Source organism: Platalea leucorodia (genome assembly GCF_965183815.1).
Source record: "Platalea leucorodia genome assembly, chromosome: Z".
NCBI lineage: Eukaryota > Metazoa > Chordata > Aves > Pelecaniformes > Threskiornithidae > Platalea > Platalea leucorodia.
This window is the reverse complement of record NC_138858.1, coordinates 8837293-8909381: the sequence shown is the minus strand read 5'-3', so window position 1 is coordinate 8909381 and position 72089 is coordinate 8837293.

Below are 72089 nucleotides of genomic sequence, written 5' to 3'. Positions count from 1 at the left end.
GTAGCCATTTCTATTTACAGGGTGTTTCTGGACTTTGGTGTGTGGGGACACTGAATGCTGTCAACACTAGAGTGGTTTCGTGTGTCAAGAGCTTTCTGATGCTGGTGACTGTCAACAATGAAAGTGGAGGCACTTCTGCATTATCATACCAGCTAGACACTGACTTCTTGAGGAACATCTTTGCAGAAAAGGATTTGGTAGACACTAAGTTGAACATGAGCCAGCCGTGCACTCTTGCGGAGGTGATGGCTAAATACATACTGGGCTACATTAGCAAATGCATTAGCAGAAGGTTGAGGGAAGTGATTATTATATTCCATTCAACACTAATGAAACCAAATCTGGAGTACTGCATCTCCCCTGTATGAGAAAGATACTGAAAAACAGGTTTGTCCAGCAGAGAGCTACCAAGCTGTATGGGTGCCCAGAGCATAAGACATACAAAGAGAAAATGAGATAGCTGGGTTTATTCAGTCTTAAGAAAAGCAGAATAAGTAAATGTCATTAAATACGTATTAGGTAGTTAAAGAGATGGGGCAGCCAGACTCTTTTTAGAGGTAGACACAGAAAGAATAAGAGGCAATGGACACAGGCTACAGAAAATGAAATTCCAATTAGAAATTAGGAAAAAAAAAAATCTCAAAATCAGGGTGGTCAAACATTAAAGCAGAGGCCCAGACAGGAGGTAAACTCTCCATTCCTGGAGACAGTCAAAACTTGACTGAACAAGGGTCTAAGTAAAATGATATAACTTTTAAATTGGCTCAGCTTTGAGCCATGCTGACCCTTCAGATGTCCCTCACAACCCAGATTACTCTATGATTTTCTGATCTTAAATTGGGGAAGCTGGAGTTCAGAAATCAGGTTATCTGGCCTCACAGGTACTGACTCAAATGTCTAATTTTAGATGTTCTATTGAAAACAAAAATAACCATAAAAATAACCATAAACCCCATATGGTTAAATTGTGTCCATATCAGAATAAAATTAATGCAATAGTCAAATAAATAACATTAAAGAAAAAATAAATAATTAAATAATTTTTCATTTAAAAAAAAAAAAACAAAACCAAACAAAAACCCAAACATCTCAGGAAGATTTTAAATATTACATTAAATAAATAAAAAACAATCTATGCGATTTACAGTTTAATCCTTAAATGAGATAATTTGTAAATAACCTAGTCGAACCTTTAAAAAATGATAGAAAGCTCAAGTGGAAAAAAAAAGACTTAGAAGGCTAATTTTTTGAAATTAATTCTGGATGACATCTGAAAACAAAGCCAACAACAAAACCAAGCCCAAATAACTAATGTTTCTCACATTCTTAGGAGCAAGCCCAGGAAGAGAATACCTGGGTTTTGTCTAGGATCACATTCCTATTTCCTCTCCAGCAATTTAGCTTCTCTCTAATGTCTAGTTTTGCAGGAGTTCAGGGCAAGTTTCTCTACTGCTTCATAGCCATGCAGTTTGTAAAGGATATTTCGGCTGATCATTTATCTCTCAAGGCAGACTGTAAAAGAAAAAAGGACCCAAATCAAAAGGAAATTTCTTTTTACATTTCTTTGATTATGGAAAGGGGGAACCTCTGGGGATTTATGGGACCAGGACCAGGAAAGAACACAAAGGGACTGTGTTTTGCCTCAGAATTATGTGACTTCTGTCAGGTGACTTTGAATTGTTTCTGCACCTTTTAGTGGACAGCGTGTTCAGTGGGACTATTTGGTTGCTAAGCTCTACTGCTCGTATAACATTTATTTACATGGATATATATTCCAGTTGTTCAAAAATGTTCTGGGAAATCTGCACGTATTCATGATAACAACTTGAAGCTTGCAAAAGAGAGTGTGAAGTAAGGCAAATGGGAAACATTGCCACTCAGTGACCAGATCTGAGAGTCCAGAGTTTCCATTAAGAAGTTGTGAAATGCCCTAATAATCTCATTTGGGCTCTCAATATGTCATCACAACTCTTCCCCACTCCTCTCTGGAATATGACTTTGTGGCAAGGTCTCATACAGGAAGGGCAATAGATCTCAACAACCGAGTCCTGCTTATCTTCTCAACCGTTCTGTGTAATATCCCAGACCCAAAAGAACAGACAGGAGTACATACTGGAAAGTTTGTTCCTAAGAAATTCAGAGCACCCAGTTGTGTGAACAGATGTGAAGGTCAGTGCCTTCTGACGTGCTCTGGGTTTTATATGCAGTTGAAGTAGGAACTAATATTTACCCTGTTCATATATCGCAGCCTAGAAAGACTGAAAGACTAAGACTGGCAGGTGATCTTTGACCCCATGCAGAACTTCAACCCTATCCACTTAAATGATGCTTTTCCCTGGTATGAGGGCAGCTTTTTTAACAGTTTCAGGGGATATGATAAGATATAGGCTCTCCTTTGTGTTGCAGGTGCCTGCTTTGCCTTCCTTCCCAGAAAAATCCACAACTGCACCTCCCCTACTATCCTACGTACTCACAGCCAGGGAGCTTTTTTTGAGATGTGGTTTCCAGCCTCTCAGTTCTATCAGAACCATATTGGACTTTCCTAATCTGATGTGCAGAATCCCTTGGCACCTCTCAGATTCTCGTTAGGAAAGAGTGAACCTGTTGTATAGCTTCATAGACATTCACCACATCCATACTTCAACTAATATTGTCTTCCCTGTGAATGATACCACTTTATCATGGCTGTCTGAAGATAGAACTTTTTACTTCCCAGGGAGGCAGTTATAAAGACAGGCTCTTAGTCTTTTCTGGCCTGGAAGGGGTAGGACCAAAAAATGCTGCATTTACTAGTAATATGAGACAGAATTTCTTCAAGGCAATAAAGGCATTTAACATGCTCATCTGTCACTAGAATTTGACTGTCACAACAGGGGCAAATTTTTAAGTCTAGGGATTTTAGGAAAACCCTGACTGTGGAGAGGTTTAATAAATGTCCCAGACTGGGTAAAGAAAGACGTGTCAAGTTATTAGTTCTGATCAAAACAAAAAATGAATATAATACTAATTCTACCCTGTTGGCCACACAGCACACTAGGAAAGGGAAATATAAGCTAAAAGGACGGAGCAAATGTCTACAATGCATTTAGATGTCCTGTGGCAAAGAGCCCAGAGAGTAGAAGGTGGCTGTCTCCAAGAGTATGGAATAATAGAAATACTTATAGCACCAGTTGTGAGCATCTTAGCATAGTGCTAAGCAACATAGTAAATAGGAGTCACAAGGATTAATCAATGGGTAAGCAACTTTATCAGAACCTATCACCTTAGGCTCCTTTTATAATTAAGGGAAAGAGAGATCAGTATATCCAAAGGATGGTTCACCTCATCCAAAAACAGGTAGCTAAGGTAGATCATCTGGATTGCCACCTGGACATGCCACCTTTCCCTCAATGACTATGAGAGCCTAAACTGACCTGTATGTCTAAGTTCAGATGCCTAAATGTAAGTGAAAAAATCACACCAATATGACTCTCACAATAACACCAGTCATTTAACTTAATGATGGAGTGAAACAGTCAAAGAGTGTAATAGAACAGCCATAATGCTGGTCATTTCACAAAATGTCTGAAAATTTCAGTTATTTCATGAAATGACTGCTTTCACCATCTGACTGTAACATACAGCTAGAATTAGAAATGAACAAGCTACAACCATGTTCTTAGTTACTGCATTTGTATCTGGGCACAGTTGTTCTCTCATTGTGGCTAAATTCTTATGTAGGTTCTTATCACAAAACTTTGCTATTGCAGTTCCTCTTTAGCAGATAACAATTTTTGCTGTTCTGTTCTTTTTTCCCCCTATTGTTACCAAAATAATAATGATTATAAACATCACTTTAAAAGCATGCCATGCTAGGGATGGCTGTGCTGCAATATGTCATTCTGAACTCTACCGTACATGTTTATGGTGAAGCATTTTATATTAATGTTTCCATTGCTTATCACAGACACTAGCATTATAAGTGCTTAAGTCAGCTCAGCTCAGTTATTTATTAGGATGGGTTTCACTGCCATTTCCTTGAGTAAAATCCTTCCTGTCCCCATTGAGGGAAGCTGGTTTATTCTTGCTGATCACTACTACTTGACTGTCTTTACCCATCACACAATTCAGTCCATCAGCATTAAATAAATTAATAATACATTGGATTCCTAGTAATTAATAAGTATGCTTTTCAGACAAGCAACTTCTTAGGATTTAGAGCAATTAGAAAACAATCTAACACCTGAACATCCAGTCACATGTGAAGTTTCAGCTGTTAGAAACCTTGGCCCTTGAATTCCAAGTTCAACACTTCTGGGCTATTCTGATTCTTGGTATTCCATACAATTTCCTGAAATATGCTTTCTATTTAAGGCTTTGGCCTTTGCTGATGAATATCAACTAGTCCAAGGCAGTGTTCATAAGAAGCTGTGCTTCCCTGTCTTCCTTGGCAACTTACATGTGCACCAGTTATTTTTCCATAGTGAACAGCTCAGGTGGCAGCAGTGAGATGATGTGGTTTTTATCTGATCCTTAACCTGTAAGCTGCCTTCCTTAGGCTACTCTTGAATATGCATTCTTTTCTCCAGTTTCTTTTCTTGTGTGTCTCCCAGCAGAGAAGATTTTGCATTGGGGTCTGCTCTGTTATAAGCAGAAACTCTTATGCTGGACTCAGTAGAGCTGGACTACTTCATAGCAGCTGATGGTTTAGTCACGTGTTATTACTTCTTCACGTATCAAACACATGTATGTAACTAGGACTAACTCCTTGTTTAGTGCTTACTTGAATGCATTGACACTAAAATGCTTATCAGGCTGCAGTTGAGAAGTGTCCTAGAAAAAAATGGGGTTTGAGAAGGAATTTGTAGCTATTAGGAAAAAAAAGGACAGGCAAAGATCATACATAATGTGTAGCCAAGCCCTGTCTGGATACAATATGATAGTCTTTGCCCTCTAATTAGCTTCTTGTCAGGGAAAAAAAAAAAATCCAGTCCAGCTTAGGTGTGATCAGTTGAATTTAATAGTGACCAAACAGAATTCCACTAAATGAGGGGGTCAAATGGAGTTTCACTTTGAGGTTTCATGTAAAAAGAACTCTGAGTCCTGGATTTTGTAGGATTATCTTCAAATCACTTTTTTTTTTCCCCAAAGCTATACATATACTCTTTAAATGTAGATGGACTTGCTTCTCCTTTTTTTTTTTTTTTTTGTCTGTATCTTGAAGAACTGTGCTAAAAATGCTACCTTGAGTGGAGAGTTGTAAACAAAAATCCAATGGTATTGTAGCCTGTGGTATGTCCTACCCTGGGGAAAAAATAACTACAAAAATGCATGCATTGTTTGATAGCTAATCCTAACAAATAGACAGACCTGTGCAACTAATTGATTTTTCACTTGGCTGGTAGACCCAAAAAGATTTTTCTTTTCCTCATTGAAAAAAAAAACCCAAAACCTTGGAGAGAAACAAAAGACCAATTTGTTTTGTTTTCATATCTCTTAACTTGTTTGAAATTACTGAAGAAGCTTTTTAAAAAAATGAAAGCTTCGTTTTTGCCTGAAAATACAGAAAGGAAATAATGTGACTTTGCCTGTTCTAGAGGCATTAAATTCTTTATGTTCATGATGATTCAGTGTGCAAATAGTTCTTGTACCACAGCATCTCAGCCCATGGGCTGACATCCCATCCTGTTCCCAGGGTCCTGCCCGTCCATCCTGGGGCTGTGTCTGACACTCACTACTCACTGTGAGCCTGATCCTTCCGCCCACCCATGAGCTCAGCCTAGCCCCATCACCATGAACCAGACAGATCACGGTGAAAAAAAAGAATAAGAGATGTTACATGATTTTATGATGGTATATACCGGCTTAACTGATTGCAACATGGCAAAGATACAAAGTTCAAATTTAGAAAGCATCTACATATGTGTATAATACAAAGTCTATGAGATAGTATTACTAGTACTAGTATCTATATGATTTAAGTTAAGTGACTAAGAACTTCCGTGGGTAAAGAATTTTAGGAAAACAAATTTTGTGAAATTAAAAAAAATCTAGTAGTATAATCTAATAGTAATAAGCACAATCTGATAGAAAGCCATACTGAAAGCTCAGCAGAAGAAGAGGTTTCTGGTATATCAAAAGGCATGGTAGTTAAGTTTACTATTTCCTGGAGAAAGAAGTATTAAAAGAACAAATAAACACAGTTGCTCCATGAAGGACTGCTTTCAGAGCACAAAAAGAACCACTAGTTCATAGGGCATGTGTCATTACTTGTCAAGATCAGCAGTAATTGCTTTAATTTTATCCAAGAAAAATACTTTGGAAAAGTAACTGAAAATCTGGGGAGGTAACAGAAAGGTAGAAAAATGAGTAAAATATTGATTTTTGAAAAGAAAAAAGAAAAAGAATCATCATGGTAGTTACCACTTCCTAGGCCCAGCTGAAAACTACACTGAAATAATGGATCAACTACTACAAAGTTATAATTAGGGAAGTTCTAGATAATTTTATGAACACAATAAGCATTGTGGGCTTATCAAACAAAAGTAGTAGAGAGACTCATAGCTTGGATCCTCACTGCGTTGCACCTAATACAGCTTTCAGTATCTATGCCAAGATAGAGAAAACCAGATTTATGCCACAGTCAGTGTGGCACAGTTTTCTCTGAATTGCCTGTAGATCTATCCACAAGAGTTGTCCTGAAGCTGTGGGAGGAACCTACATCAAAATTCTTCTGCTGTGCATTTTGATAAAGCAGTTAAACATGCGTTTTTCAAAACTGAAGTGTGTGTCACAATTTCTGAGGTATGTAATTGTTCAGATGCCAAAGAAAAATGTCTTGGGTTCCTGGTACGAAAAGAAAGATCTTCCGAAGTCCTGAAAACAGTCATGACACATTCTAAGAAACATAGAATCATAGAATTGTTTAGGTTGGAAAAGACCTTTAAGATCATCAAGTCCAACCTTTAACCTAGTGCTGCCGAGTCCACCACTAAACCATGTCCCTAGGCACCACATCTACACATCTTTTAAATACCTCCAGGGATGGGGACTCAACCACTTCCCTGGGCAGCCTGTTCCAATGCTTCACAACCCTCCTGGTGAAGAAATTTTTCCTAATATCTAATCTAAATCTCCCCTGACACAACTTGAGGCCATTTCCTCTCGTCCTATCACTTGTTACTTGGGAGAAGAGACCGATACCCACCTCACTACAACCTCCTTTCAGGTAGCTGTAGAGAATGATAACGTCTCCCCTCAGCCTCCTCTTCTCCAGGCTAAACCACCCCAGTTCCCACAGCTGCTCCTCATAAGACTTGTGCTCTAGACACTTCACCAGCTTCATTGCCCTTCTTTGAACACACTCCAGCATCTCAATGTCTTCTTGAAGTGAGAGGCCCAAAACTGAACACAGCACTCGAGGTGCGGCCTCACCAGTGCCGAGTACAGGGGGGACAATCACTTCCCTAGTCCTATTGGCCACACTATTCCTGATACAAGCCAGGATGCTATTGGCCTTCTTGGCCACCTGGGTACACTGCTGGCTCATGTTCATCTGGCTGTTGACAATCACCCCTAGGTCCTTCTATGCCACGCAGCTTTCCATCCACTCTTCCCTGAGCCTGTAGTGTTGCATGGGGTTGTTGCAACCCAAGTGCAGGACCCGGCACTTAGCCTTGTTGAACCTCATACAGTTGGTCTCGGACCATTGATCCAGCCTGTCCAGATCCCTCTGCAGGGCCTTCCTACCCTCCAGCAGCTCAACACTCCCACCCCACTTGGTGTCATCTGCAAACTTACTGAGGGTGCACTTGATCCCCTCGTCCAGATCATTGATAAAGATATTAAACAGAACCAGCCTCAACACTGAGCCCTGGGGAACACCACTTGTGACCAGCCACCAACTGGATTTAACTCCATTCACCACAAGCCTTTGGGCCTGGCCATCCAGCCAGTTTTTTACCCAGCAAAGAGTACGCCCATCCAAGACATGAGCAGCCAGTTTCTCCAGGAGAATGCTGTGGGAAATGGTGTCAAAGGTCTTACTAAAGTCCAGGTAGACAACATCCACAGCCTTTTCCTCATCCACTAAGCGGGTCACCTTGTCATAGAAGGAGATCAGGTTAGTCAAGCAGGACCTGCCTTTCATAAACCCATGCTGACTGGGCCTGATCCTCCGGTTGTCCCGTACATGCCATGTGATGCCACTCAGGATGATCTGCTCCATGACCTTCCCCAGCACTGAGGTCAGACTGACAGGCCTGTAGTTTCCCAGATCCTCCTTCCGGCCCTTCTTGTAGATGGGTGTCACATTTGCTAACCTCCAGTCAACTGGGACTTCCCTGGCTATCCAGGATTACTGATAGATGATGGAAAGTGGCTTGGTGAGCACCTCTGTCAACTCCCTCAATACCCTTGGGTGGAACCCATCCCCCCCATAGACTTGTGCGTCTCTACGTGGTGTAGCAGGTCAGTAACCATTTCCCCTTGGATTATGGAGGCTTCATTCTGCTCCCTGTCCCTGTCTTCCAGCTCAGGGGGCTGGGTACCCAGAGAACAACTGGTCTGACTATTAAAGACTGAGGCAAAGAAGGCATTAAGTACCTCAGCCTTTTCCTTGTCCTCTGTCACTATGTTTCACCCCGCATCCAATAAAGGATGGAGATTCTCCTTAGCTCTCCTTTATAGAAACATTTTTTGTTGTGTCTTACAGCAGTAGCCAGTTTAAGTTCCACTTGAGCTTTGGCCCTTCTAATCTTCTCTCTGCATAACCTCATGACATGCTTCTAGTCCTCCTGAGTTTCCTGCCCCTTCTTCCAAAGGTTGTAAACTCTCCTTTTATTCCTGAGTTCCAGCCAAAGCTCTCTTTTCAGCTAGGCCGGTCTTCTCCCCGGCTGGCTCATCTTTCAGCACATGGGAATGGCTTGCTCCTGTGCTTTTAAGATAGCCTTCTTGAGGAATGTCCAGCCTTCCTGGACTCCTTTGCTCTTCAGGACTGCCTCCCAAGGGACTCTGACAACAAGGTCGTGAACAGGCCAAAGTCTGCCCTCTGGAAGTCCAAGGTAGCAGTTCTGCTGACCCGCCTCCTTACTTCTCCAAGAATCAAAAACTCTAACATTTCATGATCACTATGTCCAAGATGGCCTCCAACTGTCACATGACCCACAAGTCCTTCTCTGTTCACAAACAACAGGTCCAGTGGGGTGCCTTCCCTAGTTCGCTCCCTCACCAGCTGTGCCAGGAAGTTCTCTTCCACAGACTCCAGAAACCTCCTAGACTGTTTCCTCTCCACTGTGTTGTATTTCCAGCAGGCATCTGGTAAGCTGAGTCCCCAACAAGAACAAGGGCTAGCAATTGTGAGAGTTCACCCTGCTGCTTATAGGATATTTCATCTGCTTCTTCATCCTGGTTGGGTGGTCTATAACAGACTCCCACCATGATATCTGCCTTGTTGGCCTTCCTCCTGATTCTCACCCTTAAACACTCTACCCTATCATCACCATTGTTAAGTTCTAGACAATCAAAACACTCCCTAATGCACAAAGCTACCCCACTGACTCTCCTTCCTTGCTTATCCCTTCTGAAGAGCTTGTGCTGTCCATTGCAGCACTCCAGTTGTGCGAGTCATCCCACCATGTTTCTGTGATGGCAACTATGTCACAGTTGTCCTGCTGGACAATGGCTTCCAGCTCCTCCTGTTCATTGCCCATGCTGCATGCATTGGTGTAGATGCACTTCAGTTGGGCTATTGCTCCTGCCACCTTTCTGGGGGGAGAAGCCCTAGTTCCTACGTGAACGTTCTCAGGCACTTCCATGGTTTCAAACACATCCATAACCCTTGTGTCTTTGCTGCTGCATGGCTCTCCATCCCCTGCCTCCACGGAGACGGCAGACTGAAGGACCTCGCTAGCACACCATCCTTCAAATATTGGTGTGCTGCTCCCAGGCTTGTCTCTAGAAACCTGGTTTTATCCCTTTCCCCCTTCCAATGTAGTTTAAAACTCTTTCAATGAGTCCTGCTAACTCCTGTGCTAGGATCCTTTTGTCCCTTTGAGACAGGTGTACCCCGTCTGTTGCCAGCAGGTCTGGTGTCATGTAAACCAACCCGTGATCAAAAAACCTGAAATCTTGCCAGAGAAACCAGGCTCAGAGCCAGGTATTGATCTGCTGGCTTTTCCTGTATCTTCCCTCATCATTCCCTGCAACTGGAAGAACAGAGGAGAATGCTACTTCTGATCCCTTAACCAGTCGTCCCAAGGCCCTGAAGTTTCTCTTGATTGCCCTTGGACTTCTACTTGCACCTTCATCACTGCCTGAAGAACCAATAATGGATAGTAGTCCGAGGGCCGTACCAGGGTAGGAAGCTTTCTATTCACATCTTTAACCTGGGCCCCAGGGAGGCAGCAGACTTCCCTAAGAAACAGGTCCAGTCTGCATATTGGGCCTCTGTTCCCCTCAGGAGAGAGCCTCCTATGACAATGACCCATCTTTTTTTCTTTGTAGAAGCTGTTTCGATGCAGGGTGTAGGCCAACTTAACCTTGGCAACACCTCCAAGCTGGATATACCATCGTCCCTGTCATTGTTTGGTTCCACTTGCAGAGATTCATACCTGTTTTTCAATGGCACCTAAAGGTGGGGTAGTCACAAAGACACACCTGCTGTGCCAGGCAGGAACTTGTCTCCATTGCCCCCTATCCCTTAATTAACTGTGTTCAGCCAGGCGGATAGAGGATAGGGAATTTTCTGCATCATGAGTCCTGTCTGCCTGCTGGGCCTGTCTCAGAGAAGATTGGGTGCGATTCCAGTAATCTGTCTCTCTCTCGTACTCCCTGATACTCCTCAACTTACTCACCTGCTCCCGGAGCTCTGTCACTAAACAGAGGAGCTCCTCTACCTGGCCACATCTCCCACAGGTGTGCTCACTACTGCCATCCGGTACTGGCATAAGAGCAGGGCACACCCTGCAGCCTGACACCTGGGTGGCAGCATGTTCCCACTGGAGCTCTGTCTGGGCAGCTGAATTTGTCATGGTGGGTGTAGAGCTTAGAGAGGCCATGAGTTTTTCCTGGGTGGAGACCACTGCTCCCTGGTTGATGTTCAGCGCCCTTCCTGCACAGCCTTCCGCACAAACTCGATGTTTCTCAGACCTTTTAATTTTCAACATAATGGTGTTTTGCACTCATTGCGAAATTCATTTGGAGTGCATCCTTTGTCTGGGACAATGCCATAGCCCTTGTAACATTATTGCACACCACTACAATAAAGCATGAGTCATAAAGCATGTATCTGACTGTATAGTAGCTAGATTTTAGAGACCCTTTTGCTATCCACCTTAGCTGAGAATGTCACCAGTCAACTTGAATCTTTGCCTGAAGGTGTAAACCCATGCTGGCAAAAATGACATGTATACAACAAGTCCTTCCCCACCCCACCTCCAAATAAAAAAATACCTAAACCATAGCCAAGTGGCATCAAACTTTCACAGCTCTCCCATCCCCATACAGAGTGCTTAATTATTTGGTTTAGCAAGAAGCAGTCTGGGCTAAAATGAGACCTTCATAAAGAAAAAAACAATTTTCACTTAAATGCCACCTTAAACCTCAAAAATTGAAAAGCTTTATAGATATTAAACAAGTCATCCTTAATCATGTGAACTTCTCAGCTGAGTAATTCTACTGAGCTTGATAAAATTACTCTCAGGAGTAAGTGCTACTTGCTGAAGTTATAGTGGTCAGGACTGGGCCCTCACTTTCACCATCTTGCTCTGAATTACAAGTGTTATTAAGGGTCATTATTAATCAAGATCTCACAGATGGGGAAACTGAGCCATCAAGAAGTGATTTATTAAAGGCCATAGTATAAATCTTGGTTGCAGAAGCTAGATGAAATGATTTCTAGCCCTTTTCTTTAAACATAGGATTAACATTTCCCATCATAAGAAATTTATGTGCATGCAAAGATTCTTAGAAATATAGTAACAAATAAATAAATAAATAACTCTACATATGAATATATGAGATCTTAGGGTTTCCAAAGTAGAGAATTCTCTACTGTTTTAACTCCACCCAAGCTAGCTGTCTAACAGTGGGAATATACTTGCCTGAAAAAACTCCTTGATTAAGATGTACTCTGGTCCTATGCATTTGCTGGTAAGAAAGAAAAAGGTAATAATTTACTTTTCAATTCATTTTCAAGGTCATAAGAAACTCCACTTTGATGCTTACCTGCATTTCAGTGTGTGATGGGCAGAAGGGGTGCAGGAAATGGAGGATGAGCAGTATGAAAGATGAGCAATTGTTAACAGTAGATAAACTGTTTGGTCTAAGACAAATTGAAAGCAAAAATTATTCTTTCATGAACATAAATAGTGATTTAGCTAAAAGATCTGGGAACAAAGGGCCCAAAGGAAGGAGCTCATGGAAAGTAAGATACATTTTAGTTTTGAGTTTCCAAACTTCGAAGTCAAAATAGATAGAAATAGAAAGACCTACAAAGACATCCAGTTAAATTTCATTCCCTTTTTCCAGGTGTAAGTCAGTTATGATTCCTGTAAAGTATTTGGGATCTTTATGGTTGTACAGAAAAATAAATAAGAACAAATATGTTTCAGAAGACTTTGACCAGAGGTGTGTTACACTGTATTTTTAGCTACAAAGACATCTGTTTCTTCTCGAGGAAAAAAGAAGGAAAGAAACAAGAATGAAGAGAATTTCATTAACCAACCAACCAATGAACCTCTATCCGCCTCCACTCAAAACAGGGAAAAAAGAAAGCTTGAAAAAGTTTAACAAAGGACCAGTTTTTGGTGTAAGTTGCTAAGTCTGCTGATTTACACTAGTTGAAAGACACAGTTCAATATAAAGAAGAATGAAAAAAATATAATGATAATGAGCTTTTATATAGATCTCAAAGCTATTTCCTAAGCTTTGTTGTTTGGGAAGCACCTGGCACAGTCTGGGGGCTGCAATAACCTAAAAAAGAAATAAGAAAGGATCAGTTCTGTAGAGGCACAATGACCTTGTGCCATACAACATATGGAAGATGGAGGAGCCTTAGCAGAAATGTTGATCACTGGATGGTTAGGGAAGAAAACCAACAGCATATCCCTAAGTCATATTACAATGTGCGAATACTGATATTATTGCAAATCAACATGTAATACTGTAGCATTAAGTTTTAGCTTGTAGGCTCCTTAAGGAAGCTTTAGGTCGTAAGCTCTTTGGGACTTAGGGGTAAGCTCCTTCTCTGTTGTATGCACAAGCCAGCGCACTGGAGTTTGCCAAAGGCCTGGGGCTTTTCAGCAGTAGCATAACACAACCAGTTTTGTGGTGATATCTTTAACTCCATCCGTAAGTTTTGGATAAGTCAAGTTTCATTGTCTGCTGCACTAATGCAGTCCCTCAGCCAGCTCTCAGAATATAATAATAAAATACAATCAATGACTACAATATTCTGCTCTGTACTTGCGAGCATGAATCCTGAGAGATGCTAGATAAGCTGCCAAGAATCTCAGGGGATGGCAAAGTTGCTCCGGACTTTGTACAATTCTGATTTCTAACTGAACTCTTATACTGACTTTCACCTTTGATTTTAGAAGGTTTTTCTTACGTTTTTTTCTTCCACTGATCTTGGCTCTGTCATAGTGGCTGTATGAAACTAAGGATGCTGGAGGCAGTTGAGACAGAGCCTCCATATTTTTTCACTGAGACAGACTGGCAATACACTTCCCTACTTTTCATTTAAAAATCTGGCTAGGTTGAACTGTGGGTTGTGACAATGCGACAATGTGACATTCAATGAAAGGTCAGTATTTTCTCTAAATTCTGCATAAACTGTGTCGTGACAGAGTAAAACTGGATATGACCAAGTGTACAAACATGTTTTTTGCATATTTGGCTTATCCAAAGTAGAGCACAATTGTTTTTCCACGTAACCAAACCCCTCTGTACAAATATTTTTGAACAGGAAGTCAGCCTCAAGGCAAACTCTTTTTACTTGGGTCCAGTGGCATTTTCTCCCTCTAAAAGATACTGGGATTTTACTCTAGGTACCAAATACATCACTGATAAGTAGGAAAGAGAGCAGGAAAGAAAAGGGGGAATTTGTGGAATCAGAATGACCCCTCTGTAAGTATAAAAGGGAATAAAAATGTATCTGACAGTGAAACACACTCAGTTTGAAATTCACCTTAAATACGTACCCAGTGATCTTGTAAGCATCTCTTAGAGCCATACGAATTTAGAGATGCCCCAGAAAAACGGGCCCATGCTGCCTCCCTGCAAAGAATCACTGAATGTGAGGACAATAACTAAATAATTATTTTTCAAACTCGATCCATATCTAAGATCAGAATTACTAGGGAAGCACTTGCTAGTTATTGCTGATTCAGAAAGAAAAGCAAGTATGACATGATGTAAAACTGCGTGTTGAAATTAGGGTGTACATGGATTTGCTTTTAAGCTCAGCATGCTTAGGGACTGTGTAGTTAGGGCAGAGTAAAATCCTCTGGGAATTATTAGCCAACATCACATCAGCCAACCTTTTCTTGATTGACTGGGTTTCTCAGGCTACAGCAGAGCAAACAGCAGCATTTTCCTGTATTCTGATTTCCCCTTGCTGCTACAAATGGATATACGGGGGTGAGGACACGCGTCCTAGTGAAACCTCTTGGTGCTTAATAATGGATGTTTCTATATACAGGCAAGTGGTATCCTATTATTCTCTATGTCCTCTGTGCAGGGAGAGGGGAAAGATAGACTATCAGAAAAAAAAGTTTGTATTCATTATTTCTTGGCCTTAAGAAAATGTGCCCATCAATCCATCAAAAACAAATTTTATTCTGTAATATTAACGTTTAAGGCTATGCTCTTCTGGCATATTGATTCTCCATAGGCAGAAGGACTCTGAAATGGAAACAATTTTAGAAATGTAGTTTTCAGTTTCCTTAATATTGTATGTTCCTGTTATGAAAGAAAATGTCTTTTCCTTCACCCCTTTCTTTTTCTGTACTGTATATATTAGTCACAGGAAAGTGGGCCAAGTTAATCTCTTGTACAAGTCCAAGGACCTTACATCTCCGTGAAATTTCCACAACCAGTTTGTTTCTTAAATAATTAAATGCCTTCATGTCTTTATTTATAAATATTGCAATAAAATCCTGGCCCAAAGTCAGGATTACAATCAGGATTTCTTTTTTTATTTTTCATTGAGCCCCCACACGCAGGGCAACAACTGAGTCAGGACATTGGTTAAACATATGCTTAACTTGGACTGTGCCCATAAGAATATGAGCATTTACTACTTCTAAAAGATGGAGTTAAACATGTGCTGAGAGCTTTCCTTCATTTGTATAATTGGGGGATGTTTGGGCAAAGGAAAGGTGAATCTTCAACTGCTTTGGAACCAAAATCTTGTATTTAATGAGCACTGGGGATGAGTGTTGGGGAGTGTTATGGAAATAAATGGTGCAGTCTTGGACAAAGTTCTGGGGAACTAAATTCCAGACCTCTAAAGTTGAGGCTGAAATTGAGTTGAGGCAGCTAAAATTTCCTCACGTCTCTACATCTGGTGCCTCTAAATCGTGGCTAACATGCATGAATGCTTCCACTGCCAGTGCTTCTAGTGTGTGACGTGGTTTGAAATCTGTTTTTCCCTGGTGGGGAACAGAAGGTTTAGGTCTCCAGCTCTGTCAGTTTGACACCTCTTGACAGCACAGACCTCCCTCTTTGGCACTGTGTTTCTTAGCTTTTCTGTCAAATGTCTCCTGCTTTTTGAAGAAAGAAATCACTTAATTCATTATGGCTGAAATGCAGTCCTCTACAGATTGCCAGCATATGATCTGTGCAACCCTAGGGCACTTTCTGCCAGGATCTAACATAGGGCCTTCAAAGAGCACTTGGGAGACATTTTAGACGTGAATGGATCTTGTTCTGGACCACTGCCTACAAGAGAACTTCAGTGCAGGGAAAGAAAATGCACATGAAATAATATCACAGATTTCATCCAATACACTGTTATTTATATAACAGCTACTGATAACCCACAGAAGGTCTCTAAGCATGGCTTACCATAGAAGATCATGTAAACAGGAATACTTAATAGACAGCTGTCCTCTTGAGCCAATAAAAAGAACAAATGTAGCTTGTTTATAAACTCTGCTAAAATGAGATCTAAATGGCATTAAAAGAAAAGAGACAAGAAGACCTATTTATAAACTCTGCTTCCACACTCAATAAAAGTCTGCAGGCTAAAAGTGTGAAAATCCCTCCACCATACGCGTTTGTAAAACACACGGAAAAATAAAGATGTGTGTGTTTACAGAAAATATCCCAAACTCTCAGGCAGCTCTCAACACCCAGGCAATGATCACAGTTTACGGGTTCCATGGTGTCGCTGTGCTACTCATTATGTCAAGCATCCATCTTGGCTCAAAGATTTCATACATCCCCGCCTGCATATCACTGCTGTGATTAATTCTGTAATTCACAGGAGGAGGAAGTGTCATGTAGATAAGGCAATAAAAGTTAGGTGGAAGGAAAACTGGTTCCAGCACTACTTCTACAGTGCTGTGGGAAAACATGATTCTTTACATCCATCTATTAATTGTAGCCAGCACCAAATACATATCTCTGAACAATTACTCCAAGATTTAGTTGTGCAGTTTTGAAACATCACAGTCTCACACAGCTTCCCAATTTTTCCAGCTCAGTCACCAGATGGATCATGGTACAAAGCAGCTCCTTAAAGTTTAGCCTTTTAGTCATGTGGTGATGCTGTGAGCAAGATTAGACACTGAGTTATCCACGTCCCATTCCTGTATGCTTGCTCTGGAGCTCACAAAACAGTTTAGGGTAACTTCTGTTTCAAGGGTGACCCATGTTTCCATGTCATTTTTTTAGCATCTACACTTGTCATTATTTTAGAAGGTGGATTGACCACATCTAAGTTAGAAACATGATTGGGAAAAGGCAGAGCAGCAGAAGAGACGCCAAGTAAAAAAGATGCTGATTTACATCATGACAAAAATAAAATAGTGCCCTTTTCAGTATCTAGACTGTGGAGTAATCATTGTCCCCCAAACAAGTTTACTTCTTTTTAAAGCAGATTTTGTTACAGACTGTTCTTCACTTAACTGACATATGCTAAAGTCAAGATAGATGCCTTATTGGGACAGCTCTCAAAGAACTGATTTAGCCAATGTTAATGAACAGTAATGCCTGATGCTTCATCAGGAGAGAATTATAGAGGGAAAACCAATGCAGCAGAGATGTGTATTTAGTGTATGCCAAGTGATTAAGTGGTGATTAACCAGGGGTTGAAATTCTGAGCTCTGGACTTTTAATAAAGTGTCAAATAAAGATTAAAAAGAAGAAGAAAGAGTAGCCAAAGAAGAAACCCAGTAAGCTTCTATTTTATTACTGTCTTTTTATTCAGTGTAGGGGTTTTTTAAGTCCTATATATTTGTACTGTCACATAAAATCCTGTAATAGAGATGAACATTTAGGATGCAATATTCAAACACACTTAATGGATTTGAAAGCCTGCCCATTATCAGGTTGTTTTCCATGTTACCTAACTTTGCAATGCATTAAATGGAATCCTAACTATTTACAGTATCATTTTTAAATATAAATATATATCTTTGTTACATCATTTGTCTTAGCTATATTAAAACTCCACTGCAAAGCACTTAGTAGCTTCACAAACCACTGATCACATTCTGCAGATTTTATCCAGCTTGGATAACAATTACTCGGGAAAATAGCATTACTAAAGTCAATGGACAGAGGCATCGATGTTACCGTGCCATGAATGTGGGTCGTGGAATCAAAACCTGTGGTAGCCAAACTACTTTACTGACTCCAGAGGACTTATTAACATGCAGTGGATGCTCTCAAGGTGGTTCTACTCTCCAGAGCTAATGATTCATGCCAGGTATTATCATCATGCTTCAAGTGTTGTTCAAGTGCAGTCCATCTCATCAGATGCAAAGGATTTCATTTCTGGATAACACCACATGGCAGGTTTTATCGCCCCTTTTGGACAGGCAGAAGTGGTAGGTACCTAAAACCAGTGTGTGGGAGTAAAAGTTCCCCTTCAGGAAAAAGCAAGCAATGAGAAGTAATAAATTACCTTCATCTTTTTCCTCAGCCTCAGGACTGAACAATCATGGGGGCTTGGAGAACCAAGCTCCAACTACCCTCGTGTTTGTGTAGTGCTCCATGTTATTGTGCAAAGGTGGCAAATTACTGTTCAAGAGTCCATGTGCGGCCACTTCATGGTGCTTCCCAAATGTTTCACTGCAAAGGGAGAGGAGGAATATTGAGCATCTTCTCTCAAGTGATGCTTCCTAGCATGGGAACTGCTGTGATAAGGTGATGAGTTTACCAGGAACTTGCCGTACCAAGTAGACTCTGAAGGAAAACACCAGCTGCATCTGAGGTTGTACAGTGAGTTGGACCAGAAATTAAAGGTTGCCTTAATGAATTGATTCTTCACTTTTAGAATATTTCAGAAGTAAAAACAAACAAATAAACAATCAGTCAATCAAACAAACAAACCAATAAAATGAAAAGGTAGAGAAAAAAATTGGTAACTTCATTAGCTAGACTTTAAATTATCGTGATCACTCTACCAATACTTAGTTTCTGTAAATAGTCTGTTGCTTATATCTTCACTGCTCTTACTGCAGCTAAGGACTTATTTTTAAAGGATTTTGATTGCCATAATGAAAATCAACTTCAATGAAAGTGAAGATAGCTCAACACCTTTGAATATCAGGCTATTGTGAAGTTATTCTGTCATAGCTGATGGCACTTCCTAAGTCATTTCCCAGGTAGCATTACAATGCAAATGTCCATGCACTTAACCTAGTGGTAGTTATATGCAGAAGTACTCTTTGGCAGAGAAAAAAAAAAAAAATAAATCAATCCAGGTAGCAAATCTTTATGCTGTGTGTTTTTCTACAAATTCAGAAAAGGCTACATTGCAGAATTTGCCAGTGATACTTGTTAATTTTCATGAGTGTAAAGAACATATGACTATAAACACTCATGCAGTGAAACAGGTACTTTTTGAAGCTGTGACATGGAGTCTCTACTTATTCTACTGTATTCCTTGCTTCAGCTAGCTGATAAAAGGATGCTTTATCAAACATGGAAAATGTTATCTTTATTTTATTTCTTACACCAAATTTACCCCTTGGGGTTGCAGAAGGGTTCAACCTACCCTCAGTCTGAAAAGTGGGGAACTTGCCTCTACAACTAATGAAAAGAAATGCTGCAGCAGGGCTCTGCCAGCTGTGGTTCAAGCCATATAGTTTTTTTGAGCAAGTGTTAAATGAAAAGCAATGTTTATCATGATCTTAAGGGTCTTCTTTCCACTTTTCACCATCCACACCTCTCTATATCTCTTCTCTGTCACCATCTGGATTAAGCAGGTTCCAGCATCTGGTTACCGGAACTCGCAGAAATCACTTTTATAAAGGGTTCTTTAGGTAAACTATTGACCAGTCTGCCTCTAATCCAAGATCAGATGGAAAACGGATAAACACAGATTTTGTCACCGAGAAAATTATAATCGCTTATCCATAAATTCCTTAAAAAAATGTGTCTTTCTCTCATCTTAGTAGTTAGATCTATTTTTCTATACTTTGCAACTGCAGTCCTGCAAACTTTCTTTTGATGAAAATGTGCTCAGGTCGTCTTGACTGCTTGTCTTCTACAGCTGGGAACATACACATAACACTGCAGTGGAGAAGTGGTTAAATCAGAGAAAAAAAAAAAAAAAAAGTTTCCTGAACATAGCAAGAATATGAAGAATGTTACTTTTGCCTACTCCTCGTTTCCAGTGCGTTGCTCTGACAGGACTGTGAATTTTAAGAGAAGGAACCATTGCCTTTAGAGTCTTCAGTATTCTCTCTGATCTTGTTTTTTTGAGAGTTTGGGGGATTGTATTCATGCTCTCTCATTGGAAATAGCTTTTTGAAAAACTGTTCTGTGCTGACTTGCTTATTACATTCAGGTAAATCAGTCGCAGGTGAAACCCGTGGCCACTGGCAGAAGCATACCCTTTGTTTCATCTCCCGTCACCACTGCCTGGCCTGCAGTGCTGGGCACCGTTATCAGAAGAGACTTGTTTGGATAAGCAGATGCCATAACGTAACAGTCATAGCCCATTTACAAACCCAACACAGGCAGCTTAACATAATAATAATAATGAAAAAATCAAACATAAAATAATGGGAAAATATGTGTATTGTTTGCTCTGTTTGACATCATAGAAAAGGTGCACACTTGGGATGTTTATGCCCCAGATTGCTATTTTCTGATAATGTACCTGGTTAAGGTAAAGTTTTCCCTCTGGATGCATATATAACGCTTAGATAAGAACAATTCACAAAATTCTATTATAGTGCTGCTGTACACAAACACATTTTCGGATTCTTCAGATAATATCAGGTACATATATACAAGAGGAAAAGGTATTTCTAAGAATATCGTTATTGTTGGTGTATCTAAGTTTCCATACGCACTGGTGGCTGTTTCTTTGAGGCAGATACTAAAAACATCAAAAAAAAACCCCATATGATTTTTTGAAATGACAGGTTTTTTTAAACAAACAAACAAAGAAACACAAAGTTTTAGTATTCTTCCTCTCCACTAGCTACCATAATTCCTTCTTTCTCCCCAGAAACAAAATCATCACCTTTAGATCTCCAAGGTACTCTGTTACTTTTAATGTATGTTTAATGCCATCCGAGAGGAGGAATGCATGAAAATTTTGAACTGTCAGGAAACATAAAATGCAACTTTTTATTCTTTTTAATAGCACTTTTTATTCTTTTTAATAGTTATTTAAATAAGTAAAATGTCTAGATCTTACACTCTGGGAGACACTGTTTTATTGCTGTGCACCACCCTGAAGAACTCTTCCAATTCCTTACCCACCAGTGGAGAAACTGATAGCTGTGTGGTTGAACCACTGCTTCTGTGTTTCTACAGACCTGCACTGTAACATCTATACCCATCATGAACTTCTTTCATGATCCCATGCGAACAATTTAATCTATCTTTGTCATCCAGACATGGGGGTAGTCTTGAGGAAATTTCTGGGTTTGCCTCTGGTTTCCACTTGGCAAGTAATTTCTCTCCTTGTGTTTCTGTTTTCCCAGCTGTGCCTAATGAATTTAAAACCAGTACTAAAGGGCATTGAGATATACAAGCCTACAGCAGAATGCTAGAGGGAGAGTGCAATCACTGCTGATCCTTGAATACCTACAGATAGCATTGGACCATATTCTTAGCAGAATTTACTCTGGGTCATTAGTAGTTTGCTGGGAAATTTATGTAATAGGTTTTTAATTGTTTTAAATCTCTTATGTTTAAAATAGGTTTAAAAATATCTGGGTGTGTATTTTACTAAAATATTCAGGCTATTCAAATATTCAAGCTAATTAAAAATATTGCACACTGGTCCTATTTCTTTCATCCAAGAATCGGCTGTACATGTTAAAGAAGATAATACCACAGGCTATAGAACAGCCAGTATTATATGAAGTCTAAAAATCAGCTTTTATAATTAGAGCATGTTTTAGCTTTCACTGTCTTCAGCTATACTTGGCAATATATTTATAAACATTGAATATTTTATAGCACTTATGGAAGAAAACACTTTCAATAAGAAAATCATTAACATCTTTTTAGTAGATTTAAACTAGAGCTTCAAATAGAAATGATACAAGTATTAAATTTTTGTGCTTTGTATAGAGTACTTTATAAAAGCCTGTAATTGCAAAGTTGTAAATGCAATGCAGTTGTAAAGCTAGGAACCATTTGGTCAAGAATCAAGCAACTAACATGAATGCCTCCTCAAAGAACAAGGAGATGTCTCCTTGTACGAGACATCCAGCTGGTATAGACATTATCATAATCTCACAAAAACAGATTTTATAAAATATGCTTTAGAAAGAATCCTGACTTTCAAAAATGTAAAGAGCAAAGAGGAACGTAGGGGTATGTTAACAGAATATATCATAAACAGCTCTCATTCCACACTCTAAAAAAACTTCTTGTTGAAACCAAATTAAAACTTCCTGATCATTTCTTACTGAATGTGTTTTCTTCTAAAAGTGCTCTGAGTTTTTGAGCTTGAAGAAATACATATTTATGGCTCAAAAAGGCTCAAGAGGAGAAGGTGATTACTTCTGTGCTACTCATGTTTTCTCTTAATCTTATAGATGTTTTTTGTTTTGATCTCCTGATAATCATGAAACAGTAAAATTCTTCTGAGATATCTATCTGTAAATATTAGATTTCAGTTTGTACATGATATGAGCCTAACCTGTAGCAGCAAATGAGGCAGTCATCGTAAAATAAAAATGTGATTCATTTTAACACATTTTACTACTTAGAAGAAAGGAGTCTAATGTAAACTAGCCTCATAGGCTCTCTGTCGTGAGTATAAGAATATTGATGCTTTCATGCCTTATGATGTTTGCCATTTAATATGTGTAGCATATAAAATGAAGCCAACCAAAACACAATCTTCTGCAACTACTGATCTGACAGAGGGGACGTCTTAACTGACCAATTCAAATAAGATGCAAAATTTACACGGCTGAACACAAGTGAGATGAACTTTCCAGCAAGTCAATAGGAGAGGGCTAATATCTTCATAGGGTTCTTTCTGAGGGGAGAGTGTGTCCAGCTGCCTTAAACACCTAAACTTACGTAGACATTATCTTTCTTTAACAGGCTTCAAAGGCTTATTTCTTTTGCTTAAATAGAGAAATGAGAGACTGCTCAGTGTGCTGCTTCAGGAGGAAAAAAAAATTAGCAAAACGTAAAGTTTAGATGCATCATCTTTACTTATGAAGCTCACAGAAGCCTTATCTGGCCTCATGAACAAAAATGGACTATAATTGTGGAGTTTGACTGGTTATTAACAGGAAACCTTTGAAATATAAGACTATATACTGTTATATAGTGTATACAGTATAGAATGAAGACTTCAGTAAGACCACGTATTTGTTGTTTAGCACTGAATGTACTAATTAAGGTATATCTATGCTGAAGATTAGACTGATGAGAGCTTGTTGAGACATAGCAGAAGCGTGTTGCATAGTTGCACTATGGAATAAAATTAGATATTTGTTCTCAGTACTGCTTATTCAGTTAGGCTTAGTGGTTTTTAATCAAATTCTTACTTGTTCTGATCAACTTAGCAGAAAAGTTGAACCATTCTTCTTGCTTGCAAATTATGTTATAGCTATAGCCTTTCTTACAAATAAAAAAAAAAAAATACACACAGGTTATTAAGGAAAACAGCAATTTTTTTTCCTGGTCATTCAATTTGGAAAACCCTTTTAAAGACCAGCTCTTAAAAAGACTCTTTGAAGAAGTGGAAGACTGTTCCCTTACTCTTTTATAAAACGGAAGTTTGGAAAATTTGGTAAACAAAGATAAGTAATGGGATTTAATACAGATTTAAGGTTCTTGATATTCATTGATTTGTCTGTCTCAAGACGACTGCTTGACTGGCTTCTTTTGATTAACTGACTTAAAGGCTTTCTTTGATTTCATAGGATTTATTTAAGATTAGTCACATTTTCCCACTTATAAATTGCTTAGGTTCTCCATGATATACCAAATAAGATTCACCAACCCTTTAATGAATTTTGCCCATCTATAAATTATTTTAATTACCTGTGATACAATATTACTTGTCTGCTACTAATTTTGATAATAGAGTACTTGGTTCCCTTAGGAGTCAGCTGACTCTCCAAGGTGTAATATCTTTCAAAAACCCTTTATAGAGAAATATGCAGGAGACTGAAGTAATCACTGTTTGTGTATTGTTTTGCTTTTAATTTAGATCCCTTTTTCTGAGAATAAAATGATCATAGCAAAGAATCATCCATTTCTTCTTTTTTGCCTTTAATTATGACATGACAAAGAACCCAGTTCAAGAGACTAAATGAAGGGAAACAACCCTGATTCACCATCCAGAGATCCAGATATTAAGATTTAGCTTCTACCTTTTATAATTTCTTCAGATTATAAATAGCCTGCAAGTTTTTAAATAAAATGAAATGACACTCAGTAACTTGGAATAACTCCTTCTAGCTTCACAGTACTATTAGCAATCAAGAGTACTTCATGGTCATCTTTAATTTGATTATTAGTTCTTGCTAAACAGGAGCTCTTTTTATCAGGGATTTCTTTTCAGTTTGAGAAATGGGGAACTGCAAACCAACATGTCTGACACAATATCGAGCAAATTGGAAAGAAGTGTAATCAAGAACAGAACCGGCAGACAAGTACATGGATAAAACATAATATGAAAGAAGCAACACAACTTTTATAGGACATAGTTATCCCTTTAAAAATTTATTAGAGTGCTTTTAAAGAGTCAGCAAGCATACGGATAAAAGCACACTTGTATTTTCGAAAAATCCCTTATCAAGGGTTTGTAGAGAAACTAGGGTATTGCAGAAAGAATTAGGAAAGACTTTTCTTGTGTTAGTAGCTGCTTAAAGAAGTAGATGTGAAGTGTAGGAATAAATGGTCAGTTTTCTTATTGGAGGGAGGTGACCAAGGGACTCCCACAGGGATACATTCTGTGTCAGTGGGACAAAATCTGTTGATGGCATCGAGCTTGTCAGGGTAAAAAAAATAAATCTGCCAGCCAGGAGCACAGATCTCATGATGCTGAATGATTGGGCAACAAAATGTCAGGTTAAATTCGATGCCGATAAATGCAAAGTAACAAAAAAGGGGGAGAAAAGCACTAATTATATAGACACTGTGCTAGGCTGTCATATCTCAGGAAAGTGATCTGGGAAGCACAGCAGAAAGTGCCACAAGAACATCAGCATGTTGCTCAACAGTGGTAAAAAATATACATAAAAAGAAAACATCATTATGCCATTGTCAATAAAAAGTGCACCTATGTTCTGAGTCCTGTGTACACTTCTGTCTTCTCTCTACTCCAGACTAAGAAAGGATGTAGTAAATAGAAGTAGGAAAGAGAAGGGCAACTAGAAATGGTAAGAGCTATGAAAGAACTTTTGGTTTTCTGCCTTTTAATAAGGCAGTCATGGTACAGATGTACCATGTACAGATGGGAGGTGCCAGTTGACTGGAGGTTGGCTAATATGACACCCATCTACAGGAAGGGCCGGAAGGAGGATCTGGGAAACTACAGGCCTGTCAGTCTGACCTCAGTGCTGGGGAAGGTCATGGAGCAGATCATCCTGAGTGCCATCACACGGCATGTACGAGACAACCAGGGGGTCAGGGCCAGTCAGCATGGATTTATGAAAGGGAGGTCCTGCTTGACTCACCTGATCTCCTTCTGTGACAAGGTGACCCGCTTAGTGGATGAGGAAAAGGCTGTGGATGTTGTCTACCTGGACTTTAGTAAGAACTTTGACACCATTTCCCACAGCATTCTCCTGGAGAAACTGGCTGCTCATGTCTTGGATGGGCATACTCTTTGCTGGGTAAAAAACTGGCTGGATGGCCAGGCCCAAAGGCTTGTGGTGAATGGAGTTAAATCCAGTTGGTGGCCGGTCACAAGTGGTGTTCCCCAGGGCTCAGTGTTGAGGCCGGTTCTGTTTAATATCTTTATCAATGATCTGGACGAGGGGATCAAGTGCACCCTCAGTAAGTTTGCAGATGACACCAAGTTGGGAGGGAGTGTTGATCTGCTTGAGGGTAGATTCAACAAGGCTTAGTGCTGGATCCTGCGCTTGGGTCACAACAACTCTACAGGCTTGGGGAAGAGTGGCTGGAAAGCTGCCCGGTGCAAATGGACCTGGGTGTGGTGGTCGACATCTGGCTGAATGTGAGCCAGCAGTGTACCCAGGTGGCCAAGAAGGCCAATAGCATCCTGACTTGCATTAGAAATAGTGTGGCCAGCAGGACTAGGGAGGTGATGGTCCCCCTGTACTCGGCACTGGTGAGACAGCACCTCGAATACTGTGTTCAAGTTTTCGGCCTGTCGTGGTTTAACTCCAGCCAGCAACTAAACACCACACACCTGCTTGCTCACTGCCCCCCAGTGGGATGGGGGAGAGAATCAGAAAGGTAAAAGGGTGAAAACTCATGGGTTGAGATAAAGACAGTTTAATAGGGAAAGCAAAAGCCATATACCCAAACAAAGCAAAACAAGGAATTCATTCACTACTTCCCATTGGCAGGCAGGTGTTCAGCCACCTCTAGGAAAGCAGGGCTCCATCATGTGTAACAGATACTTGGGAAGACAAACACCATAACTCCGAATGTCCCGCCTTCCTTCTTTTTCCCCTGGCTTCATATGCTGAGCATGATGTAGTATGGTATGGAATATTCCTTTGGTTAGTTGGGGTTAGCTGTCCCAGCTGTGACTCCCAACAACTTCTTGCACACCCCCAGCCTACTCGCTGATGGGGTGGTGTGAGAAGCAGAAAAGGCCTTGACTCTGTGTAAGCACTGCTCAGCAATAACGAAAACATGTCTGTATTATAAACATTGTTTTCAGCATATATCCAAAACATAGCCCCATACTAGCTCCTATGAAGAATATTAACTCTACCCCAGCCAAAACCAGCACAAGGTCCCTCACTACAACAAGCACATTGAGGTGCTGGAGCACATCCAAAGAAGGTCAACAAAGCTGGTGAAGGGTCTAGAGCACAAGTCTTGTGAGGAGCAGCTGAGGGAGCTGCATTGTTCAACCTGGAGAAAAGGAGGCTCAGGGGACACCTTATCACTCTCCACAACTCCCTGAAAGGAGGTTGTAGCGAGATGGGCGTCGTTCTCTTCTTCCAAGTAGCAAGTGATACGATGAGAGGAAATGTCCTCAAGTTGCTCCAGGGCTGGTTTGGATTGGATATTAGCAAAAATTTCTTCACCAGGAGGGTTGTGAAGCATTGGAACAGGCTGCCCAGGGAACTGGTTGAGTCCCCATCCCTGGAGGTATTTAAAAGACGTGTAGATGTGGTGCCTAGGGACATGGTTTAGTGGTGGACTTGGCAGTGTTAGATTTCCTGTTGGATTCAATGATCTTAAGGGTCTTTTCCAACCTAAATGATTTTATGAATCTGTGATTCTGTGAAAACCAAGAGTGGCATGGAGAATGGAAAAAGGACAGGAATTCTCGGTGTTTCTCACAGTATTGGTACTAGATCAGGACGATCACGAAAGAGATTCAAACCTTTACTAAGCATCAGAAATACAAGTTAGTTAAGTAGTTACTAGAGACTATAGCAGTGTCTGCGGAGCACTCGTGTGCATTTAACTAATGCAAACACACATGTACCTGTCCATATAAAGTCTGATGGTGACATATTTTCCTTTTCTGCACAAATGTTCATAATATATACATAAGAGTAATATCCATCTATTGAAATGCACACCTACTGGGTGTCTCTGTTTATACATGCATATATTTATATTGGGCCTACCAAGGAAAGATTTGGCTCCTAACTTCAGCAATCCTCTGAGGTGCTTAAAGCAAGGATTTCACAGGATAGAGAACTCTAGCTTCTGCTAGTGGGAGAAAAGGGCTCTTCTATTTTATTCTTCTTTATTTTTGAGTGACATGCAAGAGAAAGATGGAATGAGCCAGATTGCAATGTCTGTCCCCACAAGCAAACCCAGAGCAGACAGACCAAATCCAGCCACATAATTCCCAGTGTACAGCAGCCGAGCTGAGAGCAGACCTTTGCCACATGAAGTTTGATGAGAGTTTGCCACCACAAAGCTTCTGGAAGAAGAGATTACAGTCATATGACTTAAACTCTGAAAGTTTCTGACATTTAATATCAGTAGTTAAGAGTGCAGATTGGTGGCTGAATCAATAACCCCTTGCAGTTATTGATCAGAAACTGCCACCCTGCCAATCACGGAGCACAGCTGACCTTATGAAAGCTGATCTCTGCTTCTAGCACTGTCCCTGTACCACCTCCTTATGGCCTATGTGCCTCAGAAGTGCTTAAAAAGATGTGTGGATGCTGTCATCAAGATCTGCTCTGACAGGGGGCTGCTGGGTTGCTCAGTGGTGGCTGGCTGCTGCAGCTTGCTCAGGTACAGAAAAATCTTCATAGGCCCGAAAGGCAGGACCACTGGAGAGGTGCTCCTTCCCCCATGTACTGACCCACGTCTCAATCTGCCACCTCTCCTCTGCCAACCCAGAGCAGCTGTCTCCTCTCCCCAGACTGAGATAGCACGATCCTATCTCTCCCATGTGTAAACATGAAAGTGCTTGAGGCGCCCTTTGTAGCCCAGAAAACTTCACAGACCATGGGATGAAGCTGCTCTGCCATCCCTCCCCGTCAATTGTTGCCGGGGAGGCAAACATAGGATGAAACCTCTCCGCCATACTTCCCCACCAGTCACCACTGGGGAGGCATCACTGGGCTCCTCAGGACAGCACTGCACTACGACCGGTGGATGGGAGGCATTTACCTGGGTGGACAAAAGGCACTTAGGTGGAGAAATGACCCACTGAAAAAAGTTCAGATGCACACCAGGGTAATTTTTTTCACCACTGAATTTCTAATGGCTTCCATAACCAAAGGTTTAGATTTTATTTCTCATCTGAGATGCAGGAGTTGCAGGAAAGTTACTATCTGGCAATGGCTAAAAAAAATATATAGTACTACTAGTAGTAAATAATAATAATAATAATAATGGTAATGATAACAATAATAATAATAACAACAACAACAACAACAACTATCAATTAATGGAGTATCACAATATAATATTTTACAAAAATGGTCTTCTTTCCAAAGAAAACATTGAATCTTCATTCACCACGAATAATTCTCTGGAATAACCCCTCCCTTCCCCAACTATTATCTCAACAAACATAAATATCTTAATTCACAAATCTTTCTCTTGGACTGTGTCTGCCATGGTTAGCTGTGTTCAGAGAGTCTTTTGCCTTAATATCTTCTCTCTTAGTGTGTAGAATCTCTAAGATACAATGGGAAATGTAGTTCAAGCAGACAATTCAGCCAATGAAGGAGAATGAACACATGAAGCGTCTCATAAAACCTGTGAAACCCATGACTCCCATGAAACACCCAGGGGACATTCTGAATCATAATTTTTCAGATCTTTATGTTTAAAAAGTTGTAAAACTTTTTCACAAAAAAAAAATAAACAACAAAGCAAAACTACAAAAAACACCATATAATTTATTTTTCTTACCAGCTTCAGTAGTACTAAAGGGATCCTGCCACCTCTGCCATTTCTTTCACCTGTCAAGTGGGTTCCAGTCAATTAGCGAGGAGTTTTAAGAGATTCACAAGCCAGTGTTCAGAGTCTTCCCACTACTAAACAGTGCACTTTATCTTCTCTGCCTTGTGCCATGCCCGTGAGCAGCACGTGACTGTTTCACATCCTCCTTCACACAATGCATCTCTATAGCCTGGTTTAATACCTGGCCCTGAAGGAGAATTAATAGTTACTTAACTTTTTGGACTAACAATGTACAAGTATTTTTAGACTTGGAGATATCTATAGATCTGGATTTTAGTCTTTAGAGATATTAATGTCACATAAGGGCTTAGATGTTAAAAGAAAATTTGATTAAACTTTAAATTAAGAAACACCTGACTGTCTGTGGAAAACAGGAGAGAAAGACATGCACAAGGAACAAACTTAGTTATCTTCCCTTCTCCTGAGGCAACTCCCCTCTGAGCTGAACCTTCTGAGATGGGACCTGTACACAGTGCACCTCCTTCAGCAGGGAGCTGGGAGCAGTAGGAGCTGGAGAATTCTGTAAGACTGCTCAATCAGCTAATGAAAATTAGCTCTGCTGATATACAGACCAAGTTCAGTATGTTACTGGCTGAGTGCAGCGAGACTTAGCTATGGATGAGGAAAAGTCACTATGTTTGTCTCCACTGTATGCTGCCCAGTTAGTCATGTTTGTCCTAATTCCACATTACACTTCACCTTCCCTTGGCAGAGAGTATGACATGCAGCAGAACCACCTAGCAGAGGATGAGCTGATAATGCTTTGAAAGCCTATTTCATAGGAAACACCTTGCTGGTATCTTATTGGACTAGGTGACCTTTAAAGGTCCCTCCAACAGAAACCGTTCTATGATTCTACAAGCTCATCAGTCTAAATCAGAACCTTGATGTTCACTATCAGGTACGGTCAGGCTAGCAAGCACTGTCAAGATGGCGAAAACAAAGTGTAAGTTGTCGCTCACTTGAAGGCTGTTTCACCATAACACATTTTAAATGAGAGAAAGGCTGAACTTACTTACACTCAAGACCTGAGACCTGGGCATAGCCAGCCAAACAATGATTTTGGCATTTCTGTGTACCATAATATGCAAAGACTGAGATAAAATTGCTGCCCACACAATAACTTAATAAATGGGGGCAGGGGCTACAAAGCAGGGTTTCCATTTTTCTCAATGATTTTGTCAGTCCCTAAGGTATAGAATATTTTCATCATGGACACCAGGCATTCCACCTATCTCCAATTACGCTGTGCTAGTTCATGCTTTGGGGAAGGAAAAGAAATTGCTTCAAATCACTTCAAAAAGACTGAGGATTGAAAAGCTAGTTACTATATTCCTGTGTGAACACTTTCTTTTCTGAATTTCTGGATAAAACAGACCTTTCTCTGGCATAAGAATTTGTCAAATGCTTTGAAGATGTCTATTGAATGTGACTTAGATGTGAAACAGACACTCAGCTGTTTAGTATCCCCAGAACCTAGACGTTTTGGGCCAAGTCTAGGAACACATACAGGCATCCACTGACCCTTGGTATTAGCAAACTGGATCCTTCCAAGACCTCTAAGACCTCCAGAACTAAGAGAAGAGTTTCCAAAGTTAAATGTTTTCCCTTTTCTGCCAAAAATGACAGTAGGTACTGAATCATTTGTGTTTTTTACACTCCTTTTTGCTTAGTGATCCATCTGGGTCCAGGGGTGGATGTTTTCTCCACTGAGCTTCCCTGGGTATAAGAGTGCTTTTGTTTTCGGTGGTAGCTGAGGTAGCTAGAGTCCACTCTGGATGAAGAAAACATGGTGTTTCCCACTGCCCATGTGAATGAACCAAAAAAAAGTTTTTTCCTCACATACTTTAAAAACTTTCTCATCAAACAAGGAAACATCTTGCACAAAAAAAATGCTGCAGAGTGATGCCTTTTTGATTGCAGTTTTGGAATTAGGCACCTAAATTGCTTGTAAGTCCTAAGGGACATCCCCAGACCCATTATTGGTGCTGGCTGTTACTTCCTTAGAAATGTACTGGCCCACAATGGTATTTACATGCTTTAGTAAAGTCTCTCAACCAACCATGCCATTTGCATGGTTTCCCTTGCAAAGAAGGTGAGGCCTGGTGAGGCCACACCTCGAATACTATGTTCAGTTTTGGGCCCCTCACTACAAGAAGGACATTGAGGAGCTGGGACATGTCCAGAGAAGGGCAATGAAGCTGGTGAAGGGTCTGGAGAACAAGTCTTACGAGGAGCAGCTGAGGGAGCTGGGGTTGTTTAGTTTGGAGAAGAGGAGACTGAGGGGAGACCTTATCACTCTCTACAACTACCTGAAAGGAGGTTGTAGCCAGGTGTGGGTCGGTCTCTTCTGCCAAGTAACAAGTGATAGGACAAGAGGAAATGGCCTCAAGCTGCGCCAGGGGAGGTTTAGGTTAGATATTAGGAAAAATTTCTTCCTGGAGAGATTGGTTAGGTATTGGGACAGGCTGCCCAAGGAAGTGGTGCAACCACAGTCCCTGGAAGTATTCAAAAAGCATGTGGATGCGGTGCTTAGGGACATGGTTTAGAGGTGGATCAGGCAGTTAGGTCAACAGGTTGGACTCGATGATCTCAGAGGTCCTTTCCAACCTTAACAATTCTATGATTCTATGATTCTATGAAATTAGAAAGGATTCCCAAAGAGGAGGAGCTTTCACCAAACCACACTGAAAGAGAAAAAAAGACTCAGAATCCAAAGGATGATCCAGACTGTGAGGGGGCCATAAATACTTGTTGTCCATATTAAACCTTCCAGTGTTGTATGCTCCTTGTTGCAATTACCTGTGCTAAGGAAATGTAGCCAGCATGTGTGTGCCTTTTCTTATGCTGTGAATATACCTTAATTTTTTTGTGCATACACACCCTCAGCTGTTCTGCTCCTCAGCACCCCATCTGTGGAGACGGAGATGACAACACACTGCCATCTCAGAGAGCCTGATAGTGAAGGCCTTCGTGATTTCAACAGATGGTGCCTTGGAATTTAGGGGGGGAAATCATCTGGTAATCTGGATTTAGAGAGCTACACACACTTCATTTCATGCATCACATTGTGACAAACCTCCTGGTGCCTGTTCCTCAGGTTGGGAGCTTGCCCAGGGGAGGGTTTTGTAGATACTTCATTTCACACAGTGGCTATTTCAATTTTAGCCCCTTTCCTGAACAGGGACAAATAGCTTAATTTTACAAATAATGGCAGAATGCATCTAAGGCAAGACAATTTAGATATAGATAGATTTTGGATGATGTTTAAGAACTGTAATTAATAATCTTCTCCTCACCCATGCCTCTCCCAGAAATCTACATACCTTTGTGCATATTTTATAACAAACCTTAATAAAGAAATAATCCAAAATGGCACCTGTTAAAAAAAAGAATAACCCCAAAATGTAGATTATTGAAATATGAGTGTAATATAGAAAAGATAGCAGTGCTGATATTAATGACCTATCTGTCTCCTGGTGCACTTAAAAAAGTCTCTGATGTATTTTTTTTTTTTTTTTTTTATTAGAAACTCTGTCATTAGCTCTAAAAGCTCTAACTGGGAGGGGCGAGGAGAAAGATCTGGCTTTTTAAAAGCCAAATTCAGATAGACTTTTTTTTTCTTACTTAAAAAAAGATTTTTCATAAACATTTTTTCCCTCTGGCTGGAATATTAGGACAGTATATTAAATTTGCACCCCCAATTCCACAAAAGGAAGACCCAGCTACATTTACATAATAATGTCCCTACTGTGCTTTTGACAGATGGGTTTCATTGACACAGACATACTGTTAGGGGCTTAGCAATAGATTAAAAAAACAACAACAATACAGTGTAACATAATAAAAGTGTATTGTAATGTACATCATAACTTTTGGCCAAGGTTAAATTTCCAGTTGGTGTATGAAAGTCGTATTCCATTAGACAAAATAGATGTCACACTGCAAAGCATTAAAGATGAGTTGACTGAGCCATTTGTTTTTATTTATATTACATTATATTTTCCTTGATTCTATTTATGCAGCAGGTAAAAAAAAGCCAGAAATCCTTTAGTCCCCCTTACTCACCTACACGGCTGCACTGCAATGTTATTGACAGTGAATGTTTCCGTGTGAGGCTGCCCATGGTGCAGGGTGCTGTACAAAGCCACAAGATCCACCTGCTGTATTTGCGGCCATCCCATGCATATACACCTGAGCAGGCTGCAAGCTCTTACACAGTTAGCAAACCAGCCACAGCAATACCAAGCTCCCTGAGCAAGAACCTAGGCTGCCAGTACAGCTCTGTCCACACTGCTCCGGCCATCTCTGCAGCAAGAGCTGGTTCCTGTTCTGCTCTGCTTATAATTTCAGAGGCCAGACAGGAGTCCATGCTGCAGCACACTAGCTGAGCTGCCATGAGATCCCAGCTGTCCCCACTCCTTGCTGTCTGCCCTAAGCCTCACAGAATAAACTGCTTTGTGATATAGGGACTCTTGGAAGAGATATCCACGTGAATTTATCAGGGTGGGATGTGTAGTACTACCCCAGGCATACCGTCCATTGCAGTGCTTACACTGGGTCAATTTACAGGTAGGTCCTGTGCACTGTCCCTTCCTCACAACACCTTTGCAGCGGCCTCCAGTCCTCAGGAGATTCTCCAAAAACCTCTGAAGAGAAAAGAGAGCAGCATGTGTCTTTTTTTTTATTGTTGTTGGTTCTTTCCCCTTTCCTCCCCCTTCCAAGCTCCAGCAAATTTGTGCCTTTCTTCAGTAATGGCTTTGTGCAGCTTCACGATAAAAGTCATCCACCAAAGAGACAGAGCAGTTTTCTTTGCATGTCTCCCTGAAAGGGACTCTTCGTTGCGAGAGCTTCACATCCTCTCTTTAATGTCAAGTTATATGGTTTTGGGGGCTTTCCCGACTCCGTCAATCCCCCTGATAGCACAGACACTTTGAGTGGAGTGGTGAGGACAGAGCTGATTGATAAACTGCAGCCTCCTCCGGTACTGGACGCTGTCCAACAAGACAATAATGCTCTCCCCAGGAAGCGGTTTATGCTCCATATAAAAACATTTTCCCACCAGGAGGTGGTAACCAAGATGCACATGGGGACGGGTGCTACCAGGTGTCAGGTAGGCTGACCTCGCTGGTGACACCATCCTTTCCTTAGCAACCGGAGCTGAGACAATGGCCTCCTTGAGTTGTTCCTCCTGTTGTCATGGCGACGTGCAGCCAGAGCATCTCATCCTGCCTTGGAGAAGCTGTTGTGATGCCCTATGCAGCCCAAAAAGGCAAGAACAACTGTAGTGGAAATCACTGAGAGAAGCCATTCACTGGAGAGGAAGAGTGAAGGGAAGTGAATGCAACATCTAATGATTTGGGAGGCAAATGGTTAAACAGAGAGCAGGTACCCCTGCTCCCTGTCACTCTAAGTTTCTATCAGTATCTGCCCATTGGGCTAAACACAGTTGGGCACAGGTAAAGGGAGTTCTCATAAGAAGGACCTCGTAACCAAAGGGAATAGACTTGTGCTAGAAGAAAGTAACTGGGTTTCCCTACTCCACATGGAGGATGCAGAGATGGACTCAGTTCACTCTCCTGTTTACACTTTTTGTCTGCAGAAGAGTGAGGAAATGAATCCCAGAATATCCGTAAGGCACAACAAGTGTGTTCTTCCTTTTATTCCACTTCCTAAGAACTCCAGAAATGAGCCTTGGAATAGTGAGAGGTTAAGTATTATCTGGGCAGGCTGGTGTTCCTGGTTCCTCTTTTGGTCATGAGAGACAGACAGAGAGACTGTAGGTACCTGTCCAGTCAAACAAGTTTGGGATGGATATGGAGACAATGAGGTACAGGCAGTATGTTTCATTTTCCCTTCTTTACCCTGTGTTACAAAGTGTAAGAGGTCACACAACCTTTTGGTTCTTTCCAGTCTCAAATTCTATGTTGCCATAGCACCACGATCATGTCAGAACCACAGCAACTTGATTCACTTCCCATTCTGGAAAGGGACCCTTTTCCTGACATCACATTGCTGAACTTGGCTTCTGATATTCAAAACTGAACACACGTACACAGAATTGCATTTTGCAATGGACTAACATAACACTAATCCAAATCACTATTTATCAATAGAAGTACATTACATATACCAGAAGGAAGGGGTTTTTTATTTATTTTTATTTCTTAATCACATTCTGAAGTGGTCATATGTGAAACATATCTGCAAGAAAAATGGTTTTCTCTATTTTTTATCAGCCTTCCTCCTCATTTATTCTTATAAGATTGTACAGCTATCTGCTTTTAATTTCTTATTTAAAGCATGTCTCCAACTTGTAAATAAATATTTTTTTTTCTGGTTCAAGTCAAGTTTTAGTCTCCAGTTAATGAGGAAAATGCCTTGAACACCAATGCCCTGTTCTAGGATTGTTGATAAAGTGAAATCTAATTATGTTCTGGTCTTTGCACTTGCTGGAGATGTTTAGAATTTGTTTATACTCAGAGTCTCAATTCAAGGTAAACTGGCATATAATGTTTGTGTTTTGAGAACGTGCATCAACTTTCACCACCTGAAGAATGTGTTAGTGGCCTAGCATCAGTATGGACAGGGCTGCAAATAGAGAAGAGGGAGGAGGCCATTTTTGTCACGTGTGCAGTTTAACCAGGGAAAACTATGTTCAGTCATCTGAGGACAGTGATGCTTGCCAAAATTCCAAATAAATCCACTTCCATGAAAAATCTGTGACACTGGAATAAGCACCAGGGAAGGATCCAGCCATTCTGATTAATGCATGGCTCAAACTTGCAGGTAAATCTCTGATGGAGTTACAAGTAGTTCTTTCCAACAAGAGATGGAAAGAAATTCAGCTATGTCTAAGAAGTACTCACTGTTTTTTCGGGAACGAAAGCAGCTTTCGTTTCAGTATCTAAACTCTGATGTGCAGTGGGTAGAGAGAGTCATCCATGCAGATAAGAAGATCCTCAGATGCTGCTGCAGGGCTAACTCAATTGCTTTCCTCCTGTGTTTGCTAGAATTGGTACCTCCTGTGAAAAAGCCATGATAAACAAATAGCAGTATCATTCCAAATGCACTGTCATCATCATCATCATCACAGGCCTCCTCTTGGCCACTACAAGATGAAGGCCTGACCTTAAAAATGGCACCCCTGGCTCAGAGCAAATGTGACCACTTTTGTCCCTGCCATCTGTCTATTCATCTTGGTGACAGTCAGCCCTGGCTCTGCTCACTGCCCAGCCACTATGAATAGATGAACGCCTGCAAATGAGTTTCACTTAAATGGAGGGAGTTGATACCAGCCTCGGGAAAGTATTTTGCACATCACAGTAGGAAAGGGCCATTGGTTTTGTTCAGATTTGGGTTTTATTTCTTGCTGTGCTTATAAGAAAGGAAATTTTCTTCCTTGGGGGTAATACAGAAGTGAGTTCACTGTTTGTATAGGTAGATAGATAAGGGACAATAAAAAGGTTTCAGGGATGTGGTCCAAGCAGAAGAAGCAGTGTGGGGCAAGGATTGGAGATACCTGAGAGAAGAGCAAATGTTTTTTTCTGAGGGAAATACTCAGAAGAGCACTAAGACCATAGGGAATGTAATAAGTCACTGGAAGGAACTTGGGATTTGTTTTCAGAATCATCTGATTAAGCATGTTCCTCGCACAGCCAGTAAAAACATTGAGCTTTATTCTCACAAAAATCTTACCTCCTGGGAATGAATGAAAATTTAGAGACTAGCAATCACAGAGGGAGAGGGGAAATAAAGACCAGTGATCAAGATGCAAAATGATTTGAATTAATGTCTCTGTTCTGCTGTAAGCATCATTTTTATAAATCTGGACAAAATAACTCAACCTTTCTACACCAAAGTTTCACAGGTAGAGTCGTGTGAAATGGACGTAACAACACTTATTTACCTTTCCAGAGCTTGGAAAGGGCACACAAACTGGAAGAATCCAATATAAGGGCATCACTTTTCTACTGACATCATTGTCTTATTATGCTGGGTCACTTTAATAATATAGTGTGTTGTTCAGCTCCCAGACTTCATTGTAAGCTCACACTGATTTCTGTTTCTACCAGGACTGCAGTTGAGCATAATATGTGGTTTGACCATATCATACCGATCCTGTAAGTTTCTTCTGTCCTTGATGCACAAGAACAGTGCTGTGGTTGTGTTCCCTGGAAAATGTATCTGAAGGAGGAGACAGAAAAAAAAAGGGCAAGTGTTAGGCAGGATGTGGACAGAATATTTTGGGAGGCATGTGGGGCAACTAGGGGAAAAAGATTAGTGGGATAGGAATGGGGGAGGAGAGAGGGCTGCATTATAGAGAGTAGACTGGGGGACTGACAAAGTGAGCTGTGGGTCCTGGCTGGGAGCGGGGAGGATGGCTCAGACAAGAGTGTCATTGTGTGCTGCTTGGCTGCTTCTCCAGATGGAGACTTTTGAGGCTAGGCGTCACTGACTGTTTGCTCATAAGTGGTGTGCCAGCATCTGAGATATTTATTAGGTCGGCATTATTAATCCCTCATTTACACAAGCACTTAAGTTCACTGACAATTGTTTAAAAGTCGTTAATAACATTTAACGGTGGTAAGATGACCAGCTTTTGTTTTGCCTCTAAGCATCACTAATGTAGCGGACAAAGCCAGAAGAATACAAAACAGGTGTCACATCGGTACAAAAATATTGGCATTTTGCTTTCGGCGTGATTATTATTATTTTGGCAATGATTGTGTCTAGACAGTTCACATGAGACTGGGGTCCATTGGTGATCAGTATGGAACAAAACAGACTGCCTTGAAGAGCTGGTCATATAAATGGGCAGGGCAAAGGAAAGGTGGGAGAAGAAAAAAGTAATGCAGAGAAGAGATTTTTTCCAGGAGGCACAGCAGGTCTCTGGCCAAGAGAGGAACAATATTCAAATCTCCTGATTACTAAACTGCTATTTAATCTACTTCCACAGACTTCTGGCATTGGACTGCAGCATGACTGTCTAGTGTACTAGGAAAAAATCATCAAGATTGCATTATGGGATGAAGATGTACTTCCTCGACTGCATTGTGTATCCCCATACAGACACTTGGTCAGATCAATTCCTTTCTTCAGGGTCTTCTGGTAGTGGGTAAGATTCAATGGTCTTCATGTGAGAGGGAAGGACTGGGAAAAATTGCATGATTTGTATGAAAATACAGGGCACAAGAAGGACCTGAGGGATCTGATTAAAATGACAAGACATTTCTGATAGCCCTGGGTAGTTCCAGTGAAAATGGTTATTTCACTGGTCTGGTCTGGTTGCACTTTACCTAAATGAAATGCCACCTCATGAATTCTTGTCTGAATTTGGAATTAGCATCTGTCCTTTTGAAAAATGGTAATGCTACCCACCACTAATTAAAACCACAGTGTGCAGCATCTGGGGTCTTTATTGGGCAGCTGGACTGTCACAGAAAACATGAGATTGTCTCAGGAATAACACAAATTCATGAGTACGGCTGACATTCATGCATCTCAGGGACACTCCCAGATGAACTCTGTTTTGGAGCTCCTATTCTTCAAGAAGTGAATCTCTCCCCTTTCTTTGCCCAGATCCAATCACAAGACCTTTCCACCACAACACGGTTAAGGAATCTTTCTCTTAACAGTAGTCTGGTAGAACAGAACTGGTTACTATGTACAGAGGAGAGGAAAGACACTCACGTTGCTGTTTAACAGCTCAACCTACCTGAAAGTTGGCCTGAGAGCCTCCATGTGGTGACTGGACCTAGAGGTTGGCATTATGGATAATGTCCCCAGACACCATTTGTGTGCCTCTACTGCTCATTTGAGGCTTTGGATAACTGTGGGCAGGAAACTATGCATTTTAAAATGCAAATCCAGGAAGGGATGGGCCACAAAGGTGGTAAATCCAGGTCTAGAATGGAGAAAGAAATGGAAACATCACCTTAGCAAGGAACTGAGGTCTTCCTGCAAGCCAGCATATGGCATTTTTGCACGGCACATTGCCTGGATTTAGGTGGCAGCTTGTCACTGTGGGACCTTGTGCTGCCTTTCTGTTGTGACTAATGAGGCTGAATAGCCAAGCGGGCTCCTTGCACAGCTACTAGAGAGGAAAGAGAAAAGTGATCTTAGAGTTTACGGCGTTGAATAGAGCCCTTGAGCACACGGCCTTACTTTTTTCCTCCTGTTGCAGCTCCAGAGTTCATTTTACTTTATAAAGGAGAGAAAATAGCAGCAAAGAAGTGACAGTCATTAATGTCTTTGGGTTACAGAGATGGGATAATGGTGAAACCTTGACAGATTGCACCAGAGGTCAGCAAGCATGGTGATCTCATGGCCTTGGTGTAGGCAAGAGAACCAGGGTGTGGAGTTCTGGTCTTGGTATGCATGACCTAAACAAGTTACTTCAGTAACCAGTTTCCCCCTGCATGGCTACACATCTGTTGTTTCTACTGATCAAGTAGGAAGGAAGGGTTTCAAATCAAAGCTGGTCTCTAGGAATGTGTGTACCTGGCCCAGGGATCATCTTTGTGATGGGGGGGCTTGACTTTGAGATCCCAATTCAAACAACAATAAGAATAAGGAGAAAAAAAGTCTACTTTAGTGAGGGAAACACACAGTTTAGATCTTTTTAGTAATACTGTAGAAATTTGCTGCCAAAACTTTTTTTCTTTCTGCCTTTCTGAAAAATGACTCTGGATGCAATAAGAACAAGGTGTTCTAATTAAATAGATTTGTTTACATCTTGTAGCATGAAAAACTAATTCAGTCTGATAAACTGTAGGTTCTTGCACTATCTCTCTCCCACTTCATGTAAAATTACCTGTTTTAAGTACTATTTTATTTAAGAATATTTAAAAAGTGGCCTTGATTAAAGAAAAACTGATTTAAGTTCCATAGTGTTTATTTCCTAAAATAAGGTTTCACTTCAGGGTGCAAGAAGATGGGAGGGGGAGAGCAGAAGCTGTGCTATCTATCACAACACTTCCTCCCTGTTTTATTGCATTGCAAAGGTCCCTACCTTTACTAGTCATGAGAACTCATAGCCTGTGGCTAGAACATATTTTTATTAAGTGAAGGTTAAAGCCAGGGCCAAAACAGATCCACTGTAATATGCTTACAAACATAATTCCTTGACACAGACCTGTGCCATAGCATCAACTCCAAAACAGAAGCCAAGGCAACGCTTCCTGATTGTAACTGTGTTCCTACCAGTGTAAAGACTTCTGCATGTTCTCCACCCAGACTGAACTGGAGCATCCTTAAAGATGCCACGGGAATTATGTGGAGAATAAACACTGCAGGTAGTATGGAATCCAGCTGCAAAAACAAAGAAATGAGAACAAACTTCAGCAACTCACAGGACAGGCCTGGCCATCAGATAATCTTTTCATAGAATCATTAGAATCATTACGGTTGGAAAGGACCTCTGAGATCATCGAGTCCAACCATTAACCTGACTGCCTGGTCCACCTCTAAACCATGTACGTAAGCACCACATCCACACGTTTTTTGAACACTTCCAGGGACTGTGGTTGCACCACTTCCTTGGGCAGCCTGTCCCAATACCTAACCAATCTCTCCAGGAAGAAATTTTTCCTAATATCTAACCTAAACCTCCCCTGGCGCAGCTTGAGGCCATTTCCTCTTGTCCTATCACTTGTTACTTGGCAGAAGAGACCGACCCACACCTGGCTACAACCTCCTTTCAGGTAGTTGTAGAGAGTGATAAGGTCTCCCCTCAGTCTCCTCTTCTCCAAACTAAACAACCCCAGCTCCCTCAGCTGCTCCTCGTAAGACTTGTTCTCCAGACCCTTCACCAGCTTCATTGCCCTTCTCTGGACATGCCCCAGCTCCTCAATGTCCTTCTTGTAGTGAGGGGCCCAAAACTGAACACAGGATTCAAGGTGTGGCCTCACCAGTGCTGAGTACAGGGGCACTATCACCTCCCTAGTGCTGCTGGCCACATTATTTCTGATACAAACCAGGATGCCATTGGCCATCTTGGCCACCTGAGCACACTGCCAGCTCATACTCAGCCAGCTGTTGACCAGCACCCCTAGGTCCTTTCCCACTGGGCAGCTTTCCAGCCACTCTTCCCCAAGCTTGTAGCATTCCATGGGGCTGTTGTGAGCCAAGTGTAGGACCCGGCAACTAGCCTTGTTGAACCTCATACAGCTGGCCTCAGCCCATCAATCCAGCCTGCCCAGATCCCTCTGTAGAGGCTTCCTACCCTCCAGCAGATCAACACTTCCACCCAACTTGGTGTCATCTGCGACAACTTGCTGTGATCTATTTTGCAGGTATATAGAGCAAGGCTGGATGAAGCTGATGCAGGGAAGAATAATATCCCAATGAATTTATTTCTCAGGTTGTTGAGGTGTTACTCACAACTAGATAAACATGAATTTTTGCTGCCACTTTTAGACAAATTTCAGTTCAGGGACAGGGAACTTAGATGACCTGCCACAGAGAGAAGCAGAACCCTAGCGTCTAGTCCATCCTTGAACCAGAAAGACAGCAGTGTCTGCATGCAACATAAATCAAGAAACAACCTTCTGTATATTACAGTCCCATCTATATGGGTTGTAAGTGGTGAAAATAGTGGACTGCTTGAAGTAGGGTTCAGACTGCTCAGAACTCTCTAAGAGAAATTCCTCCTGTGGAAATCCTAGAGCAGATGCATTTCCTGAGACCACCAAATGCCATTTCAGCAATACGAGGGAGGCTCAGGACCCTCAGACTGCTGCACCATCCTTTCATTGCTGGCACTGCGCATGGCCACTGTAGGCAGCTGTGGTCATCCTGAAACTGAGCTTGGTGGCTGGACAGAGACCTGGGCAGCTCTTGGCCACAGGCAGAGAACTATCTCTTAGTGTGTATCCCCAGCTCTCAGAGGTGCACAGTCCTTATGACAAGCCATAGGAACACATCTATTGGAAGACATGAAAACTGAGAACAGAACTTATAGATTGTTAGGTATAAAGACAGTCTAGTATTGAATGAAGATCTGTGTCATGTTCCTCTTCTCTGTAGATTAAGTAATCAAAAGCATTTTTAATATAATAAGTGCATTAATGTATATCTAGGGAAAACAAAGTTTTGAAACAGTTTTTTTCTACATCCTGATGTCTAAATTAAATTATACTGTGCTGACTTCTAAAGTTCTGTTTTTAAGGGGTAAGGACATTGCTTTTACAAGTTCTCACTCTGCTCCAGCTCTCTGGCAGCCAGAGTTGCAGGAGATGTGGGGATGCTAAGCAACTTGGGCTTGTGCCTCCCTGGCAGCTGGAGCTGTAGAGAGGCTGGGAGCTGGGTGGGAGCTGGGTGCTCAGCCCCTGGCCCCCTGCCTGCTGCAAGGCTCCCGCTTTTGTCAATTGCCTGCCTGTGCACTGAAAGTGAAATTGACAAGAACCTTCTAGGGGGGAGGATAAAGAGAACAGCCAGAGAAAATCACTGCCACCTCTCCAAAACCAAAAAAGAATTAAAAAAAAAAAAGGAAAAAAAGCCACAAAATTGTCACTGAAGTTGAAAATTTCCACAGAAATTTTATTTGGATGACGAGAGCATGTTCAACCAGGAAATCGTTCAAATGGGCAAGGGAAGAAAATTAATCATACAGAACTCTCCCAAGCTCCTGATGGTCTCAGTGAAACATGCCCATCACCTTTCAGGATAATGATCGGCACTTTCCAAGAGACACTTAGCACCATCTCAGGATTTTGCCTTAAGTTTGGTGTAACTTAGAGATAAGGCACACAGAGGGTAAGAGCTACAGGGAAGAGTAATTCTCACCTTTCTGGTGCTTACAGCATTATAAAAAACTTTCCTCCGTGCTTTTGAATTAATTCTTCAAAAGTTCCAATGCCTGCACACCCATTTGTTTCCTCATTGTTTTTATTAAACAAGAAAGGCGAGCTTTATTACTGCGCAAATGAAAGCATCACCAGAAGATAGATACTTCCCAGATTCTTATTAATCTCTAAGACTTATGAGGCTGCCTAAGTTCCACAGAAATTAACATACTCTACAGATTCCTTCCAGCAAGTCACTGAGCCCTTGCTACCCTATCTGTAGAGAAAAGGGAAACCAAAAAAACAAAACCAAAGGAGAATAAATTTGTATTATTAGGAGGTTGTTGCAAGTCAAAATGTGCATGTGCATGCATGTCTTTCTTTGTCTACAGATACAGGGCAAAGCTATGTGCATCATCTACAGCACCATTATAGTAATTTACCATAGACTGTGGTTGTATAGATTGAACTGTGTGCCACAAAGTAGGGGTCATAATCATAATTAAAGTACAGTTGGATTTGCAATTCAAAACCATTTAAGACTAATCTCCAAAACTGCGACTGTGCAAATTAATACGGTAGGGCATTGAATTTATTCTATTCCCTACTTTTCAGTGTAAGATCACCCGTCCCTAACTGCAGGCATACTTAATGCCTGTATTGTAGCAGCATTTAATATCCCTAGCAGAGACCAAGGTCCCATAGCGGTAGCTATTACACATGAGAGAAGACCCTACCCCAAACAAGAAAGAACCCAGAGGCATAGTGGATAGGTGAAATGACTTAATCACCCAGGCCAGTGGCTGAATACCAAACTGAATATTCAAACAAGAGCATTCTACCTCTAACACCTTGAAAAACAGAGTAAGAGAGAAAGAGAGAGAGAGAAGCACAAACAGCACAGCAAGCCCTATCCTAAGCCAGGAATAACATACAATTAGGGCAGAAGAAACTTATGGCACTGGCAATATTCTTCTGCTCTTTTCCAGTGGCAAATTCCACTGTTTGTAGCTTTTGGTTTCCTGTGGTGCAGGGATTGAGTTGGCTAGATAAGGATAAGTGGCTAGAACTGAGACAAGAGGAGACTGACATATATGTCCCTCATAGTCCTCATGTGGCCTGTGCTCCCCAGTTACTATGTTCCCATTGACACTTCAGTTTGCATAAGATCTCACCCACTCTTCTGACTCTTATCTATGCATCACATATTTAATGCAGGTCAACACTGGTTAGCCAGTGAATGTGAAACAGAGAATAGGAAAATTAGAGTGCTGATTGCTGAATATCATGAGATATTTTCCTGGCACACCAGCAACACTTCATTGAGTCATGTAAGGTGTATCTGGACTCTCAGTGACTGTGAATTGGCACAGACAACTCTGCTACTGATGTCGATCACCAGTGGATTCAGTCTCTTGGTCAAAACACTAAGACTTAACCACATGATGCCTAAACTACAGTAGTTGATTATTGCCACATGATTTTACTCAATGGCAAATGAAAGCAGGTAGGAATCAGTGATGCAGTCTTATACAGACACCTAAGCTCCACTGTGCAGGTAGAGTTTCCCAAAGGTCTTTTGCAGCAAAATATTTTTTGCCATGGTCTTTGCATAACCAATGGGAGGCCCCAAAACAGCCTGAACAGAGATCTAACGGGCAACAAACTAAGAAAAAGAAACTGATCTTGTAACGAGAAATGGTTACTTGCATTTTAACTAATTCATTGGTAATTAAAACAAAATTGAGCAAGCTTGAAGACTGCAACAAATAGGAAGAAGGATGAAATTAAGGCTTTCTGTCTGTTGTGATCCTGATAAAGCCTGTGACTGGATGGAATGCAGTAGCTCAGGTTAGCATCCATAGCCTATAAGGGATGCCTGATGGGAGTAGGCGTGTGGAAAGGAAAAAGAAAAGACTCTGACCTAACATCATCAAAGAGCAACATACAGCACACCATCAAGAAAGGACAGGAGGGCCTGGGCTCCCCTGAGATAGCATGAAAATCATACCTTGCGTGTTCACAATCTATATCATTGCTTATTTGTAATACATTCTGAGATATTTCATCACGTCATGCAGTTTTTGATGATAAAGTCACACTGACAATAAAGTCACACACTGGGTGAGTTCTTACGTAGTGTGTCACTATTTGTTCCTTGAATTGTCATGGTAGGCTGGAGTACTTATCTGAACATTGGTTGTGCAGACTCCCTCGCTCACCTCATGTAAGTACCAACCGGTCTGCACATGTTTTCCTACAGTCATCTTCCCTGGCTGGTGAGTAGCAGAAGACCACAACTGATGCACATAAAGTTCAGTTGCCTTCTACTTGACCCAGATAGGGAGAGCACATAGTTATAAAGATGAGCTACAGCAACTTAGAATCAGGTAAACCTACAACTTCAGACCTAAGCTGATCTCTTTCAGCTGAAAATCTTAGTCCCTGGTAACTAATTTAAACTTCTTCCTGAAGAAATGAGACACAATTGTTTGGTTGTCCTCTATTTTGTGTGTTGTTGTGGGGGTTTTTTGTTGGTTTTTTTTTCCTTCCTCCCCCTCCTCCCCACCCTCTTTGATTTTGGGTTGCTGAGGTTAGCATTTGCAGTGTTCCTTCTTTAACAAAAAATTCCAATGTATACGCATTGTGTTCCTCATTTATGCTTCCCCACTACCCAATTAACGTCACACTAAATTATATACCTGCAACAGATTTAATTCCAGACCACTAAGCTGTCGCTTTTAACCCTCTGCATGTATATCTACAATATTTATGGAAAGCTGTACTTACTTTAACAAATAATGAGAGATTTCTATAGGTTTTTAAGAATTTTTAAGAATTCAGTTTGTTATAAGAAAGAATATAATATTCCTCCACTGAAATCTGTGGGATGGTTCCAAATACATACAGAAGGATTTTGATATCTATTCAGTTCTCAAGGTTTTAGAATATTTTCCAAATCCCTATTAAGCTGCTATGGAATGAAAATGGATGGATCTATGGCTAGAGTTAAGCAGAGATCTGGGCTCATTTCCAAGCTCCATTGAACTCTTCTCAGATGACCTTGAGCAAAGCACTTGAGATGTGGTCCAGAGTGTTTATTTCAGTGTCCAAATGGGGCTTTGCATGAACTTAAAACCTTAAATTCCAGGAAGCTATTTTCAAGGGAATGCCTAAGCTTAGAGCCACACAAATCTCACTGCAAATTTCCATGATGCCTGAACTCAGAAAGTACAGGACAATCATGAGTTGCCTGGCCTGAGGCATTACAGTGCAGTAAGGCCCATCACATACATAGACTTCATCAAACAATTTCTAAACATGAAGTGTGTCTCACCACTCCGTTATTCAAGGTACAACTTGAAATGTAGTTATTGTCCATATCAAGGAGAAAAAGCCCCGACAAATCCAGGCTCTCAGCTAACTGGTAAAGATTGGTTTGTGCCTGTACTTTCCGGAGTAGTCTGGCTGTGGCCATTAAGTTTATCACTTGGAATGAAACCTAGAGGGTTCTGCAGCATTCTGCTTTTAAGAACTGGGCCTGTGAATGGACTGTCCTCTCAATAACATTTTTGATATCTTGAAGAGAGACCTTTCATCTCCCTCCAGGTAGGACCAAACTATTGTATACTCAGTGTGATGAATGGGGGGGCTAGGTCTCAATGCAAGGAGTGAACCATTTTTACAATGCAGGCATATCCTCAAAAAAGTCCACAGGTGGTAGGTGACGCTTGAACAGTTTCCACAGAGCCTCTGACATGAGAACCAGGAGCTCTCCCTGCTCAGCGCCCAACGTAGAATCAATGAAATATTGATTTTTGGCCATTATGATGTGAAAGTGAGTACTCTGAGTCTTGCTTTTATACTTTATAGCTACATCTCCAAAGATATCGCTATATGATAATTTCAAAAGAAAGCAAAAGATTAAATGCCTTTTCGGTTTGGCCCTCTCTGTCTCAGTTTCTTTCATGTAAAATGGAAAATGACATACTTTCACTACCTTCTATAGCTGTTGAAATGGAAAAGAAATGGTTCCAGAAATCAAATCCCATATTTCTGAGAACATAAGCAACTTACATAGATAAACACTCTTTGGTTTTCACACCACCAGTTTTCAGAGGATTTTTTCATGGGGGAGACACAATTTACCTCAAATTAGGCAAGAATGAGCATTTTCAATTCTCATACAATCTTCTGAAAAGTTTTTGCGACTTCCATCATATCTTGTCCCATGCATGTTCTGCTTCCTGCACATTTTTAGTATTCAATGTAGTGGTTACAGTCTTTCAACTTCACCAGACTTATCTGTACCTGGTAATCAATCCTTTGTATCTCCTTTATTTAATAGGAAGGCAAATGATCTCCTGGTATTTCTTAAAAAAAAAAAAAAACCAAACCAAAACAAAACAAAAAAACCAAAAAACCAAAAAACCCCAAAAACCCAAAACAAAAAAACCACAAAAAACCCAAAAGCATTAACAAACACTTTCAACAAGACAAAGTCCACATAGGCAAGTGTGAAGAACTGAAAATTGCATTGGCTCACCCTCTATGTCAGATCAGCCAAAGCAGGTCTGATTCAGATGCTATTGCTCAAGCTTAGCAGGATTTCTAAGTGGTGGCATAAAGCTCTGGTAGTAAGGTTACTGATGTGGTTTAATCCCAGTCAACAACTGAGCACCACACAGCCGCTTGCTCATCCTCCTCCCACCCCCAGTGGGATGGGGGAGAGAATCAGGAAAAAAAAAAAAGTTAGACTTGTGGGTTGAGATAAAGACAGTTTAGCAGGACAGAAGAGGAAGAGGAAGAAACAAAACAAGTGATCCACAATGCAACAGCTCACCATCTGCTGACCGATACCCAGCCCGTCCCCGAGCAGCGATTGCTGCCCCCCTGGCCAACTCCACCCAGTTTATATACTGAGCATGACACCATACAGTATGGAATAGCCCTTGGGCCAGTCTGGGTCAGCTGTCCTGGCTGTGCCCCCTCCCAGCTTCTTGTGCACCTGGCAGAGCATGGGAAGCTGAAAAGTCCTTGAGCAGTATAAACGCTACTTAGTAACAACTAAAACATCAGTGTGTTATCAACATTATTCTCACACTAAATCCAAAACACAGCACTATACCAGCTACTAGGAAGAAAATTAACTCTATCCCAGCCGAAACCAGGACAGTTACCCAAATCCTCAGCCAGGTTTGGCCAGTACTCTTAACCAGGTGGAGTAAATAAGCCACTATTGCTACTTATTTTGTAGCTGTCTCTTAATACTTCTGTTACTTAGCCACCATTGACGAGGAAACAGATCAATCCACATTTTGAAGTTTTGACTGGAATTTCATGACCATTTAGAATGACAAAGCAAATCTCTATGTACATGGAAGTGCTGTTTTTTCAAGGAAGCCCATGGAGAGTTCCTGATTTTTTTATAATTAATTCCTGCAATTCATCAAAGTTCTGGACAGAAGAAAGCAGTATGGTCATCTACCATTTCCAACTAAGGGCTGATGAAAGCATAAGAAGGCTCAAAAATGGTACAAAGGTTCTGTAGTTTTCAATTAATTTACCCTAATTAGGAATCTAAGAGTTAGTGGTGTGATTTGGCTCAGGGATTAAGACATCTAATTTTAGATGTCCGCATGTGAGCTAAATGCCCAAGTTCCCATTATAGAGAGTAGAGGTCTAGTCAATACAATTAGTGGTTTAGAAAGAGATGAAGCAAATGTCTATATCTGGTCAACCAATAACTCTCCAAACTTAGACACCTAGCTCATACGTAAACACCTAAATTTAGATATATAGTGGCTTGAGTCAGTTGCCTAAAAATAGAAGTCTGACAACACTTGAAGTGTCCTTGCATTTTGGAGGCATCCACACAGAGCTGGCCCATGTGGCACAGGACTTCAGGAAGATGCCTGCTTTTTTGCATCAGCCACTGGAGGCCAGATGTCTTGCCCTACCCCAATTCAAGTGACACTAATTGCCTGTTTGTGGTCTACTGAAAAAGTCCCCCAGCCACTGACCTTAGCCTAGATGAGTCCTGCCCCTGCACAAGTATCTAGTGCCACTTGAGATGTTCTAGACTATCTGAGACCGCTAACAAAGGTTGACAGATACCACACAGGACAAAAAGGATGCTGCACCCAGAAGATAGAGGTAGACCAGAATTGCCCAGGCACTATGTTTAAGCAATTGAATTGAGCTCTAAGTGTTAAGCTAATCACCTGAGGCTTGTTTGCATGGTCAGTGGAGAGAAATATTGAGAGACGTTCATCCCATTCTAAGATAAAGGTCAAAGCCAGGTCAGATGAATTGCCCTCCTGATTTCTCTCAGCTGGCAATAAAGGGAGCCCAGTATGGCTAGTTTCTGATTCCAGTTTGGGAGACAGAGTTGGTAAAAATGCAAGTTGCATGGGAGTCCATGTAGCATCCTAAGCAGCCAGGACCCATCAACCTTCTAATAAAATACTCAGATATACCATATGCATTTATACTGTCACTATACGTCTTTCAAACTCTATTACCTACAACTGACTGAAGAGACTGACACACGATGTGTATTATAAACATCTATATTGGGATGGAATCCCTGGCAACAGACCCCATCAGTATAAAACAAACCACCACATCTTGCAGTCCTGAATAAAATCCAGTGCATAGATTGCACAAGACAAATTTGCAGACAGCTTGTTTATGACCAACATGCCATTTTTTTCTGTGTTTCCTTTACAAGCTAATGTGGTTATACTGCATGGAGCGTTTCTCCCAGAATGATCCCAAAGCATTTTGTAAATTGAAAAGACGTAAAGGAACTGGGGGGGCGGGCGGCAGGGAGGAGGAGGAAAAAAAAAAAAAAATTCACCTCTTCTGGGAAAACAAAGCCCTTTTTTCTGGGTTAGGAGTCTGGCAGCTAAAATTGGTAAAGGACATTGGTAGCAGATATCACCTGTGAGCAACATCAAAAGGTTAGTTTTTCTCAGATGTAATGTGGGATCTTTAGTAATATGATGTGGTACAGACTGGAGGGGTAGGGCCAGAGACATTTCCTGGGTTTAATTTCCCCTTTGATTTCCCCTTAAGCACAGGATCTGATTTTCATTGCACCTTTGAACCAGTTTGGCTAGTGCAGGGAAAGGCAAGAAAGGCCCAGTGAACCTCTTCACACTTGCTGCTAAAGCCATCTGCAGAAGGTATCATATACCTTATGCAGTTGGTCAGAGGTTGGGGTGTGTTATTTGTCATTTACATGTAGCGTATAATGCAATACTGTTTAGGTTTCACTATGCAGATTCATATCTTCAGCCTGGAAATCCCTGTGTGAAGTCCTACTCCCTCATACTAACTAAACTAACAGACATCCCTAGGGTTGCAGCTGAGCATGTTTCAGTCCATGTCATAGATGATTCCCTAAATTTCACCTGCCTTGTTACTGTTTTTTCTGGGTACTAAGTTTAATGAATGCTTAGAATCAGCAGATTCCTTTTTTCTTTTAGGTTTGAATGGTGTGTACATTGATATTACTACACCAAGAGCTCTTACAGCTTCTCTCAGATCAGAGATAATCACCAAGTTCATTAAACTCAGGCACTGTGTTAGCCATGGTCTTTCAGATACAACAAATGAAGCAAGAAGACCTCTTTCTGCAATAAAAATAACAAGGGATTAGAGATCTAAAGTCCCAAGAGGTGGATGCATGAGAGGCAAAGGAGGGAAGCTGACTGGCCCAGGGGGTTCTTCTACTGCAAAGCCAGGATCAAAGAGCTGTGTGTGCAGCCCATGTGGCTGGAGGCTGGGCAAAATTAAACTGGATCTGGAGCAAAATCAAAACCATGGTTTAGAGTTTATAGGAGATGCAGGCAGGGTGTTAGAAAGAAACAAAATACTGCAGATACACTCGCTGCCTGCAGGAAAATGAGGTTTCTTGCACCTTTTTTTTTTTTTTTACAAGGCTTCCACTGCAGGATACCTGGTTTCTGCCACTGTGTTCTCATCTTACCAGACAAAACTGTCTGAGACCACCTAAACCAGACGACAGATGGATGTGAAGTTCTTGTAAGTCCATTCTGTTTTGATTGACAGTGCTGAGACAACTGCTGCAGAAACAGGAACTCATCTGGGGGGGAAAAAAAGCTCTCCTGCTTCCAGAGAAGAGTGTGCAGGATCTAAATTAAAATAAATAACTCCTAAAAGGGGCATCAATGTCAATGTGGCACAATAGCCTTATTCCAGGGGTCAAGCCCAGCATCTGCAGTTTGGCTCACTCTGGAAGTCCGCTTCCTCCATGGGTAGCTCTAATCACCCACCTGGCAGCTTCTGCTCCTTTGCCCAGAGTTCTGTGTGTCCACAACCTGTCACCATGCACACCCTTCACAAAGACACCAGCTCTTCTCTCTGCTTCATTTCTGCTCAATGCCCTGTACTGCAGGAAATATTATTGCACTGGTGACATTTCCATGTGCAGTTTGACATTTCACTTTGGAAGAAGCTACTCACTTTACAGTCCTTTTTATTTATTGTTACTTCGGCTCATGGGCCACCATGGAGGTTACTTTAACATAGCTGTAATTAAGGATCTACGATGATAAGGTCCTTTAAGTAGGGATCTGCTATTTTTATTCAACTGTAAAAATTACATACACCCACAGGGTCTGTGTAAACCATAAATAAGGACTTGGTTGTGATTCAGAGCTCAGCAACAGTGGTGTAAATCACAGTAAAAGCACTGTATTTAGGAGAGTCTTACTGATGTAAATTAGTGTTGTGGGTTGACCCTGGCTAGATGCCAGCTGCCCACCAAAACCACTCTATCACTCCCCCTCCTCAGCTGGACAGGGGAGAGGAACTATAACGAAATGCTTGTGGGTTGAGATAAGGACAGCAAAGGCTGCACATGGAAAAGCAAAAGGAAAACAAAAAGATTTTATTCTCTACTTCCCATCAGCAGCAATGTCCAGCCACTCCCCAGAAAACAGGGCTCCAGCCCACGCTAGTGGCTGCTCCAGAGGACAAACACTGTAAAACCACGAATGCCCCCCCCCTCCTTTCTCCTAGCTTTTAGTACTGAGCAGACATCATGTGGTATGAAATATCCCTTTGGTCAGTCTGGGTCAGCTGTCCTTGCTATGTTCGCTCCCAAGAGACAGCCTTGATGCTGTGCAAGCACTACTCAGCAGCAGCCAAAACACTGGTGTGTTATCAACATCCTTTTGGCTATCAATACAAAGCACAGCACTATAAGGGCTGCCATGGGGAAAACTAACTTCATCTCAGCCAGACCCAATACAATTAGAAATAACTCTATATAGTATTAAGCATTTTATATGTATAAATTTTGGAAGTTTGTTCTGGAAAAATACTATTTTTTTTTTTTTTTTTTTTTTTTTTTTAAAGATGGATACAGATGTTTTAAGGTCACATTCCAAGTCAGTCTGGTAAAGAAACTAGTCTTTGTGAAATCTGGGTCAATAAGCAGTATTTTGGATTAATGCAATCAGTAACTTATTGGTAGAAGAGTAAGAATACCCATTATTCTTTATTTGTTTTTTTCTTGAAGGTTGAAATAGAAAACTACAGAGTTGGAAAGGAGGAAAAAGCATCAGTGTGAAACTGTTTTCATTATTTTAATTTATTTTCATTGACGTATACATACATAAAATGAAAAGAACTGCAAACTGAAGATTGAAGAAAATATTCAAATAAAAAAGTTAAACTTTTTCATTTGAAGACGCAGCAGGAAGAAGAGGATTAATCTTTGGAGGGAATTACAGAAAATGATATTTTGAAAATGGAAAGCGATAACATTTCATTCTCAAATATGTCAAAATATGGTATCATAATAAAATTGACACTAAAACTTTATTTTTATTCAGGCTACAATTTTTTTTTTTTTGTAAAAACAAAATAAAATAAAACAAACACATGTAAAAGTAACAAGTGATAGGACGAGAAGAAATGGACTTAAGTTGAACCAGGGGAGGTTTAGGTTGGGTATTAGGAAAAATTTCTTCACTGAAAGGGTGGTCAGGCATTGGAACAGGCTGCTCAGGGAAGTAGTTGAGTCTCCATCCCTGGAGGTATTTAAAAGACGTGTAGATGTGGCACTTAGGGACATGGTTTAGTGGTGGGCTTGGCAGTGCTAGGTTTACAGTTGAACGCGATGATCTTAGAGGTGTTTTCCAACATAAATGATTCTATGATTCTATAAAAAGTCTTTTTACTGGTCTTAGAAATTCTTTGTAAATCCAGATTACTTAGTTCAGAAAAAATATTGAAGTTTTCTATGAAGCAGTATAAGAGAGGGAGTACTGAACTGAAAGTACTTAGAGTCTTTAACATACAAATTATGGTGTTCTTATGTAACATTTTGGATCACTTAGTAGGCCTTGATTAACAGATTTCGTTTGAAAAAAGAAGTGATCCATTACATGTTGCAGTTATTTAGCTACTTATAGAATCATAAAAATATTGGTTGGGAGACATCTTTTAAGGTCTCTAGCCTGGCTGCCTATTCAAAGTAGGACAGTTGCCAGCATTGTATTAGGCCAGGCACAGCTTTATCTGCCTGGTCTTGAAAGCATCCAAGGATGGAGACTCCTTCAGTTTCCTGGGTGATTTGCTCCAAGGCTGCATAATCCCCAGTAGAGGACATTTTCCCACTGTTCAGCCTGAACTGCCCAAGCTGCACCTTGCAGCTGTTCTGCTTGTTATAATAACTGCTACCGCCAATAAAAGTTCATCTTTGTAAAAGAAACTTTGTCAAATTATTGTAATTCATTTATTTTGTTAATATTTTCTAATCTTTTTTAAAAGCAAATTTAAGGGTAATAGAAGTAGTTCCACAATCCCCTATACAGACTCTTCTTCAATGCTCTTGCATCCAGTGAATGATGTGTTAAAATAAAATAAAATAAATAAAAAATAAGATAACAATATTATTATAAAACTTTCTCTTATTTGACTGTAAAGCATGTAAAATTTGAGCATTCCGGGCAAATTTTTACTGAAGTGTACATGGTTTCGTCACCTTCTCTTCAGGGCAATTCAAAGTGTTTTACATCAGAGTGGTGCAACATAGGTAATCTCAGGCAGAGGTTTGCAGACTTAAACCAGTTGTTCATTTTTCAGGAATATATTGAGTGCATCTTAGTCCTTGGAAAATTTACCTCCTGAGAGCTTATAAAGTGAAACAGGCTAGAAACAAGGAGAAACTGATTGAAGTGTTTTCCAGTGCTACTGAAAATCCTGAGACATTTAAACAAAACTGAATAAAAAAATGCCAATAACTTTTATCACCCTTTACATTTTTTTCACCTCTTCTGTCTAAGCTTTAGTCCTTTGAAAATATGTTCTTGAGGCTCCACATGGCACAAAGACTTTTTGCAAAAGTAAAACTTGTAATTGTAAATTGTTATTGAAATCCTGATCCAAACCCTTTTATATCAATCAAAGATTTGTTCCTGTAGAAATTGCTGGCTTTTGGATAAGGTCTAACAATAGTAAATTCTACTTCAGCTGTAAACTCTTTGGTGCCACCATTGCATTATGTGTTTGGTCTGGGTATACCCCAAAGGAGACTGAGAACAAACTGGGGGCTCCAGACATAATCATATTCCCATCATGATCTGATGTTTACTTTTTCTATACAAACTTGACATAAATGGCTTACCATGAATACTGGAAAAAATAGGGAAATGCATTATTTATCTTAAAAGGTCATTCTGCAAACAGAATCCCTTCTAATGCAGTGAAAAGGATAAAAAGAGGTCATATTCATTTACACTTTGCTTGTCCACAAATCTGAAATGTAATAAATGCTACCATTCACTGAAATGGTAACACTTCTAAAAAAATAATTAAAGAGTTGGACTAAATCACAAATACACTGAATGAATTTTGAAGCAACTTTCGAATGGGAGTGCATTTCTTCTTTAAATTTACACAAAGAAATACATGTAAACTTGAAGTACATATTTGTTTATTTCTACATCTTTATAGTGTCCTTTTTTTAAAAAAATCAGATCTGCTGGAAGATACAGTATAGTGACCAACTCTGAAATATCAAATCCAGATGCTAAGGAGGGGGCTGTGCTTAAAGAAAAAAAAAAGCACATACTACTAATAAATACATTTTGAAACAGCCTAAACAAAAGCCAAACAATGCTTTCCAACTTTTGATTACATTAACCAAAATAATCCCATTGGTTCCATCTGTGCATTTCACTTCTTTGTTGCAATAACCTGTTATTTTCCACTACCAGTTGCAGGATCTCTGGAATAAGGGACTTTTTCCAAAAGATAGGTATGCTGTGCTTGATATATGTGGACTATGGTTCCCATTTGGCATGGTAAATGCCCTCATCACCATCATCGTTTTAATAAAAAAAAAACAATCACCTGGAAATAATAGAAGGAGGAGACATTACATGGAATACCTATAGCAACTACAAAACCTCACAAGATGCAGTCCATATAGACCATCAAGTTTTAACTGAAGGGATTGCAGCTGTGGTTCATTTATTGACAATGAACAGCTGTGACTGATGAGTTCACTATGTCAATTGTGTTGAATTGAAGTTCTCCTCAACTCCTGGTTAACCTTGCATCTGGCATAGTCTTTAGGTAACCATCATTTCTGATAGCTTCCAGGCTGGTATGCTGAGTACACGTCTTAGTCTTCGTGAAGCATCTGCTTGTAAAGAGAAAGGTAGCAGGTGTCTAGTAGCATATTAAAACTCATTCCATACTTGTGCATGGGACTATATAGGTTTCCTACAGAATAACTGTTTGAGAAAATTACCGTAGTTCTTTTATTCAGGATGCTGGGGTTCACAAATCCAAAACTCTGGCGACACAGCTAACATTCATCTAGTCAAGCTTTTCATAAAGGAGGCTGCTGTCTGTTACAGTCTTTGATGAGTTTTAAGAAACATTCACCTGTAACACTTTCATTTTTTAGTTCCTTTTCATTTTGTCTCCCATTTTTCTCTGAATTTCATTTAAAAAAAAGAAAGAAAAACAAAACAAAGCAAACAAAAAACCTCAGAAAAGAGATCTAGAACTTGATTACTTAATGCCACATATATATATATATAAGTATAATATTTGCCCTTAAAATTGGCAGGCTGAGCTCTGTGAACTGTAAACCCCGAAACAAAATTTCTGGTGCTGTACTAGGACAAAGTTATGTTAATATTGTATCTCTTTAGGGTTATAAAACATCTCCTCATTTACAAGAAAGGGTATTTCTGTAGGATGCTTCACAGAAAAAAGACAAGCTGCATTTTCTTGTGCCAGGTGGAAAGCACAAAAATGAGGCTGTTGAGAATGAAGCAATAATAAAGGGGCCAGATTCATTAGCTCAGAATCATCACTGTGCTAACTATGATCACTCAGCTTTTGGTCTTCTCAATGCATGTCAAGAGAGATTTCCTATCTGCCTGTACCATCTTGACCATGCACAAACCTCTGCTGAGCTATGCCTTTTCCTTAAGAAATAAAACTTCAGCTAAAGCATATCTGAAAAAAAAATCTTTTATGATTTTGAAGATATCAAGCAATGGAGAAAACACTGTTTCCCTCAATAGTTTGTGCCGCTGGTTAATCATCTCCTCTGCTGTGCCTAATTTCTAATTTAAATTTGTCTGGCTTCAGCTCCCAGCCATTAGTTCTTGATGTGCCTTTCCATGCTAGATTAGAGAGTCCATTAATACCCAGCATTCTTCCCCTGTGAAGGTACTGATATGCTGTACTGCAGTCACCTCTCAGTCTTCATTTTAATAGGCTAAACAGATTGAGCTCTTTAAGTCTCTCTCTGTGAAGCATTTTTTCTGGACCTGAAATCATTTCCATGACTCTTTTCTGCACCCAGATCATTTTTTTTAATAAGCTCCTTATTTTTATTCATGCAGATGCCACAATTATATTTTACTATCAGTCCTGTGAACGCTGAAATAAAATATTTTCTTCACTCCTTCCCCCTTCTTCCCTATTTATGCAGCCCAGGATCACACAAGCTTCTCTTCTATCAGTGTCGCTCTTAAAACCACTGTTACACTTATCCTTTGCAAAGTCTTCAGTCTCCAGCATCCTGTACTTCATTCTGCGTCTGGGTGCATATGTTGTTCCCATATATATAATTGCACTTAGAGAACCAAACACAGCAAAACTAAATATCATGGCAGAGAGGGGCTTACCAAGCAACCCAGATGCCTTTGTCTGGCTGCTTGGATATCATTAATATTTATCACTCTACCAGCTAATGGAGGATAAATATTGTGTCATCTGCAAATTCTATCAGTAATTATTTTATTTTTCCTTCCAGCTTCCTGTTTAAAATGCTGATGAGCATTAAGCCTTTCTCTAAACTTCTGGTATTCACTGGTGATTCTTTATTGGTAACAATTTTTTTCACAGCTGTCAGTTAATCAGCTCTCAGGCTAGTGTGTGCTTTTATTGATACTCTGAAGTACATATTTTTAATAAAAATAGTGTGCTGAATTAAGGAATACTTTAACATATAGCATAGTAGTAGAATTACTTTTACCAAGAAACTTGTAAGTACCTCCAAACATAAGACCAGGTTTGCTTTATGGGACCTATTTTCCATAAAATCGTTATTATTATTATTATTATTATTACTATTACTATTACTATTAGTATTTTATTGGTTTTAATTATATTATCCCACTTTAATTATCTATTTGCTGAGTGTCTTGTAAAATTTTCCATTGTCTTACCCAGAACTGACATCTAACTCTTTTTTAATAATGAAACAATAGTGTTACCTTTCTAGAATGCTAGTGGTTTTTTTTTCCCAAAAAGCTATTCCACTTTCACATTAACAGGAAGACGGGCGCTTAAGGCCCACGGTCAGGTTCTTCAAATGAGAATTCCAGCCTCCCTGATTTGTAAATGTCTGTGCCTAGAAATAATATTTGTCTATCTTTATTAGTTACTACTGGACTGATATGTATTTCACTGACCTCATCTGATACAAGTACTTCATATTGCCTCTTTCAATATGAAAGCTAACTTTTCATAGAAAATATCTCTTTTTGTGCATTCTTATTATCATTTGTCTATTACCATTTAGTAATGGAAATATTCCACTCTTAAGATCTCTTCTACTCCTACTACACTTGAAAAATTCCCTTTTTTATTGTTCTGAGCCCTGCAAGCAACATAATTTTTCCTTGAGGCCTTTATGAATTTTCTTTACAGTTTAGCTTCTATTCTAGACAAACTAGAATACTCACAATTGGGATATCCAGTTAACATACTGTTAGTGTCGGCTGTACCTGGTTCAGATGAACTTCAGTTTCCTACAAGCACTGGGAATGTCTCCAGGATTGAGCCATTCCAGATATACTGCTTTCAAGCTTCTCAATTGCTAATATATCACTTTTAATAAATATTGTAACATGCAAAAGAGTAGGAGTTTTGACTGCAATGCTTCTATAGTGCAAAACATGCTCTAAAATTAAAAAATAACATGGATATTTTATGGTTAGCAATCCTGGTTTTATTTCTATTTTTGTCTAACCTTTCGTCTTATATCTGGCAATTTGTTCCTACTTAAAACAACACAGACAAAAGATTTAGGGAATTAATATTTACTGATGGGGTGCAATGGGCTTGGGTTACTGGAAACAGCTATTTGTAAGGCTATCTGGAAATCTATAACTGACCTACTTATGGCATTTTGCAGGAAGCAGCCTTAGTTTCTGTCCCAGATGCTAAGTCAGTTTGGTTAAATGGGAAACATCTCCAGATCCCTACATGATCTTTATTCCTCATCATCCTGCTTCCCTTGAGGATCATGGATAAATAATAAAAAAAAAGGAAATAATGGCATTATCTGGCAGCCCAAAAGCAGAAACAGCTCTGAACATTGCATGAACATTGTAATGATAAACATTGAAGATAGGGCCATTTGCACAAGAATTTGACTCCTCCTCTTATTATTATCATAATATCTTTCCCTAAAATTGCAGTGCGGCAGACCAAAGCCTGTCCTGTGCTACCAGCTCTTGGGCCTAGGCATTTAAAGTATTTGGGATGCCTTTATTTTGCTCTGGTAATTTCTAATACTTCTTTCTTTGTCCCAACGAAACATTCACCTTTTTTACAGAGATGGGAGAAGGTAAAATATGAAAGTACTGAAAAACCCTATCCCTAATGTTCAAGCATGCACAAAACCACATAAGTAGTAGTCTCAATAGGCATTAATTATAACTCTTTGAAACATTTACATGGCATATTTCTTCTTTCCCTATGTGCATACATGTGCATATTTATATTTATCTGCATGTATTTTTGTATATATACACAAAAATATGTACATGCATATAAATAAGTACAGATTGACTGTGCACAAATCTGATATCTCTCTCCTCCTCTCCTTCTTTCCACGTGAACTACTGGGAAATTTTAACTTTTCTTGGTTAAAGTTACCTCTATTTATTTGTTACTTGAATGTATATTCAGATATGAGTAGACATACATCTGTTTTCCTGAATGACCTTTTATCAGTTATGCTTCTCAGATTGTTCAGGGAAGACTATAAAACCTGTGTGTCTTCCAAAGAGTCCTGGTCCATATGAAGGGCTGTCTGAGAGACTGCAAGAACATGGTCCACATTGGTAAATTAACAAGTGAAAGGATTTGAAATAGGCAGTGAGAGAACACACACAGGAGGTATCTGTTATTTTACCTTACAGAGTCTGTCTTGGTATTTTTCCTCTTTACATTCTCAACCTTAACATGTCTTGAACTTTTGTGGAAAAACCTATGCAAAGTGGGATCTTGCAACACAGATCATGTGATAAACGGGATGCCTCTCAGGAATATAAATCTGTGCTGGTGCATCCTGATGCAGAATTGGTGTTGATGATAACATGTCATTTTCCCAAAGGCTTCAGAGTCCTTTGGGCTTGCCATGAAGGTAAGGATTTATCTTCTAATCTCAGAACCACTTTTCTCTGCCTAGATTAGCCATGAGCAGGAAAGTCATTAAAATTTATGAACTGGGGATTAATAGCACTCCAGAGCATATTATGTTGTCTGTATATCCCCTGCCCAGCCCTTTAACCTATGTTTGAGATATAGGTAGAAAAAAAATTGGTAGCACAAGCCCCTACTCACTTGGAAACTTAACTGAATCACAAAATTGCTGAGGTTGGAAGGGATCTCTAGAGACTGCCCAGTCCAACCCCCCTGATCAAATAAGGGTCACCTACAGCAAGTTTCTTAGAACCACGTCCAGAGGGATTTTGAGTACGGCCATGGATGGAGACGACGCAACCTCTCTGAGCAACTTATTGCAGTGTTTGATCACCCTCACAGTTAAAATGTTTCTTCTTATATTTAAATGGAATTTCCTGTATTTGCATTTGTGCCCATTGCCTATCATGTGCAAACTTGCTGAGGGTGCATTGTCCTATCAGTCAATTAATTAATACAGATTTTAAACAGTATTGACCCTTCTTATAGACCCTTGGGATAAAACACTAGTAACTGGCTTCCATGGACTTTGCTGATCACAAACCCTTTAAGAATAGCAGTTAGGCAGTTTTCAGACCACCTCACTGTCTATTTAACCAGCCCGTATTTCAGCAGCTTGTCAATGGGAGACGATGTCATAAGCCTTGCTACAGTCAAGAGAAACAAGATCCACAGTTCTTCCCTCATCCACCAAGCTAGTCTTTTCATCATAGAAGGTTATCAGGTTTGTCAGGCATGATTTCCCTTTTGCAAATCCATAGTGACTACTCCCAATCAACTTCTTGTCCTTTATGTGTTAGCTTCCGTGATCATTTGCTCCATCATCTCCCCAAGGAGAGACTTGACAAGTCTACAGTTCCCCAGATCCTCCTGATTGCCCTTCTTGAAGACAGGAGTGATGTTTGCTTCCTCAGGAACCTCCCCCAATGGCCATGATCTTTCAAAGATTATTTAGGAGTGGTCTCACAATGACATTGACTAGTACCCTCAACATTTGTGGGTGTATCCCATCAGGTCCCATGCTCTTGTGTGTGTCCAGTCTATTAAAATGTTCTCTAACCTGATCTTCTTCCACCAAAAATAAATCTTCCCTGCCCAGACTTTCCTGCTGCTCCTGGGGATTCCTCAAGGGCCTTGGGATTCCTGATCTTAAATCTCACCAGTAAAGACCAAGGCAAACAAAGCATTGAGTATCTCAGCCTTTACCATATTGCAAATCCCCTGCTCCATTTAGAAGCAGGCCTAAATTTTCTCTAAGTTTTTGTTTTGTTGATGAAAAAGACCTTCTTATTGCCCTTCATGTCTCTTGCTAGAGTCAACTGCAAGTGGGCTTTCCCGACACCATCACTACACACTCAGTGTCTGTACTCCTCTGTACAGCTCCCTGACCCTGCATGAACCTCTTGTACACTTGCTTTTCATATGTGAGTTTTGTCAGAAAGTTCTTGTCCATCCATGCAGGCTTCCTGCCACCTTTGCTTGATTTCCTGGTAGTTGCAATGGACTATTCTAGGGCTTGGAGTAGGTGGTCTTTGAAAATCAACCAGCTCTCCTGGACCCATCTTCTCTCCCAGGCTATATCCCATGGGATTCTTCCAAGCAGGTCCCTGAACAGGTCAAAGTCTGCTGACCTGAAGTCCAGGCTTGTTATACTGCTGTTTACTTTGTTGCCTCCTCTCATGGTCCTGAACTCCACCATCTCATAGTCACTTTAGTCAATCTGCCCCCAACCTTCGCTTGTTTAAGCATAGTGTTATTTCTCAGCTAGTGTCTACCTTTTTCTAATTGAAGAGTCAGTCTTAGAAACAACTTAGAATGACAAGTACTGAGCTTTCTCGTATGTTAATGCTGAACCTCTTCTGGGATACTATAGCGGAAATTATTATCAGCCTGATCCAAAGTACATGGAGGTCAACAAGAAGATTTTCAGACTTTATACTCTACAGATCACATTTGATGACCATTTTTTCAACACAAAAAATAGAGGACATCAGATTTAATTAGGAAAAAGACAAACACAAATCTAATAAATAAAGGGTATTCTTCCAATTGTAAAGACTAAAAGCTTGATGAGGTGTTGAACTCCTTGCTGCAGGACCATTTGGAGATTAAATTTCTGTATAGGTTCACAAAAAGCCCTTCATGAAAGAAAAAGCCATCAAGGCTAACACATAAAAAGGCCACTCCTTATCTTAGAAATCTCTGCACTGCAAATTGCAGTTAGCATTGCAAACTGAAAGAGTTCTGACAAAATGCCATTATATGTCTACATTACCTGGGCATCCACCAATTGTCAGTATTAGAGAGAGGATGCTCACTTTGGGGGATTCCAATATGCCAAAAAATTTTGTCACACAGAGTCCTGATGTGAGATTCTAAGGTGCCTGGGGCGAAATATCTGAAATGACTGGGAGATTTGCCATTCTTTTCAATAGAGTTGGGATTCAGCTCTCACAAACTCATTTTAGGAAATCGCTCCTACTTTGATGTTATAAACCAAAGACCTGTGGATCAATCCATTATGACACTGTGGGTCAAATTTGCAAAGTGTTTCATACTTGTTAAAAGAACCCACTTTTCTAAAAAGAATGAAATTTGGGGTGCTTTTTGGACACCTCTCCCATCATTAAAACCTGAGCTTCTCAACAGAGTGGAAAAGTAAGAAGTGCTACTCCTTACAACAAATGCCAAGAGAAAATATGATGCAAGAAGTTTAATCTTGGCATATATGTTGGTATAAAATAAGGAAATAATCCCATTCTGAAGTGGTTTGTTGGTTTTCCTGTTAGTGTTACTTTTATACAAGTATTTTTGTAGGTCCAGCTTAATTTCTGGTGCAAGTCTATGAAAAGCTCTGCATCAACAGAAGGGATAGATTTGTTGGTAATCTTTTTTCATTCCAGTCAATGATAAGCCCAGCACTTTACTCACTGATTCTCTTTGTGAGTTAATACACAGTATTGGATTTCATCTCTGTATTTTCATTCTTCCTTTGTGTAGGCATTTGTTTTTTTCTTTTTTTTTGTTAGTTTCCTCAGGGGATGAGGCAAAGGTGTCATTACCAAGAAACCCTTCATTAAACAGCTTTAAAAAAAAAAAAAGATAAAGTATGTTTCTCCTTGTATTGAGCAACATTTTATAGCTAATAATTTTTGTTGTATTACTGGACAGGTTATTGGAATTATTAGTAGCCAGGAGACAACACGTAATTGTAATGATGTATATCACAACTGAAATGAGGAAGAGAATGAGGAGAGAGAAAGGATAGAAGAGTGAAGAAAAAAGAGAAAGGACAATGACAGCAAAAGCAATGGACCATATCTTTCACTGTCGTGAATCAAATCTATGCTTTTATTAACAAATCTAGACTAGTTTCTGGTCCTATTTGCTATTGTGTGAATCCAAAATCATTACAGAGCAGTTTTGTATTATTACAACTGAGGTCAGAATCATGATCATTTGGGAGGAGTGAATAACACGTGTCCTCTTGTACACTGAGACTCTTTCTTGTTCTGCTTGCTCTGTTGGATGAGGAGTGACATTTTCATTTGTATTTATGTGCTGGTTTTGGCTGGGGTAGAGTTAATATTTTTCATAGGAGCTAGTATGGGGCTATGTTTTGGATTTGTGCTGAAAAAAGTGTTGATAATACAGAGATGTTTTAGTTACTGCTGAGCAGTGCTTACACAGAGTCAAGGCCTTTTCTGTTCCTCACACCACCCCACCAGCGACTAGGCTGGGGATCCACAAAAGGTTGTGAGAAGACAGAGCTGGGGCAGCTAACCCCAACTGACCAAAGGGATATTCCATATCATATGACATTATGCTCAGCAGTAAAACTAAGCAGAAGGTTGGCCGAGGGGCCACTCTTTAGGGACTGGCTGGGCATCAGTCAGTTAGTGGTGAGTAATTGTTTTAATTTGCATCACTTGTCTTCTTTGGGTTTTATTTCTCTTTCTTTGTTGTTTTCCTTTTCATTACAATTTTTATTATTGTTATTATTTTATTTTATTTTATTTTATGACAATTTTTAAACTGTTCTTATCTCAATCCATGAGTTTTCTCAATTTTACCCTTTCAGTTCTCTTCCCCTTCATCCTGATGGTAGGGGGAGTGAGCAAGCGGTTGTGTGGTTGCTGGCTAGGGTTAAACCATAACAATTTAATATGTACTAAATAGTAAAACTAAATCTAGCTGAGGTTTCTGAAATTGAAACTGTTACCTGGCAATTCACACAGTTGTCATCTGTCATTGTACGCTTTTAGTGACAGGTTAACAGCAGTCAGATTTCTGCTATACGGCACCGAGCAAAGTGTGGGGCCTGGTCCAGAACAGCAGCACTGGGTACTCAGGAATACAAGTATTGTAAAGCTTACTGAATTTTGAGAAGAGTTATAGCATGAAAAGAAACAAAATAAAATACCCAGAACCCTTCCTGTCCTATATTCTTATCAAAACAGAATCTTTCACACTTTTATCCTTCCTTTGCATTTCTGTGATGAAGAATATATACCTGGTAGGAGGATGGCAAGCTTCCTCTCACCATAAGTTCATCCTATTTTACGGCTCATGAGATGAATCCTCTGGTGGCACCTATTTTTCTCACTGATCGCAGAGATAGTCGAGATACTTTCTTAGAACTACTCATGTCTAACAGTAGATGCCATGAACCCCACTTCATGTATCTACAAAATTGTCCACTCACGTTTTGACCAATATAGTTTTAAAAGTAGAGCCTGGCTGCAAATGCGTTTTGTCTTTCACAGGAAATTATATTATTTCCATAGTGTTGACTCTTTTTAACTGGATAATAATAATAGAACAAATGTGACACTTACTCGGGAACAAGAGTCTGAAATAAAATAATAATGATTTTTATTTGAAACTTGCTTTTTCAAAGAAAGTGAAATGATTCATTACAATGCTCATGTTTGATTTTATACACTATAAGCAGCTTTAAAATGATACAAAAATGGTTGTACTGAAATGGAATCAGCTGAACATTCTGTTCCATTACAAGCTCATCAGAACAATCTTCTCAGATTTTTTCATAATGCAATTTTATTAGAATTGATAGATTTTCACACAAGCATGCAGTTCTGACAAGCATTTTCTGAAAGAAAGAAAAAAAGGTTGGTAGAGGACATCCTGCGAGCTTTATTTAAAAATCTCTGTATTATATTAATAGAAAAAAAATAAAAAATAAAAGAGCAACCCCACCAAAAAATAGCTAATCAGTTCACGTGGGTTCTCTCTAGAGACTTATCTACTATGCTTTTCCACAGAAAGATTTAATTACTTTGTACTTAAAGAATGTTTTTTCATTCAAGGATCTTTAACTTACATACAAACTTTTGCTCTCAAAACAGCTCCAAAGGGTAATCTAATATAGCTGTTCTTATTTTCCCATTCACATGCTAAAGATATAGAGATTTTAAATGATTTGCAAAAATGAAACTTGAGTTTGATGCAGAATCCAGATTGAGGTATTGCCAAATTAGACATCATTAGGTACCCCTTCCTCTCTTTTTTAAAAATAAAAGAAACTTCATCCTTTGTGGATGAATGTTACAGCTCAGCCATGTGCAGTATGAAGGGAGAGGTTGCTCTATCATGTTGAAGAATCAAAGAAACACTTATGAGGGATAAAAAAAAAAAGTGGAACATCCCACTTTTGCTTCTCCTGCATAAATAATGCAACACAAGGACAATTAGCATTTGGAGAGTGGTTTCTTGTCATACCAAGTACCACTTCAGAAGCCAAATGATATAGACAAGTCCCTATTACAATGGAAAACACAGTGGGACAAAGGAAAATATTTCACTTCACTAGGTAAAATCCTTTTTTTAAAGGCCAGCTACAAAAGAGACAATGATCTTTGCTCCTGGACACCTACTAGCCATTAATGGGAAGTTCCTCTGAAAACATACACATGCACTTACAACTTGGGCTCTAATGAGGGCTTTGCTGTTTGATGACGACACATTTGGCATGCTTTCAGAACTCTGCAGTCCCAATTATAAAGCTGTCCAGCAGGAAAACCCATTACAGATCTGAGCTGCCAGACCTTCGAAATGAGGTTGAAGAAAAAAAAAAAAAAGAAGAGGCAAAGGAAAGGGGTTAAAGATGAAGAAAAAAAAAGAAGAAAAAAAAGGAAAGTAAGGCTTGATTTGGGAAAAAAAAAAAAGAAAAAAAAAGTAAAAGGTAAAATGCCTCTAAAGAAAAGTTGTTCCTGGAGCTCCCTATAATGTGACAGAGCTAATTTGTGCCTTCAAAGATCTAAAGAGCCTGCTAGCTGCAGGTGGCAAAGAGTTGACTTCTGGCATGGACTGTGGGCATCAGATAACATAACACAGAAAACTTCTGTCCCCCATGGAAAAGTTAATGAGATCAACTCTTTCAGGATCCCCTAAAAGAGTTCCTTCAACCTCACCCCATCCACATCTCATTCTTGTAGCCAAAAAAAAATTCTATCTGAGTTTAATTGGCAAACCAAAGCTTTGATAGCTGGGATTTTTTCCTTGCCCTTGGGGTTACTCAGTGTAGCAGAATTAGGCCAACTTGTTGAAACATGAAGGTCCATTTTCATCCATTTTTTGTTTTGTTTTGGAAGGGGTGTGTGCATTTTAATTGTTATTGAAAATCTAAATTTGGCAATAGATTTTCATAAACAGCAAACCTTTTAAATCTGTCAGCTTTCTCAGTGTGAAGTCTCATCATTTCTAGCGAGGTCCATAGATTCTCCAAGGCAGTTCTAAGCAAAACAGAATGAGAAGTAGTACATCTGTTTTGTGACGTGGTATGACCTGATTTATCTATGTAAGAGACACAGCTTCACTGTTACAGGACTCAACTATTATGTCCACAATGCATTAAACATGCAAGCTCTAGTCAAAACAGAGGGATGACTGCATTGCATGGAGCTGTGCCAAGATACCCTTTTTGTAGTACCTGCATCAAACAGTAGTCTCTGCACAGAAAAACTGTACAGAGTAACTGTTCAGCAAATTTATTCCACATTCCAAAGGCCACGATACTGGTCTCTGTCACAGAATGACAAAAGATCAGATATATAAAGTTAGGAGACTACATAACCTTAAATATTGGTCTCATGTAGAAGTGCTATTTCAATAGTGTCCTTTAGCACACTGATCACTGGGACACTTGGTCTTCTCCCTACTAGTTTGTGTCTGTAGCTTGTCCTCAAAGCATATAAACTGACTAAAAATGTCTGAACTCAGGACATGCATGGAAAGGATGGGTTGCGGGGTGTTTGGTCCCAACTGCATCTGTCCTGTTCTTTTCTGTTCTGTGTCTTCTGAAGGTTTGGTTTGAGACCACAAAACATTCTTGGATGTTCCCTAACATGGGAACTGCAGACCTTGACCTCGGTCCATGCCTGCATGGAAGACACATGTAAAATGGAAAGTTTGGGTTAGAACCCAGCCTTTCCCAACAGAGAACTATAGGTGTCTTTGTGTGAGGCTCAGGAACCGAAGCAAGTTCTCTGATTTATCAGCCTCATGATGATAAGACTATCTTTCTTGTTCAAGTAATCACTCCAGGTGAAATGCTTAGCTGTCTAGATTTACCGTAGCTCCTTCCACAAACTGCTTCTCCCTGGCCTTCATGAGTCATTCCCCTCCCTGTTCTGTACATCCTTCAGATAGAGAGGATTATTTTAGCCCTTTATCCACCTCTCTTGTCATTTATCCAAGCCATTCGCCCCTCTGTCAATGAGGCTAAGGGAAATCACCCCTCAGCGTGGGAGGCCTGGGAGTTAATCTCTCCTCTTTTTCACCTTTTAGGATAATGTGAAAACATTTTCCTTCAGAAAACATGTTTATGCAGCATCAGCATCAAAAAGCCATTTTCTTGATTTCCCTAATGACTTTATCAGACACACAGCAACACAATGAAAGATGTTGTTATTCCATTTCCTTTCCTTGATCTTTATGTTTTCATGGAAACATCATTAGTGAGGATAATAGTTGTGCCAGAATATATTCAACAGATGGGCCTGACACTCTCATTCTAATGTATCGCCAAGATGATATTTTTTTTTCCTTTTTAAGCTCCCCAGCATTCATCAAAAGCCCTTCAGGAAGCAGAAACGCTGGGTTACCGTTCTGCCACCTTTTAGAGGGGAGGATGTGAGAGACTTTCCCTTTATCTTTCCATGTAGTGGGATTGCTATTTGCATAGGCTAGTAGAATCTGAAATATCACAGACTTGAATTCGGTTTCTTGCTCTGTCTCCAACCTACTCTATGAATTCCTTTCTGCCTGGAGGAGACAACTTGGTCTACACCAGCTATGCTGACTACCAGTATCACAAAATATGATCTCCCTACAAGTCCTCACAGAAACCCCTACTATAATTAAAAATGACATAAACAAATAAAAACAAATAAACAAGTTTTAAAAACCCTAAATTCCACTATCTATCTGTATAGTTATCTGTCCTGGTTAACCTTGTCCTTTTATTAGCAAAGCTTTTTGCACTCAGGGCTGGTGATTACAGTATGTCAATCTAAGTTGCAGCTTTTCTAAAGTAACTAAGTCCATAACTAGGAGCACTTTGCTGAGAGGTGCTACTTCCTATGCTACTTAACAGCTGCTGTAGAAAGCATGACTTTAGTCTCACTAAGCGGTCATTTTTCATGGAATTATATACCAGTTTTGGCCTTCTGCATCTCCATTTCTCTGTGAAATGTTAGCAGGGAATGCCTACAGGAAAATCAATATCCAAAGAAGACAACCAAGCTCAGCTGTGAGGCAGAGACAGCCCATGTCCTCCAGAGTTGAGAGTCCTGTTAGACAGTGGAGACAGAGAGTAAATAAGGACATAATGTTACACACAGAGCAGACCCAGGAAGAACTCACGTGCCTGACTCCCAGTGCAACACTGCTTTTGTATATAGCACTTAGGGCATGTCTTCAGAGAATAAACTTCCATTAGTTTGTATTTGGAAGCTGTGGGTCTTAAACTTTGTGTGAAAGAGCCCAAATAGATAAGCTTTACTTTTCAGGGCTTGCTAGTTTTCAGTCAGCCATCAGAGTGGGTTTATTCCTTTGTCACACAGGGAGGAAGCAGATACAAGTCTCTGCCATCAACTGTTCTATCATGTCCCCAGCCACAAGCTCTCCCTGATCTCTGAGAGCACCGACTCAACCATACTCCTTGGCCATATGCTTGTGAGCATGTGTGTATGGAATGGGAATGGCCGACTGTCATTTGAGCTTGCTGCAGTAGGTCTTTATTTCTTTAACTTTACAGGCTACTTTGCAGAGAATTATGTATTTTTGGGGGGGTGTTATTTGCTCAAAGGAAAAGATTAGAAATGCACATTATTTTTTGAACACTTTCTTGACCGGTCTCTTAAGAAGAGACTCCTGCAAGCCTTCCCGCTCAGCAGTGAGCCTTTCTCTCTGCATATCACTGAAGTTCCCTGTTCACATTTCATCTAGCAGAGAGTGAACTTCTCAGCCTCACTTCATAGCTCTCAGGTCCCAAATGAGATCTATTCATGATATGCTCTACAGTACAAATCAAGGGACCCTCAGGGTGTTGTATAAATTCATAACAAGAAATAATCCATTCTCAGTGTTACATGCAACAGTACTTAAAAAAAAAAAAAAAAACACTGTAGAAAACATCGAGGGAAAGCAGAACCACACGGGGACCACAGAATGGTGTTACAGAAACACCAAATCCTCCTACGCCCAGTGCTGTCAGGGTGCCTGAGCTCTAGGCAGCACCGACAGGAGCTGGGCAGTCCCCTTCACAGAAGGGGAATGGATGCACTGGAGGACAGTGGGTGGGATCCATCCACTTCATCTGAGGATGTGCCCATGTGAAGAGTGGGATTGTCCTAGGTTTTCTTTAGAGATAATGGTGGGACTTGAGAGTCCAGCCCACATATGGACCATGTTCAAGAGGTTTCTCTCTCTCTTTCTGTTAGGTTTTGGGGGAAACAGGGTAGTTAACCATCTAAAAAAGATAAATATCTAAAATTAAACAAGATAAGGTAGGCCTGAGGGCATTACCCAAAATTAAAAAAAAAAACGTGATAACCCTCAAATTATGGCACAGTTTATCAGTCTCTGGAGTAGACCCTAATTCATTTTTTGGTTACAGCCGTTTGCCTCCTCCTGCCTTTCTCCTCTTTGTTATAACAGACAAATAATAAAACTCAGTAATGTAACTGGATCTTGGGACAGAGCAAGGTGACTGGAAAGCCTCTTTGTGTAAAGAAAACCTGAAGCAGTTTAAGATAGGTAAAGCTAGGATTATGCCTCATACAGACACTTGTGTCAGATACTGGAAACAATTGATTTTCAGTGAGGAATGGTTAAGAAATGCTGCTCCTTCCACTGTATGGGGCTCATTAAACAGTCCTTGTACACTGAATTTGTCTGGAATAAATAGGACTAGCTTCTAACCTGCCCTGAAGCCAAAAGACTTTTGTGATAGCCCACACACCAGTGAATCTGTCTGAGACAGAAAACCTCCAGTTCCTTGTTCTTTCACTAATGCTTAGCGCAGCACTTTCAACGTGTCCACTATTAATGTGTTACATCTCTGACCATGGTAAGTAGAAAAACTGGTCACAGACTTAGACTGTCTACCACCCAGTGCTAGTCAGTCCTTCAAAATCTGGAAATTTTTGTGTGTGTGCTTATAATGTCTCACAGCTTGTGTTTATTAAGCAATCTATATCCAAACTTGCTCAACTGTTTTTGTCTGGACTGAGTTTTGGCAGTTTAATGACAGCACTACCTCATGAGCTTTCCAAGAGTTTTGAAATTTATCCAGGAATGTAACCTCTAAGAATTATTTTCCTTGTGTGTTACCATTATTTCTCTTTTCCGTTCCAACAGAAGAGGTGTGGAAAAAAAAGACAAAAAGTTGACCTAATATGTTTGAACCACCCAAAAATCTCAAAACTAATTATTATGAGACTGAATTCAAAACAATAAACTTTTTTTTCTTGTTTAAGAAATCTATAGAGCTTTTGCTTTTTGCACAATCGTTAAGTATTTAAATTAATAATAAAAACATAGATAGACATTGTCCAGATTCCATGAGCTGTAGATTAATCAAGAACTAACAAAAGTGAGAAGTGGAAACAGCAATGGGGAATAGACTTGATTACCACTCTAAAAGCTGTTGTAGCTGCTAGGAAATAAGGAACTTCAGGTATAAGCAAACAGGTTATACAGGAAGCTGGCAAAATAGTTAAGGGAACCAGCACTGAAGACCTCATCAAAAGTCCACTGAAGTGAATAGAAAAACTGCTATTAACTTCAGTGCGCTTCAAATTAGGCTTTGAGTTCAAGTGCTTTGACAGGACAGGGAAAGGACGAAAAAGAGCAGAATAATAAAGAATAAAGCAGTACTGAGGTGAATGACGTAAATGCCAATGGCAAGAAATAGCAAGGAAGTTGGGCTGTGGCAGGCAGCAGGGCTGTGAGGTGACTGCAGAACTGTGTGTGTGAATTCACACAACACCCATTCACAACATTTCTCAGATGCTCAGTTTTCTAAGCAGAAAATTCACTTAGCATTTTTTTTAAATATATATTAATTTATTTTTAGGAAAAGAAAAGCATGCTGTTGAATATTGGTGGCTCCAGGATGCTGAGTGGGAAGGTAATGATTTATAATACATTATAGGAGTGGACATGATAAAAGTCTGCAAAAAGATTCTATTGCTCTGCAGCCTCTGGTGTCTGCATAAGTTAAGCAACAAGGTGTCTCTTGCAGACTGCATGGTTTTAACCTGAAGCTATTACCAGTATTTGAGATAACATATTGTTTAATCCTTCTAACTTCAACATGAATCATTCAGAGGAATGAGAGAAGGAGGGGAAAGACTGAGGGGAGGGAAAAAGGACTCTTGTAAGAATTATTAGAAGTGTGAGCTGCAGGATCTGATGATAAGGCAGAAAGAGCTGCTGAACCATCTGTGTCAGGAAGGTAGGATGTTATGTGACAGCTCTTGGGGATCTGTAAGCACACCTACCAGGCTGGGAAATGAGAAGCATACAGTGGCTTGCCCCTGG